This window comes from Anopheles arabiensis, chromosome 3 (genome assembly GCF_016920715.1).
Source record: "Anopheles arabiensis isolate DONGOLA chromosome 3, AaraD3, whole genome shotgun sequence".
NCBI classification, from domain to species: Eukaryota; Metazoa; Arthropoda; class Insecta; order Diptera; family Culicidae; genus Anopheles; species Anopheles arabiensis.
This window is the reverse complement of record NC_053518.1, coordinates 61,783,800-61,855,888: the sequence shown is the minus strand read 5'-3', so window position 1 is coordinate 61,855,888 and position 72,089 is coordinate 61,783,800. Positions and strand designations below refer to the sequence as shown.

The 72,089-nt window shown below is 43.5% G+C and overlaps 2 protein-coding genes and 1 long non-coding RNA gene across 3 annotated transcripts; 2 read left to right on the top strand and 1 right to left on the bottom strand.

The window, feature by feature from the left end:
- The first annotated feature begins 18,682 nt into the window (after positions 1 to 18,682).
- On the top strand, positions 18,683 to 22,873 carry LOC120901106. Its single transcript, XM_040308814.1, has one exon. The coding sequence runs from the start codon at positions 18,683 to 18,685 to the stop codon at positions 22,871 to 22,873; it is 4,191 nt and encodes a 1,396-aa protein (XP_040164748.1).
- Positions 22,874 to 54,186: 31,313 nt separating this feature from the next.
- Positions 54,187 to 56,846, bottom strand: LOC120903475 (uncharacterized protein K02A2.6-like). Its single transcript, XM_040312920.1, has 2 exons — positions 54,368 to 56,846; positions 54,187 to 54,300 (listed from the first exon to the last, which is right to left on the bottom strand). The coding sequence occupies exons 1-2, from the start codon at positions 56,844 to 56,846 to the stop codon at positions 54,296 to 54,298; spliced, it is 2,484 nt and encodes an 827-aa protein (XP_040168854.1). The 3' UTR covers positions 54,187 to 54,295.
- Positions 56,847 to 68,373: 11,527 nt separating this feature from the next.
- LOC120903535 lies at positions 68,374 to 69,069 on the top strand. Its single transcript, XR_005739613.1, has 2 exons — positions 68,374 to 68,742; positions 68,854 to 69,069. It is a non-coding gene; the product is annotated as an uncharacterized LOC120903535 (long non-coding RNA).
- Positions 69,070 to 72,089: the final 3,020 nt, after the last annotated feature.

The window sequence follows — 72,089 nt, the reverse complement described above, 5'->3', positions numbered from 1 at the left end:
CTCTAAATTTCGTCTATTCTCTTCAAATTCACACTTACACTACACTTTTTTAGTTTTTAACTTATTATATGATCTAAACACACAATTCTGAGTGTAGGAGTCCCCAAGACCGACAGAACGACGGTCGTAAAAAGAACGGGGTTTGGGTGCTGCTTTTCTCTTGTGCTCGTAGAAGCATAGAACCGAATAACTTATATGCGAATTGACTGTCTTTCTCGTACGGTCATCAAGGCATTTTTCACATATATCCTCACATATCGTTGTTTTCTTGTCATAGTCACTGTTTAAACACATATTTTTATGACATTTATCACAATTTACCTTGGCTGTCCGGAATGTAAAACATAACATGACGAAATAAATTATAAATTATATTGAAGTACTTTGAGATCCAGCTCTCTGAAATAGTACCTAAAAAATACCAAATATCAACAAGTATATACAAAATCTGCTCTCAAGGCCTGGAGAATATACAAAGCATTGTCATCTGCCCAAAACACCAAACCGACGGTAATCAAACTGGTGAAAATGGCTTAGTAGACTTTCAAGATGAACAGTTTTTATTTATTTATTTATTATAGAGTATCGAGCCTCCATGGCCTACATACACAATTAAAACTAATGTCTTATAAACTATGTGTTCCTAAAATTAGACGTAATGCAATCTCGAATGACGCTAGTACATTTCGGTACACTAAAGGACAGGTCTACAAAATTTGAAAATAAATTAAAATTCTTGGACATTAATAACAACGGATCCCTAGCACAGAAAAGACGATAGCGAAAGTCAGTTATTAAAAATTGTCGAGTTCTTAAAGGTCTAGTAGGGACATACAAATTTACATGACTTAGCAATAGAGGTGCATCGATTCTTCCAGTTAATAGTTTGAACATAAAAATTCCTTGGGCAACCATTCTTCTCTTTTCCAAAGTTTCAAGCCCTAACAACTGACACCTCGTATGATAAGCTGGTAGCACGTCGTTATGTCTCCACGGAAGCCGCTTAATAGCTACCCGGGTAAATTTTCGCTGGATCCTCTCAAGCCTCTCAATTCTAGTGACTTGCTCCGGAAACCAAGCAACTGAAGCGTACTCAATCAAAGGACGAACAAGGCAACAGTAAAGTGATTTTAAACAGAGAGGGTCATGAAACATTTTGCTACTTCTAATTATGTGTCCAAGAGTCCTGTTAGCCCTAGCAATTACGTCGTCAAATTGTTTGTCTAAAACAAGTTTCGTGTCTAATATAATGCCTAAGTCCCTAACAGTTTCAGATCGAGGCAATAAAGTGTCAGAAAGAATATAATTAAAACATAATGGAGTTCTCGCACGAGTAAACGAAATGACCGAGCACTCTACTAACATTGAGTGACAAACAGTTTAAGGAACACCAAAGGTTAAAAACAGAAAGAAAGCCTTGTAATCGGAGACAGTCAATAGAACTACGCACAGGAAAGTACATTTTAAGGTCATCTGCGTACAGTAGCACCGGGCAGTCAGGTATAGCGTAAACAATGTCATTAATAAAGAGATTAAATAATAGAGGCCCTAAAATGCTGCCTTGAGGAACACCAGAGACCCTGCTAAATTCACTAGAGATGCAATCTCCAATCTTAATACGTACTGAACGACGCGACAGATACGAATTCAGCCACCTAACTATGCTGATATGAAAACCAAGTTTTAAAAGTTTGCTAGTCAAGGTATGGATATTGACGCTATCGAAAGCAGAGTGAAAATCAGTGTAAACAGTATCTACTTGGAACCCTTTGTCTAGCTGCTTGTAAGTAAAATGCAAGAACTGCACTAGGTTTGTGACGGTGGAGCGTCCAGGTAGGAAGCCATGTTGCAAAGGTGTAAATATGTTAATAGCACCATGCATTATATGTTTATGGACTAATAATTCGAACAGCTTACTGGGAGCACATAGCATCGAAATAGCTCGATAATTTGAGATGGAAGTTCTGTCGCCTTTTTTGTGAACGGGAAATATCCATGACTTTTTCCATAGGTCAGGGAAGAAACCAGTGCGAAGTGAATTATTAAAAATGGATGCTAGTGGTGAAGCCAATTCATCGATGCATGATACGATAACTATTCCCGGAATGTTATCGGGTCCAGAGGCTAAGGAGGGTTTCAGCTTTGAAGCCATTGAACGAACATCATCGATAGTAAAAGAAGGCAATGAAATGTCAACGGAGTCTTGTGCCACGAAACGTAACGCTTCCTCTACCTTCTGGTTTTGTTCGGGAAAGCTCGTGCAGCTACGCGCAAACAGCTCAGCAAAACCATTACATATTTCTCGCGTGTCAGTAAACAATCGACCATCAAGTGTCATGCATGATGGGAGGGAAGTACGTTTCATCTTACGGTCCATAAAGTTCCAAAATGATTTTGGACATGCCCGAATGGATATCTGGACACGGCGAATGTAATTAGCATACAATTTTCGGTTATGAAACTTGAAGATTCTTGCAGCCTCCAGGAAATTGCTTCTATCGGCTTCATTGCGTGTACGACTGAATATACGATACGCAGAACGACGCATTCTTTCTAACCTTTTAAGGTATCTAGTGCACCATGGTTGAGAATTTGTAAATATTCGTTTAGGTACGAATTGCTCAATAATGTCTGACACTGCTGACGTAAGGTATTCAGAAGCAGCTTCTACATCCATGTTTCGAAGTCCAGTCCAATCAGTGTCCCTCAACGCTTGCTTTATGCTAACAAAATCAGCTCTGGCAAAATTATAAGCAGATACAGCACCAGGCAAGACTATGCCGGAATTATCGTCTGAACTAGTGTGGGAAAACTGCAGCTTGATTTCCAATGGTGGATGGTGGTTATCAACCGGAACAATCGCGACAAGGGAGACATAGACTGACTGCACAGGCACGCTATCTTCAAGATCATTTGAAACAAACACAAGATCCAATTGCCTTCCTAGGTCATTTACTATGCCACTGATTTGTTTTAAGCAATGATAATTTATCAAATCCAAAAAGCGATTTTGACCAGGCATTGATGAAGCGGGTTCATAGTGCCTATCGATAGCACGCCAGGAGATCATTGGTTGGTTGAAGTCACCCAACAGACACATCGTATCGTTGTCGTTCATAGAAACACTCACACTATCAAGAGCCTCGTCGAGAGCAGTCATAGTTGCAGTATTTGTACTAAGGTCAGGAGGGATGTAACTTACACCGACAAATATTTTACTTGAAGGCAACAGGATTTTAACCCAGCAGTGTTCGATACTCGTTATATTGGTGTGCACAGGAAGGCATTTGAGACGTTTGGAAACAGCAATCAGGACACCACCACCTATCTGTCTGGCACTGTTATTAGCATTTCTATCGCTTCTATAGATAGCGTATTTGTCACAGATTACTTGCTGCGAAAGTATGGTATCATCAAGCCATGTTTCTGTGAGAACAATAATATCATGATCAAGCTCACTAGAAGCAATGTACACATCCTCAAGTTTAGTGCGTAGTCCATGAACGTTTTGGTAATAAATGCTAAGGTCATTATTCGTCATTGTTCGTCCTTGATTATTACGGCAGGCGACCCCTGTAGGATTGACATGATAGCCGTGCGATTGTGTGAGTGTAGTGTCCGTTCTTTGGCGATGATATCAGTTGCCACATTTTCAATGGCCCTTGCCCACGGGGCCCGGATAAACAACATTGCAACCAGAGATTAATCGAAACAATTTTCGTAGGATGAGCGGGTTATAATTCATCCTTTTTAAGGTTCATATGAGTAAATGCGTTGGTCAAGTAGTCACTAACAGCTATAAATGCAGTAAGGAACCAGATCGAGCAATTTTTTAATTCCATATCCTTTGTCTTTATACGCATATTACCTCAAAAGCAAGGAAATTGAATATTTTTGAGCACCCGTCAAATAATTGGTTTAGTTTTTTTATTGTTTCAGTTCTTTTTTTTTCTTTTTGGCACAACAACCACTGCCGGTCAAGGCCTGCCTGTGTACCACTAGTTGTGGGCTTGGCTTTTAGTGGCTAATTAATTTCCCCCTATAGCAGAATAGTTAATCCTACGTATGGGGGCACGGTCTATTCGGGGCTTGAACCCATGACGGCCATGATGCTACGTCGTAAGAGTTGACGACTGTACCACCAGGCCGGCCCATACAATAGTATCTATAGTCTTTGTATAATCAGGCTTACATATTTTGCATATTTTCAGGTTGTCCATCATTGCTGTTTCCGGTAGTGCAAATTTATCAAAACTTTATTCAAACACTAACCAGTGTGTGGTGTAAGAAAAAAATCGATCTCTTTATAAAAATTTAAAAGAAATTCACATTTGTTCGATTTACTAAGCTAAGAATCTTTTATATGGAAACAATGAAATGATAAACTGTCGTTATTAGAACTCCAGAAATTCCAAATTTCATTACCGATCTAGTTGGTCTATCATGATTCAGTTGCCCTGATCTGAACCAATTTAATCACTGTAACAATTTGACAATTTGTCGCCGACAGAGTAAACCTCGTAAGAGCTGCATCGGCATTTTGAGTGCAGCGGTTGATCGCGATTCGCGCCCCAAGCTGGTGCCGCGGTTTTCGCGACGTCAACAATTCGGGTGCTACGATCAATCGCAGCCCGATATGCCGATGCAGCTCTTGATCGAACGCATCGCACCACGGCTTTGCTTCATCGGCAATTTGGGGGCCGAGAAAAGAAGTCAACCACAGGTGGTGCGCTTAGTTTGAAGCATTATGTATAAATCAGCAAAAAATTATTATTTAAGATCGTTAATTTTAATCATTAATCCAGTATGTCTAAAAGTACCCTGGAGTGGAGAGTTCCTAAGTGGAGTGGAGTGGAGAGAAAGCCTAACAAAAAATCAGATTTTTACTCATTTGTACTTTTGTACTTTTAGAGCAGAGTTTGCAATTCATTTGTTTGCTGAATCACATACATGGGAGGTGAAAGCTACTACACAAAGTTTGTGTGATTTCCTGTTTCTCAGATACATAAAAATTGCCTAAATTCCAAGTGCGCGACAATAATTATCCTGTTCTTGCGTATTTGTAGACTTGTCGCCCTTGCATTCGCGGCCAACGACGAAGTTCTTAAAAAATTTATACGTCTCAGGAGCTTCTTCATGATTCATTATCATGAGAGGTTTTTTGCTAGTGTGGAAGAGTGCAAGAGTGCAATGTCAAGGTTGTCTAGGCATTCAACAATCATCTCCAAAGTTCATAAAAACTTTTGATTGCTATTGTAATATCCTGGAGATTTGACCCCTGATAAGACCATAGTGCCCAATATGCCGGATCAGAATATGACCATCACCGTGACAACTGTGCGATAATCTGAATGTCAAAATAAAGATCATTCGTTTACGGATCGTCGTACCGGCAACATCTTCAGTCTTCTTCTGTGTCGGTTTATTTCTTCCGCCTTTATTCTTCTGCCTTCGGATTGTCCTCAGTTTGAGTTCATCGGTTGATTGAATTAATTCAAATTAATTCTAATCATCACACTAAAAACATTATCAACACAGCAAATCAAATCAATCACTTATAAAAATAAACTAACATGTGGAGGATTAGATCGGCGCTCTCTTTAGGCCGGGAAAAATCTGCCTCAGGTCGAGAAGTGTGTTGGCATTACGTTTGCGAAAAAGCGGTGCTTTTTAGTGTACGACTACGCGTTAAATGAATCAATCATTGAGCGGAAAAGCTGTGTCAGGGATCTTGGAGAACCCCTTGACGAAAAGTTGAGCTCACACAAACAGGTAGAGCATGTTGTCGCTATGGGAAACCAATTGATCGGCTTACTAAAACAAATTGCACGAGACTGACGTGGTCTGCATCAAGACGCTACACTGCGGTTTGGTGCGGTCAGAACTGGAATACGCTTCGGTAGTATGGTCAGTTTCAGCTGCACATCCACTGGCCCGTTTGGAATCAATCCAGCTCAAGTTCACGCGGTTTGCCTTGCGCTTCTGGAGTGTTCAGGTAGATTATGCAGGTCGCTGTGTGTTCTTAGGTCTCGAATCGCTGAACCAGAGACACTGCAACGCCCAGAGGCTGTATGTTTCGGGACTCCTAGACATTCGGGTCGACCCGCAGGCGCATCTATCTAAGCTCAACATTTATGTCCCGCCGAGATCGCTCCGAGCTAGAACGCTACTTGATGTGGAGGAGCTACTAAATAATATCCGTGACATGCGTCCTTCACGGTCCTAATTTTATTGTTTTATTGACATTTTACATTTATTTCCTCGCTTATAAATGAATTTCGTTTGAAATAAGAGAAAACAACACTATTTTTGAATCGTTTTAAAAAGGGGTGAAAAAGACGTTGTTTTTTGGGTTTAAAATTTTTTTTTTCAACTAACCCCACAAAAATTTAACATTTTTTCAATTTTACGTTGGTATAAATATTTTCTCGGTTGATTGTTCCGATTTTTTTTCAGAGCTTATTTGGTTTGAGGTAAAAACTATAATTTTCTGCTCAATTATGAAACTCAATATCAAAAATTTTTAAACAATTGTAAAAATCGATTGCTCAACATGAAATTCGGTACAGTATACCTAGTCTTGTCACTTGTCACTCATAGCGGCTGGTTGTGCTTTCTCCTCTGCTATTTCCAAGTTGATTTTTACCGCGTTTTTTGTTGGTGATTAAGTGCTTGAACTTTTTTAGTTCTGATTCGATTAATTTGAACTCGCACGTTGACGTATCACAAATTTGTGCGGCATCTGTGAATTGTACGGTTCGACATATAAACATTGTACTCCGCCTGCGGTTGTTGTGACCCCTCACTGTGCAGTCGAACTTTGCGCTATTTTGCGATGGCGACTGTGATCTGTAAGAAATGTGAAGGTGCTATTAGCAACGATCCAATTCCGTGCTTCGGTCTATGTGAACACTACTACCACGATAAGTGCATTGGACTTTCAACCCCGCTCCTGCGTGATTTTAAGAAGTCACAAAATTTATTCTGGGCTTGCGCGGATTGTGCTCAACGTTTGCGGGCCGTTGACACTTTAAGCTTCTCGCACGGCCTTTCTCGTGACGCTGCCTACCTGTTGGAATCGTTGCAGTCCAATTTCCGCGATACCTCACGTTCTGTGCAGGCGGCATCAGCTGGCTTGCGACTTGAACTTTCCTCTTCACTGGATTGTTTTAGAAACGAGATAGCTTTGATGAAACAGGAATCAGCATCGTCAATTCGTTCCGTGAAAGATTTCATCGACTCACTTACTGCTTCTCACTCAATGGAACGCAACTACTCACAGGCTCCACTACTCACAACGCTTGATGAAGTTAGGCATGGCATCAAGGAGCTTGATCTCATGCACCGTGAGCTTCTCACTTCCTTCAACTCACTAATGAACAAGCTCAACTCTCATCTTGCCACGCATACCACTACATCGAGTGCTCACCATTCTGCGATTCCTGCTACGCACTTAACGACCACGATTCCAGTTGCAGCCTCTAAGCTCACCCATCAAGCTGTTGGTGAGAATCCTTCTACACGTCGATTGTTGGATCGCTCTCCCGACCCATCGCCTACCAATACCGTTACACGCGCTATGCTTTCATCGGGTACAGGGTTGTCCTGCAATAATATTACGACCGTTCCTGAACGCCCACCCCGTACTTGGGTCTTTATTTCCCGTATTGCTCCTGATACTCCGATTGAAGCGATCCGTGAAATGGCCTGTTCTAACATAGGGACAGACGACATCTTGGTATATAGCCTTGTACGACGCGACCGGGATCTTTCTACGCTCTCCTACGTATCTTTTCAAATTGGTGTACCGGATTCGCACCGGGCTATTGCTTTGGCTGCTTCAACCTGGCCTCGAGGGATCTCTTTTAAGGAGTTCATCGACCTTAATCCTCGCTCCGTCAACGTTTGGCGACCCATTACTGCAGCATCCCTTGCCTCTTCTGCGCCTATTAGCGGAATTTGGGGCATTTTTTCTTAAAAACTTTAGTTTAATGATCAATTGTGTATACAGTTGGTTGCTTTCTAATGACAAGGTATACTGAGCCGAATTTCATATAGACCAATCGATATTTCCCATTGTTTTGAACTGATTTACTTTGAGTTTAAAAATTGAGCAGAATATTATAATTTTTTAATCCAACCAAATAAGCTCTCAAAAATCATGCGAACAATCAACCGTGAAAATATTTACACCACCGTATAGCTGAGAAAACGTGAAATTTTTTAATGGGGTTAGTTGTGTAATGGGTTAGGCGATAGCTACGGTCGCCATATGATGAGCGTACAGCTGTACCTCAAGTACCGTCGCGGTAGGTCAGTTTTTACTGACATGAGCCGAGGTGGAATAACACTTTTGTTCGAAGCGGACTTTTCAACACTTGATCGTCCAGGCAATCATAGAAACCTTCAGGAGGTTTCCCTTACTGGAAACGTTGGAGTTTAGAAGCCTTACCTTGGGTAGGGGGACATAACTAAACTCTTGAAATAAGTTGGAAGGCGAAGTATTAGGAAGCGTAACGTCCTATCTTGGCAGTCCGAACGAATATTACTTGTCACGGTCGGATTTGGTTTTATTTATACTCAATAAGTTTCGTACATTTGGTTTTGGAATGTGTTTTTGTTCTAATTAAAGGTTATTGATATGAGGTGCAATTTATACATTATATTGGAGTGAGGTGTCTATGTTTTTACAAAGGTTCTGGAAAGTATAACCTGTTCTAGCTAAAGAACGGGTGCGTTCGTCGATCTTTGCCTACACTGCGCTTTTTAGCAATAAGTTTAATGCTGCTGGCGGATGTGTTGCTCCGTCGCAGCGCCCAACGCTGGTGCTTTACACCGAGTCGGGTATATTTTTCCTTCGTCGACCGGAGAGTGCCTCCGACTATTAAGAAACGAGCGATTCTGAGGTTTGTGTTCGAATGCGCTTACTTTATTTAGGTTTTCATCTCTTATATGCTATTTAGTTGCTGACCGCATATAGGTCAGCTAACTGTAACTATGACTATTTTGATAACAAGTTTTATTTATATTTAATGCGACATATACCTATGGTTTATGAATTGCGCAAAGTTACTTCCTCGTTTGAACCGTGAGAACGGTTGACTACCTGTTTATGTTTGTTGCTTTCTGAAGCGCGCGCTATCGCTTGAGGCGTGTTTTGCTTGAACTTTGTTTTAACTTAAGGTGTTTTAACTTGAAGTGTTTTACTTCGCTACATCCGCATCTATGCTTTTACTTCATAATGAGGTCGTACGCAACATCCCGGCCCCCGTAACTTCTCGTGAGAGGTTACGCTTCTGTTGGTGCCTTAAACGGCGGAGGACGTTGACGTCTTCTATTACATCTTTTAATCGTAAAAATCGCAAATATAGTTAATGGTATGAGCGCGAGCGTTGTTATTATTAACATGTAGTAAATGACGTTTTTAGAAACGGCGGTTTTAAACGGTAGTTCTTTCATTGGCTTAAAATATGTTTTGAATATTTCGTTTTTCTTCACCACTACCGGACGTATTTCCATCGATCTGGTTTCTAATTTACATGCCGGTGAAAGCGTGATAATGCCCGTGTTGTAGGCGGGATTCGTAAGTGTGCCGTTACAATTCAAAAAAATCTCCTGTGGTTGCGCGGAGTAATACAATATTTGGTTTGGTTGGTTCAACATATAGAATTTAGTAAGAGGTAATTTTATATGCGATATCGAGCAAATTGTTGGAATTGATATGTGCAGGAGTGCAGCAACTATACAATATGTTTCTTTTCTGATTATGGTTTTAGATGAAAGATAGTGAGTTGTATTAATAGGCTTCATCTCATGTGGATATACATAGCTTTGATCATTATTTACTGCTACACGTGTTTCTTCTATGTTTAGTATTGTACCGTTTGTAAAGTCTGGAATCGGAATTATATCAAAAATCTCAAATTGATCCTTGCTTATGACTATATGCTCTATATGAAGTATTACTTCTCCTGCTATTAATTCCTTCTTCCTTAATATAGGAGCCTCAATTGTTACGTCATTGTTTGACTTTAATCTGATGTCCAAAAGGGTTTCTAGCTCGTTGAAATGACTCAAGGGATCTACCCTTAAAGTTTGATACTTATTTATTATTTGTTGAACTAGTGTATTCCCTAGCATAATAGTTTCTTGAATATGTTTGTTAAAAATGTTTCGTTTACTTTCGTTCCAGTCTTTCCGGAGCTTGGCTGCTCCTTCGTCTATCATTGCTACCTTAGCACTTATTTGCTCCATTATCTTTTTATGATTACTATTCGCATCATCTAACTTATCTGAAATCTTGGATATTTTTAAATCTTCTGTTGATTTGAGCAGCGAGAGTTGCTCATCTATCTCATTTCCTCCGAAAATAAAATCCTTCAAGACTCCGAATACTCCGCCACTGCGTTTAACTCTGAATTTTGTTGCCTCTTTGACGAGATTGATGGCATAATTGCATTCGTCGATAAGGCTTTCCCTAAGTTTCTGAACCTTAGTATCAGTCTCGTTGATCGGATTCAACGCTTCGTTTAAATCATACTTTATCTGTGTTAATATGTCGGTGTCGTTTTTTGGGAATATTTTTGTATGGAACGTAGTTTCCCAAGCTCCCCTTTCAATAAGGAGCGTCCCTAAGTGATCAAAGAATAGTCCCGGTTCCGTAATGGGTGTTATTGTTAGACTAAATGCGGAACTGACGAACGTCATTACTACTGTTGTCCACCTATTCATTTTGACGATCGTGTTATTCTTCGCCTTTCGGTAGGTTTACTATCCTTATTGTTTGATGATTCTTTATCCTTGTGTCTAGGCTCTTTGTCTTGCAATGAGTTTGTATTTTCGAGATTTTCGCCTCTTCTAACGTCTAAGACAGCTAGTTTCACAACAGGTTTTCGGAGTTCTGTGGAACCTACCTGTAATGAAACTGATCTCACCTGTCCGTCTTTCCCGGGGTATGTCTTTGTTACTCTCCCTTTCAACCACTTCCCAGTTTTGTTTTCGTCTGGGAAGGTTACTATATCTCCCACTACTAGCGGTTTCGCAGGGTCGTGCCACTTTCCCCGTTTTGCAATTGTTGGTAGATATTCAGATATCCAGCGATTCCAATAATTGCGAGCAACCCCTTGGGCGATCTTCCAGTTGATTCTGGTCACTTCCGTTTCCAACGTGCTTGGTTCGGCTTCGCCGGAACAGCCTATCAAAAAGTGGAAAGGAGTAAGTGCTTCATCATCGCTGTTCTCTATAGGTATGTGGGTCAGTGGTCTATTGTTTATGATGAATTCAATTTCCATGAAGATTGCTCTCAATGTGGCCTCCGGAAAATTTTTGTTAGTGGGGAGCAGACTCTTTACTTCCCTTACGAGTCGTTCCCAAGAACCTCCGAAGTGTGGCCCTCCCGGTGGGTTAAAGTGCCACCTAATACCCTCAATTGCGCAACGTTCTATTAGTTTTTTCAGCTGGTTATGGGCTCCAACAAAATTGGTCCCATTATCGCTATAGATATCAGTTATCTTTCCCCTTCTGTGCTGCATTGCTCTAAGACACATTATGAACGTATTTGCGCTTAGATCGTTTGCAATATCCAGATGAGTTGCTCGTGTCGTTAAACAAGTAAACAACACCCCCCATCTTTTTTCAACTCTTCTTCCTATAGTTACGTTTAACGGGCCGAAGTAGTCGACTCCCGTGTGTGTGAACGGTTTTTGGAACGCTGCTGTTCTACACGCAGGTAGTGATGCCATCATCGGGTAACTTGGTTTTGCCCTCTCATTCTTGCATGTTTGGCAATTTTTTATCATATGTTTAACGACGGCGCGTATGTCTATTATCCAATACTTTTGTCGAATAGCTGCAATAGTCGTTTCCATTTTTTTGTGCATATAGCGTAAGTGGTAGTGTCTTGCTACAAGTTCGGTTACATGATGCCTTTTTGGTAGAATTATTGGACATTTTGTATCAAGGTGTAAGTAGTTTATGTTATTTAGGCGGCTTTTAGCTCTCAACAAGCCGTCTTCCACATAAGGGTTTAATGTTTTGATAGAGCTATTCTGGGGAATGGGTCTTCCCAGGCTTAAATTTGCCATTTCCTCTGGAAAGGATTCCCATTGACATTTCTGCAGAAGAACATGTTCTGCTCGGTCTAGGATCGTTTTATCTATTGTTGAGGAATACTCTTGATGCTTTACTACCTTTTCTAGTTTCTCTATGAACTTTAAGCCTAGTGCGACTGCTCTTTTGATGCGTATCCAACTAGAGCACCAGTCGATTGAAAGCGTTTTCCAATCCTTAATTTGCACTGTTTTTTCTCTAATCATGTGCACCGGTCGGATTTCTACGTTTGTAGCAAATTGTTCTGATTTGGGGGCTGCTAATGTTTTTTGTTTCAAGAAATCTGGACCCTCTAGCCATATCGAGTGCCCCTGTTTAGGTTTCGTGGCTTCGTCTGCTGGGTTGTCTTTTGAAGCTACCCAGTGCCACTGAATTCTTGATGTTCGATGGATAATTTCTCCTATTCGACATGCCACAAATTGTTTGTAATTGCGAGCTTCTGAATTGATCCATCCTAGTACTGTCTTTGAATCTGTCCAATAGAATTCTTCATCTATATTCAGTCTCAATTCCTTTTTAATGGTATCGGCAAGTCTTAAACCAAGTATTGCCCCTTGAAGTTCTAACTTTGGTATTGTAAGTGGTTTTGTGGGAGCTACTCTTGACTTAGCTGCCAAAATATTGACATTTACTGTGTCACCCTGTATTGTTTTTAGATATACCACAGCTGCGAAAGCCCTTTCTGAGGCATCTACAAATGTATGCAGCTCTCTGCGACAGTTTCCCTTAATGTTTGAATAGGATCTGACGATCTTAATATCTTCAACAGTTTTTATAGCGTCGAGCCATTCCTGCCATTTTCTTTGGAGGTTAATTGGCAATACATCATCCCAAGCAACTTTCTCCTTCCATAGTTCTTGCATGAGGACCTTTGATTCCGTAGTGAGATTGATGACCAGGCCCAATGGGTCGTAGATCCTCATTATATTTGAAAGTATATTCCTTTTGGCCAATTTCTTATCCTCTAGTGGTGGAATTTTTAATTTATATCTGAAAGTATCGTTTCTCGTGTCCCAGTGCATGCCAAGAATTTCCTCGTAAGTATCATCCTTGTTTTCGATGAAATGCATCTCTTTATTCGCTCTCCTGTTCTCAGGAAGAGAGCTTATCAATTCATGAGAATTTGACACAAAGTTTCGTATAAAAAAATTAGCCTTATCATGAATTGTCATGATTTCGTTTACTGTTTTGGCAGCATCTTCAATACTGGCGAAACTATCCAGATAATCATCTACGTAATGATTATCGGTAATTGCCTTCACCGCCTTTGGGTTTTGTTTTTCGAATTTTAGAGCGTTTTGATTCTTTACAAATTGTGCGCATGCTGGAGAGCATGTCGCTCCAAATGTCATTACCTGCATAACATAGACCTGAGGGTCTTTGTTAGGAGATTCTCTGTACAAAAAACGTTGGGCACACTGATCTTCTTGCTTAACCTTTACCTGGTGGAACATTTCCTTTATATCACCAGAGCAAGCAATTTCGTGTTCGCGGAATCTGATGAGTACACCAAATAAAGAGGTGGTAGCATCAGGACCGGATAGGAGAAATGAGTTCAGTGACCTTCCTTCATTTTTTGCGGCTGCATCAAATACTAGACGAGGCTTAGGTGGAAACTTGTTCTTGTTTACTATAGCAAAGTGAGGAATGTAGTTTATCTTCCGGTTATGTTCGAGCAGCTCCCCAGGGGTAGCCTTTCGAGCATATCCTTTGCTTAGGTATTCCGCAATAGTTCGGTGATACCATTCTTTTAATTCAACATCCTTTTCGAATTTTCTTTCTTGTGATTTTAATCTTGTCAGGGCTTGGGGATAGCTATTTGGTAACTGTGGTTTGTCTTCCTTCCAAAGTAATCCTATCTCGTATCGGTTTTCCTTATATGCCAAGGTATCCTTCATAATTTCCAACGCCTGCTGTTCTAATTTTGGCATTGGCGCTTCGTTTGATTTAACTCCAAATTCTTCAGTTGAGAAAAATTTCTGCATAAGTGATGACATTAATTTTTCATCTTCTTCTTTTTGATCTTTGATTGTAAATAGTGGACTACACTTGTTTATATCATTTTGCCAATAATGTTTTCCTCCTCCGAATATTGTCCATCCTAGACGAGTCTCTTGAGCTACCGGCTGGTTAGGTTTTCCGGAGCGATATCCAATGCTTTGAGTATAATAAGCATGTGGGAGACCTAATAAAACTGTGGGAATGGCATCATAGTAACTTTCTAAATCGATATTTTCGAAGTGTTTGTACATTTTGCTTAATTTCTTAGCATCTACCGTTTGTCTGGGGAGGTCGAGTTCCTTCACCGAGCGTAGATTCTTGATGTTGAGCATTTTATTATTTGGCCCACGAACCCTCAAAGAAACAATTTGACTATGTGGTTCGTCTTGTATGTTTCCATTCGTCCACGATAATTTAAGAGGCATATTGGGCCCTGTTAGTTGCAGCTGTTTTCTTACATCATCAACAATAAGACTTGTTGCTGACGCTGGATCCAACAAGGCAAATGTTTTTATTTCCGCACATTCGTGATATAATGTGATCGGTATGATTTGATAGTAAAGCTTTCTGTCCTCTTTGTGGAAGTTTAATCTTTGTGGAGGAATGTATGAGGGGGATTGTTCCTCTTTCCTATGGAGCAACGTATGGTGTTTTTGTGAGCAACGTTCCACTCTGCATTGAGCAGGAAGGCGGCAGGTAACTGCCTTATGGTTTTTGTATTTGCAGCAATTAGTACAAATGCCCTTTTGGGTTAACAGTTTCCATCTCTGCCATACTGGCTTATCTATGAGCTCTTGGCATTGAGTTGTTTCATGAGCCCTTCCACATACCAGACAATGATTGTCTTTAGAATACATCTTTGGCTGTAAGTGGGCATTTAATCGGTGCCCTCGAAATTTCTGACCATTTTCATTTGCTACCAAAACTGCCGCTAGGTCCTCGGTTGGTTTTATCCATAGTGCCAGATCACTTAATGTGTGAATCTCTTGGTCATTTAATGTTTTTGCAATCCATTTATTTCTAAGATCTGTTGATAGCCGTGCTATGAGGTCGCTCAGGAGCCTCTGATCATTTAAATATTGTGTTCTCCCCAGTAAATTCATATTATCTACCATATTATTCAACGCGTTGGAAAACTCTATTATTGATGTTGGATTTTCTATTGAAATGTGCCTGCAAGCTGTGAGATCGTTAAGCAAAGACTTGTAGACGCTTTCGGGGTTACCATAAAGTTTTTCTAATCGGTCGATAATTTTATCAAGATTATCAGGACTTAACATGAGACCACTGACTGATTTTAATGCATTCCCTTTTAAGTATCGCTGTAGTCTATTCAGATTCTCCAGCTTTGAAAAATTTCCTTTCTTAGTTGTTTCATCAAAGGCCGTTTTAAATCGAGGCCATAGTTTATAACTACCATCAAATTCAGGAAGTTCCATAAGCGTACTTTTGCCAGCAGAAGAACTAGCAGTTAGTGCGCTTACAAGTCTGTTAATATTTTCGGTAAGCGAAATATTTTCCTCGCTTGTTTCGGGTTTCAGAGCCTTATCGCTTAGCAATTGTTTTGTTTCCTGCTTTTTTGGTTCTATTATGATTTGATCTTCAAGAGTCTTCTGCAATCTTTCTATTTCTTCTTCTTGTTGCTTCTGTGATTCTTTGTTTCGTTTTTCATTATCTATCTTTTCCTGCAATAATTTCTCTGTTTGAATTAATGCTTCTCGCATTTCTTTCCCGTCGTTTGCGGCTTCGTTTAATTCCTCTTGTAACCGCTCCAAATCCTTTTTATTGTTATTACTTTGTTCTAATTCTTTCTCTCTTTTTTCCTTTAATAATTCGCAAAGTCTTTGTGATTCTTCTAGAGCCTTCTTTATCTCCTTCCTTTCTTCTTCAGATTTCTTACATTTTGAACATACGAAATTCTTTGGGGTACTCTTTACCCCCAAACAACTCAGGTGAAACCACCTGTCGCATTCCGTGCAACTAACCTGTTTCCCCCACTCATCTTTGTTAGTACAAAGTTTACAATGACCGTTTGGATTAGTAATAAATTCCATTGTTACTCACTCAGCGTTTGAGATGCTTTCGTATGCCGTATCACGGATGTCCGCTTGCTGATGATGCTAGTCGATCTGGTGGGTTCTTCTCTGGTCCGGCTACTGCTGTATAGTCGTCTCTAGCAGGTTGGATGCTTTCTTCAGTCACGTTATTGCCGGCCCCGCTCTGCTGCTTGGAACGTCTGCGATCGCTGTCTGCTGCCTGAAGTCGCTGGTGCACTGACCGTTATCCGCTCGCTGTTTGTTTTGTTTGCCGGCCCTGGCGATGAGTCGCTGCTTGCTGCTTGGTGCTTGGAGACGCCGGTGGACTTGCCGCTTGTCGCTCGCTGTTCGTTTTGTTTGTCGGACCTGACGATGAGTCACTGCTTGCTGTCCGTTCCAAACCGAGTAAGCCTACTCGTTGTTGTTTAATTCGATGTTTTTAATCAGCTATTTCCATTGAAACTTAAGCTGTTTGTTGTTACTCGTTGTTTTTATTTCGTTGTCGCCGACCTTGCTGTGTAACCACCTAATGGTCACTACGTTGGCGTAGCCTTTTGCTGATTTGGCTTTTTGACGCTTTGCCGCTGGTTTGTTTATATCGTTGTCGGTACCCTCCGTGCTCTTGTGTTCGCTAACGGTTCTCGGGTTTTGTTTATGATGTCACCTTATTCTTATGGTGTTTCGGCGGTCGTGCTTAGTTACGCACTTATTTGCCGTTCTATTCCACTCCTGGTGTTGATTTTAATGCTTTGTGCACTTTCATTCGCGGTGTTTCGGCGGTCGTGCTGGTTTACGCACCTTATTGCCGATCTATTCCACTCACGGTGCTGATTCTTACTATTTCACTCACTTTCACTCGTGGTGTTTCGGCGGTCGTGCTGGTTTACGCACCTGTAGCCTATCTATTTCACTCACGGTTGTGATCCTTACTATTTCACTCACTTTAACTCGCGGTGTTTTGGCGGTCGTGCTGGTTTACGCACCTTGTAGCCTATCTATTTCACTCACGGTTGTGATCCTTACTATTTCACTCACTTTAACTCGCGGTGTTTTGGCGGTCGTGCTGGTTTACGCACCTTGTTGCCTATCTATTTCACTCCACGGTTGTGATCTTCACTATGTTACGCACTTTAACTCGCGGTTTTTTGGCGGACGTGCTGTTTTACGCACTTAGTTGCCGTTCTATTTCACTCACGAGGAGGTCGTTAGTTCCTCTCTGGAGCCACCATTAATGCTGCTGGCGGATGTGTTGCTCCGTCGCAGCGCCCAACGCCGGTGCTTTACACCGAGTCGGGTATATTTTTCCTTCGTCGACCGGAGAGTGCCTCCGACTATTAAGAAACGAGCGATTCTGAGGTTTGTGTTCGAATGCGCTTACTTTATTTAGGTTTTCATCTCTTATATGCTATTTAGTTGCTGACCGCATATAGGTCAGCTAACTGTAACTATGACTATTTTGATAACAAGTTTTATTTATATTTAATGCGACATATACCTATGGTTTATGAATTGCGCAAAGTTACTTCCTCGTTTGAACCGTGAGAACGGTTGACTACCTGTTTATGTTTGTTGCTTTCTGAAGCGCGCGCTATCGCTTGAGGCGTGTTTTGCTTGAACTTTGTTTTAACTTAAGGTGTTTTAACTTGAAGTGTTTTACTTCGCTACATCCGCATCTATGCTTTTACTTCATAATGAGGTCGTACGCAACAAAGTTGCTATGCGTTCTCTGTTTGTCCACTTTGCTGCAGTAACGTTTGAATTGCTTATGTTGCCCGTTTCGGTTGTTTTTGATAAGTGTGCCACGTCTGTTATTTGTTTGAATGGACGGCCTGAACTCTTCCGGTTGCGGTGCTATGGTATGATCTGATTTGCTGAATGTGTTATAATGAATGTGTTACAATGGTGTGGTTTGGCTTTCTAAAGTGTGTTACAATGTGTCTATAGCTGATAGTGTGTATTATAATAAGTTCTGTTTAGCAGATATGCTACACCTCCCCCCTTCAATAGAATAACGTTGTTGGATTTTGGGTTAATATTAATATTTCAAATATGAATTCAAATGGGAAAACACGCAGGAATTACAAGGAACTAAACCATAGGATATAGATAAAACTACTTGACTAATTAGGACTGCATGAAATGAACTGCTCGAACTACACGAATGAACTTTGTAATGAATTATGTAATGAACTATGGGACAAACGAATATACGGTTGCAAACAGACCGACGATTAAGGTGCACTCTTTTCATTCTCATCAAATTTACACAAGTTAATATCACAGTCCAGTACTTTAGTGAATATATTTCACATTTTTGGTCCTTCGAACCGGATACGTGATTTAGTGAGTGTAAATTCGTTCATTCCGCATCAAGAGTGAACAACGGTTTTTACGGCTTCAAGAGTGCAAGTCATTACGTGACATTCCCGCCATCGCATTTCGCCCCGCATCAAGGGCAACGGTCGTTTTCGCGCCATCATTCGAATTTCGCGCCATCGTGTTTGTGTGTGATATCTGAGTTCCGGAAAATGGAAAAAATGGAAAAGAAAATCAAGCCAGTGCAGCTGAAGAAGAGGATCGCCGTGGAAAATATAAAGTCGCTGGAACGGTTCCAGGCAGAATACTCTACCGATGATGCCAAGCAGATTTCAGAGGCGTTAGAGGATTTGGAGAAGCATAAAGAAGGGTTCTTCGCCGCGGTTTCCAAACTGGAAGAGCTCGACGACAGTGACACAATGATCGAAGCTTGCATCATGGAAAGGATCGACATCGAGGAACGCTGCCGCAAGCTGAAATCTTTTCTTCGAGAGCATCAACCGAAGGAAGAAGGTTCCCTTAACGAGACGACAGGTTTGGCATCATCTACGCTTGCGTTTGGTCGACCTCACGCGCCAAACCTACGCCTGCCAAAAATTGAGCTGCCAACGTTCGATGGAGACCACACAAAATGGCTCTCGTTCCGTGATCGGTTTATAGCCATGATCGACGCTTCTGCCGAGCTACCGTCTATCGCCAAACTGCAATACCTGCTTTCTTCGCTCAAGGGGGATGCAGCATTACCCTTCGAACACACACCTCTAACGGCAGACAATTATTCAGTGACGTGGGCAGCACTTTTAAAACGGTACGATAATTCTCGTCTGCTAATACGTGAGTATTATCGTAAATTGCACTATCTTCCCGGAGTGCAATCGGTGTGCGTGGATAAGCTAACCCACTTGGTGGATGAATTCACCCGTTTCGTCAACGGACTGGTGAAGCTCAAGGAACCGGTTGATTCATGGGACACACCACTATCGAACATGCTGCTTATGAAACTGGATCGTGAAACGCTATTGGCTTGGGAAAAACACTCCGTACACTTCACCAAGGATGCATACAAGGATGTAATTGCGTTCGTGCAAGATCGAATCCAGATCCTCAAATCGACCAACAATTTTGTGAGTGAGCAGAGCGCTAGTGGAACTAAGGTGGCCGGCATTCATCGTCACGCAGTGCAACGGAGGTTCGTCGCAAATGCAGCTGCATCGTGCCCTACTCCTGCTGTTTCATCTGGTTCGATTCAGCAGCCCAAGTGTCCATTAGAGTGCGCAGAAGCTCACCCATTACGCAGCTGTCCAGTTTTTATCGGCAAGGAGGTTCAGCACCGCCGGGACGTCGTCTCATCGAAGCGGTTGTGCTGGAACTGTCTAAGCAGCACACATCAAGTCAGAGCGTGCAAATCTGACTATTCGTGTCGTACGTGTCGTGAACGCCATCACACTCTCCTGCATCACACGCCACCTAGAACGGTCACAATGGCAGCACATTCCGACGACGACAAAGTGTTTTTGGAAACAGCAAACGTCCAGGTCAAGGACGATTACGGCAATCTCTTCGAGGCAAGGGCCTTACTCGACTCCGGTTCCATGTCGAATTTCATATCCGATGAATTCGCTCGGAAATTGTTGACTAGTCGCAACAAGGTTAACGTCGCTGTATCGGGCATTGGAAATGCAGTACAGCAAGTGAAGGGTTCGATCGTCGCAACGGTGCAGTCGAAAACTCAATCCTTTGCTACGGAGATGGCTTTTCTGGTGTTGGAAACGCCATCAGCTCACATTCCCACTTCACCTACGGACATCTCATCGTGGAAAATGCCGGACGTGGCATTAGCTGACACCAACTTTAATTTGCCTAGGCATATCGACATCGTCATCGGAGGCGATACTTTCTGGGAGCTTCACACCGGTCGCAAGCGCTCTATTGGCAGAGGCAAACCGTGGCTGGTGGAGACGCACTTCGGCTGGGTGGTATCCGGCAACACACAGCACTCATCAACTGGCCCGCGGGTGTGCCATCTCGCAACACACGACATCCCCTTGGAGGAAATTATGCAGCGCTTTTGGGAAAGCGAAACCATAGCCGAGGATCCTGTGCTATCGGTCGAAGAGGATGCCTGCGAAAAACACTACTCATCGACAACCGTTCGCAATTCAGCGGGAAGGTATGTTGTTAGTTTCCCTTTTAATCCTAATCCAAATGTCGTTTTAGGGGAATCTAAAGCAACAGCCGATCGTAGACTCCGTTGTATGGAACGCCGTTTGGTGAATAATCCTACAATGAGAGACGAATATGTAAAATTCATGCGGCAATACGAACATTTGGGTCACATGAAGAGGCTTACTGGTCCGGTAGACGATTCGACTCAACATTATTACCTTCCTCATCATGCCGTGGTAAAAGAGTCGAGCACAACAACGAAGGTTCGGGTTGTTTTTGACGCGTCGTGCAAGACGTCCAGTGGCTATTCGTTGAATGACAAGCTGTTGGTCGGTCCAGTCGTTCAGGACGATCTTTTCTCCATCATTCTTCGGTTCCGTTTGCATGCCATCGCCCTGACTGCTGACGTGGAGAAAATGTACCGTCAGATTCTACATCACCCTGACGATAGAAACCTGCTACGTATCCGATACAGAGAGAGCCCTACAGACGAAATATCCACCTTCGAGCTACAAACAGTCACGTACGGTACAGCATCTGCTCCATTTTTGGCAACTAGAACTCTACGGCAGGTTGCTATCGATAACAGCGACACATACCCACAAGCTATAAACGCTGCGTTAAATGATTTTTATGTGGATGATTTGTTAACGGGATCAAACGACATGAACGAAGCCATTGAAATGCGCACACAAATTTCACAAATGTTGGAATCAGCAGGATTCTCACTAAAAAAATGGGCATCGAATCGGTCAGAAGCACTAGTAAACATTCCTGCCGAAGACATAGCAATCCAACCAACGCATGAGTGGCAAGAATCAAACCATGTATCCACACTTGGAATCGTTTGGGAACCAACAGCAGACACGTTTCGGTTCCGTATTGATATGCCTCCTATCACAACCATAATTACCAAAAGGCTAGTTTTATCCTATATTGCTAAAGTTTTCGACCCTCTCGGCTTGCTTGGGCCTACGATCATCATGGCGAAAATGTTTATGCAACAACTATGGGCGCTAAAGAAGGATGGAAAGTCATTTGACTGGGATAGCGAGCTACCATCGCCCCTACAACGTGAATGGTTAAAATTTCATTCAACCTTGGGATCACTCCGTGATATACGCATTCCACGTTATATTTCCCAATGCACAGCTACAAACGTGCAAATACATATATTCGCAGACGCTTCACAATTAGCATATGGTGCTTGTTGCTATATTCGTGCTGAAAGCATAAAGGGAGTCAGTGTTCGATTGCTAACGGCCAAATCAAAGGTGGTAGCTTTATCTAATTCACATTCGATCGCTCGATTGGAATTGTGTGCAGCACGATTGGCAACAGTCCTTCATCAGAAGGTGCAACAATCACTAAAAATTTCTGCTACTACTATCTGCTGGACGGACTCTATGACGGTACTCCACTGGCTAAACTCTGCCCCCAACCGATGGAAACCATTCGTAGCGAATAGGGTCGCTAAAATACAACAGACACCTAACATACATTGCTGGAAACATGTTCCTGGCATCGATAATCCAGCTGACGATATTTCGCGCGGTCTGACGCCGGAAAAACTATTAGTATGTGAGCGCTGGTGGCACGGGCCACATTGGTTATCGCGAGGCATGGAAGAATGGCCACAAGATCCACCATCACTAAATGAGTCAGGGATCGCGGAAGAGGAGAGGTTGGCATCACGGATTGCAACAACATCAACAATCTGCGAGTTTCGCAACGGATTGTTTTCACGGTATTCGGTTTACCACAAGCTTCAACGGGTTGTTGCATATTGCCTGCGCTTCATTCATAACATAAAACACCGCCAGCAAACTAAACCAAATGCTAAATCCGTTCCACTACTCACGGTCGAAGAGCTCACACAGGCAGAATTGAAATTGTGCTATTTGTCACAATTAGACTCGTTTTCCGAAGAAAGACATTGTCTACAAAAAAGCAAAGAGATCCCTAAACAGTCTAAACTGAAATGGCTATCACCGTTCATCGATAGTCAAGGTATCCTACGCATTGGTGGCCGGCTCAGCAACGCACAGCTGGCAGATTCAACTAAGCATCCCATTATATTATCTGCAAAGCATCCATTATCAGCACTACTGGCAGTTTCACTGCATCTAAAGAAGTTACACACCGGGCCTCAAATGCTTTCTTACAACGCTACGCCAACGATTTTGGCTCATAGGAGGTCGCAATTTGTGCAAATCGGTCTACCACAGTTGTCACTCTTGTTTTAAAGCTAAACCTACCCTCGTCAAACAAAGCATCGCTGATCTACCAACGTCCAGAGTCACTCCAACGAGGCCTTTTTCTGTATGCGGTGTAGACTATTGTGGACCAATATACCTAAAGGCAACTATACGCAACAAGAGTCCAATCAAAGCATATATTGCGATATTTGTATGCTTTTCTACAAGAGCCGTTCATATTGAACTCGTAGCCGATCTCACCACCACATCATTTTTAAATGCACTACGCCGTTTAGTTGCACGTCGCGGACAAATTAGTGAGCTACACTCAGATAATGCCACTACATTTAAGGGAGCATCGCACGAGCTGAACCGCATTTACAAAATGCTCAAATGCGATGAGAACGATCGTATTACTATTTTCAATTGGTGCGCGACGAACGAAATCCAATGGAAATTTATCCCTCCACGGGCACCACACTTCGGAGGTTTATGGGAGGCAGCGGTGAAGGCAGCTAAAAAACACATAATAAGAACCATAGGAACGAAAAGCATAACACAGGAGAATATGCTTACCCTGCTGGCACAAGTGGAACAGTGTTTGAATTCTCGACCATTAACTCCTTTATCAGATGAGCCTTCTGATTTAGAACCGTTGACGCCGGGACACTTTCTCATCAGCTCTAATATGCAAGCGGTACCAGACGTCGATCACACCGGAACACCAGACAATCGGTTGAAGGAGTACCAGTTGGTGCAGAAACACATGCAAAACATTTGGGCTAGATGGTATCCGGAGTATCTGCAACAACTGCAAACGCGAGCCAAACATTGCAACGGGCAATCGGTGTCACTGCAAGAAAAACCAGCTTGTGATCATCAAGGAAGACAACATGCATCCTACCTCGTGGCCGATGGGTCGCATCGTTGCAGTTCACCCAGGCAAGGACGGAGTCGTTCGCGTGGTTACACTGCGCACAGCTGCCGGAAAACAAATCGTACGCGCAGCTAATCGTTTGGCAATTCTACCAAACCCCGACGTACTCAGCAATTTGGAGAAGAAAGGAGACACTGCCACTGAGTAACGTAAACTGCCTTGAACTACACTACATTGTTTTTGCACACACCACACTTTATTCCGGACTTGTTTACGTTGGACACTTGTCAGTGATAGCAGGACAGGATCCGTACATACACACATACACACCCACGTACATACGGAACGGAAGCTAGAATCAACGCGTTCGCTTTACGCTTGGTTAGCAGCTTGTTTATTATTTTCATTTTTCAATTAGTCTTGAATTTTAAAGAAGTTTCTTCTTTGGTGGCCGGTAATGTTGGATTTTGGGTTAATATTAATATTTCAAATATGAATTCAAATGGGAAAACACGCAGGAATTACAAGGAACTAAACCATAGGATATAGATAAAACTACTTGACTAATTAGGACTGCATGAAATGAACTGCTCGAACTACACGAATGAACTTTGTAATGAATTATGTAATGAACTATGGGACAAACGAATATACGGTTGCAAACAGACCGACGATTAAGGTGCACTCTTTTCATTCTCATCAAATTTACACAAGTTAATATCACAGTCCAGTACTTTAGTGAATATATTTCACAAACGTAATGAATTACAATGGTTGAAGTTATTCTCCTGTGTACTTAATTAGTCTGTTTTTGTGTACTGTAGAGGCCCGTCAAACATTGCGAAGGTTGCGAAAGATTTCATGTGCTCGAAATCTTATGGTATTTTAAAAAATCGTTGATTTTTATTTATGGATTATTTTTGTGCGGTAGTATTTGGCGAAAAGATCACTTTTTCAATTTTTGTGGATTTTTGAAAACTAAAATGTCAAAATTCAGGTGTTTAGTATTCTACAAATCGCACTGTTATACCTGCTCTCGGGGTGCTATAATTATAACTGCTAAAACTAGGTGTGAAAAAACTACCAAGGCTCGCAAGCTCTTAAATGCGAGGGCTCTGGGGCGGTGAACTTGTATGGCGTGCGAGCCCTCGCGCGCCCTCGCAAATCGCTATCAATTGCATGGCGGGGGTTTTCTTTGTTGTATTGTTTTGTATTATGCAATTAGGCCCTTGGTCACTTACTACTGTGAAAGGTCCAATGTAGACTGGATCTAATTTTTTCTGTTTTCATTTTCCAAATAAACCTGATCTCCTATCTTTATAATGAGTGGTACTGTATCTTTATTTAAGATTTGCTGTCTTTTATTCTTTGCTTTTATCAAATTTTCTCTAGCTATTTCGTTTGATTTTTGGAGTTTATATTTCATTTCAAAATAATATTGGTCAATATTATAAACTGCTTCTATTTTTGTTTTAAATATATCTTGTGGTAAATTCGCTTTTCTTCCAAATACCAATTCGTATGGTGTGTAGTTTGTGTCTGTGTGTTCTGTTGTATTGTAAACAAATTCGTAAAATTTTATCCAATCGTCCCAGTCGTCATGATGGTCGTTTGTATAACTTCTTAGGTATTCGTTTAGACATCTATGATTTCTTTCTAATGATCCTATTGTCTGTGGGTGGTAAGCTGTGCTAAAAGTCTGTTTGATCTTTAAGATTTCTGAGATTTTATGTAATATTTCATTGTTATATTCCAGTCCTTTATCTGATTTTAATTCGATAAATGTTCCAAATATAAGAATAAAGTTTTCTACCAATGCTCTTGCTATAGTATTTGCTTCTTTTTATGGATAGGTATTACTACGATGTATTTTGTTAAGTCACATTGTATGGTTATTGCATACTTGTTGTTGTTGTTAGTTTTTGTTAGTGGTCCTACTGTGTCGATTGAAATTATGTTAAAAGGTTTTGTCGGTGTTGTAGTTACAACTGTGTCTTCCTTAGTATGTCTAGTTGTCTTATTAACTATGCATGCCTTACAAATTCGTACGTATTTCTTGATATCATCTTTCATATTTTTCCATTTATATTTTTCCCTTATTTTCTGTAACAGTCTATACTGGCCTATATGTCCTCCCGAAGGGGTCATAAGATAATCTGCAATTATTCTCAGCCTATCTTTCTCTGTTGTTATCCATCTAGTTGGAGTAAACAGGATTATTTCAAACTTGGTAATGGCTCTGTTGGCGATTTCCTTAATAGTTTGTTGGGAATATTCTTTGAATAAATGGTCTTCTTCTGACCACGCTAGCTTATTTCTTCCATATTGCTTCGCGATTTTGCACATTTCTAGAAGAGCAAACTCTAATGCTTGACTTCCATTTACATCTTTTCTCAAAAGAATTTTTCCTAGTGCTTTACCATATGAATGGTTGTATATAATGAATTCAACGTTGTTCTTATTTCTCTGCGTACCTATTTTCAATACCTTTCTCATTTCTGAAGCTCTATCTGTTTTCCACATCGCGGGGTGATCAGTCCCTGTTGTTGCGATTGGTTTACCTTTGTTTATATCAGTTTGTGCGTTATTTTTCTTAACCATGGCTCTCGTATTAACCATTAAAATCGTTTTGGTTTTTGGTATTGATGCCTTTAGGTCATCCGAGCTAAGGATTATTCTTGATAGTGCGTCTGCCGCAACATTAGCTTTACCTGCTAAATATTCTATTTCAAAGTCAAATTCTTCTAAATCTAGTCTCATTCTAGTCAGTTTAGAAGTAGGATTTTTCATACCAAATAAGTATGCTAATGGTCTATGATCTGTTGTAACTATAAATTTTTGACCATATACATAAGGTTTAAAATAATTGATGTAGGATAAAAGAGAAAAGAGGTGCTTTATTAAGTTCAAATTAACAAAATCGTTTTAGTTCTTCATATGTGTGTTTCACTTCGATCTCCGTGTGCGACTGTCCGTTCTCCCGTTCCCCCGGTTAATCGAGTCACGCTGCTCTCATCCGAGCTGTCACAGGGTGGTTCATTCGTCATCCATCCTACACGGCCCTTCCTGATGTTACATCCGGCCCGGATGTACCCATGGTTTCACGGCTGAGCAAGCCGTAGTCGTCTGCGATGGTCCTTCAGCATCGTCATCCAGTTTCCGCACACTCAAACGGTCATGCTCCAGAATCTCCTTCACGACGTACGGACCGTAAAACCGCTGCCGATACTTTCTCCCCGGTCCAAACTGCGTCACGGGAAGTGCCACCAGATCACCTTTTTCGTACTTACGCGCCGGTCGCTTCCGTAGATTGTAGCTTCGTCGATTTTTCGTCCTGGATGGCTTGGATTCCATCTCTAGCCATTTTGCGTAACTCGTCTCTGTCGTCTTGGAACGACTGTTGCAACTCTGCTTCAACCATGGCGCGCAACGTGTTACCGTCAGCATCTTTCATCTTGACTCCAACTAGCAATTCAAACGGACTGGTTCGGATTGCCCCCTGCCAGCTGCTGTTGATCGCCTTCTGCAAAAACACACACTTCTTCCAATTGAATTTTAAACCTGCTTTCTCGGCCATCTCAAACACACGCTTCAAAGATGCAATACCATCTTGCTCACTCTTAGCTGGGATTATAATGTCATCCACAAACGTTATGATAACTCCTTCGTTTATGAGCTCTCGTAATGCAGAATTAATAAATCTGCAAAATGCATTTCCACTGGTGCACAAACCGAATGGAGCCCGACAAAACTCATATTGTCCTTCGTGAGTAACAAAAGCTGTAAACTTCCGACTATCTTCGTCATTCTTTTTAGAAACCACAACCACAGCACTTGCGTATGCGTAGGCGTTAACCACACGCCTTTCTAATGGAGCAAGCCTACGAGGATTTTCACGAACTACACTTTCATCTTGTAACTTGATTACTAAGGTCTCGACCGATTGTGGGTTTTCGTTGGGATTATAACACTTTATCATGCACTCTATTTGTTCGCAATATTCTGAAGGAACCGTTAACTCTACCACATCCGCGGCTTTTATATTGTAAATCCATCGTTCGTCGTTTTCTACCAATCCAACTTCCTCCACTTTCAAACCATCGTTCGTTATCGTATACTTCGTCGTTTGCAAAAAGTCCATACCTAACAACACTTTTGAGTTCATAGAATTCACTGACACTATAAAAACATCGACCGATCGCTTCAATTCGTCAATTTCCATACTTATCTTTGTTTTGCCGTGTGGTGTTTTTGCAATTTCCACCGAAACCACGGAGTCGAAAACCTGTTTTAACTGGCACCATTTCACTAAACGGCAACTATCGAAAAAATCTTTCCGTAATAACGACACTTCACTGCCAGGATCGACAAAAGCCACACAATCCATATTGTTCACTTTGATGCGCTTTGTGATCAGTCCATTTCGTTTTAATTCGGACACATCGTTCTGTTCCGCTGTTTTCACTGTAAGAACATTCGTGGTGTCACCATTGTTTTGCCTTGGCATGTTCGACGAATGTCGCGCTTTGTTCGGACATTCCTTCGCGCGGTGTCCGTATTCATTGCAAACAAAACACTTGGGTCCACGTTGTTTGTTTGCGCATGTACGTGTTTCATGTCCGAGATCACCACAATTGTAGCAACGTCGTTTTGAGTTTTCTTCTACTTTTTCCACCACGCGTCGCACTTGTTCTTTCTTCTTTTCTGTTGGCTCATCTTTCTTTTGCGCACGTTCCCAGAACAGTAGCTTCGATTTCAAATCTTTTATTGTCACAGCTTCGTATAAACTTGCTCGACTTCGAGTGTTCATTGTAACACCATCGACGATATATTCCACTAAACTGACTTCATCTAAATCGATGCCTTACGCAATGCGTTGCATTGCATAGATAAATTCCAATACGGATTCATCTTTCTTCTTCTTACGCGTTGCCACCCAACAGTCAAAAGCCGAAGATTTTATATTGACCTTTCACTTTTTCTATCTGTCTCTCGCTCTAATTTGAGCGATTTTCCCCTGATGAGTGTCCCCGAGCCTCCTCGTGTGGTTGTTGTTGTTGGAAGTTGAAACCAAACCCCTTCGTGCGCTGCCAAAATCAGCGAAGAACAAAATCGAGTGGCTCAAGCGAAAAAACGAAAAAAAATGACGAACGAGTGTGCTGTGACAATAACACACACGCACGCACAAGGCGACACCCGAAATCTGGTGCGATACTGGCTTTCAGTGGAGCATGTACACACATGCACACATTTGGCCACACCAGCGCTCTGTTCTAGTGCAGGTAGTTTTCTGAAGTCCACGGTGATACTACACACAGCCACGCACTTGGCGATACACGCTGTGTGGTGGACGTTCAGAATTCAGTGGTGCAAATACACACATGCATACACTTGGCGACACACGCTCTGCTGTGCGGTGAGATTTGTGTTCTGTGTTCAGTGGTGCAAATATACACACACACGCACTTGGCTACACACGCAGTACGGCGCGGTTGGCTTGGCAGAAGCGCATACACACATTCACGCAGTAGGCTTTATTTTCAGTCCAGTGAGGTTGGTGCTTGTGTGGTGTTTCAGCGCTTGGTTGTCAGCGAATAAACCCCGTGAAAAAGGAGTTTTGTTTAATTTGAGGTAAGTAAAAGTGATTAAAATTATCAACCAACATCCCCCCTTCTAATTCATATCATTTTTCTTCCATTTCATGTGTGTTTCACGGCGAACGGAGACAACAAAACCTGTGGCAGTGTCGTGGTGTTGGAGATGGTGGCCCGTACAGTGCAGCGAGAAGAACTAGGCACGACAGCGATGTGGAGCAGAAAGTGCTGTGCTGATTTTAATTTTTTGTGCGAGTGTAAAAGTGTTTTTATTATGTGCGTTAATTTAGAATTAAGTGCAGTGATTATTGTGCGTGTATTGTTTTTTTTTGTATTCTATGTTGGTTCGATATTCAATAAATCGAATCATGTTGATATAATGGTCCGCACTGTATCATTTTGGAAGAAATCCTGGCAAAAAGGGGGAGGGGCTATTTGTGGTCGTGCCGAACCCCGTTCGGGTTTTGCTTCGGCTTCGGGTTTGCTTCGGCTTCAGGACCCGACGGATCGGTTGAATAATTTCGCCAACTCAGCTTCAAAGCCAGCTTCAATCTCAGCGGATCTCTGAGTGCTGGTGACCGGTGGGCAGCTTACGGTGTACGCCCACCGGGCACCAGCACTCAGAGATCGCTTGAATACGCGCTTGAAAAAGAACTTGAGTTGGCGAGATTATTCAAGTGATCCGTCGGGTCCCGAAGCCGAAGCAAACCCGAAGCCGAAGCAAAACCCGAACGGGGTTCGGCACGAACCTTCGTTTAATTATCCCTCCCCTTTTTGCCAGGATTTCTTTCCAAAATGATACAGTGCGAACCATTATATCATCATTATTCGATTTATTCAATATTTTACGAAACATAAATACAAAAAAAACACAACACATGCAGAATAACCACTGAACTTAATTCTAAATTAACGCACATAATTTAAGAAACACTTTTACACTCGCACAGTGAATAAAATCTCAAAATCGTCACTACACTTTCTGCTCTTCCTCACTGTTACGCCAAATACGCCAACACTACTACAGGTTTGATTCCACAGGTTTTGTTGTCTCCGTTCGCCGTGAAACACACATTAAATGGAAGAAAAATGTTATTAATTAGAAGGGGGGATGTTGGTTCATAATTTTAATCACTTTTACTTACCTTAAATTAGATAAATCTCCATTTTTCACGGGATTTATCCGCTGACAACCAAGCGCTGAAACACCACACAAGCACCAACCTCACTGGACTGAAAGTAAAGCCTACTGCGTGAATGTGTGTATGCGCTTCTGCCAAACCAACCGCGCCGTACTGCGTGTGTAGCCAAGTGCGTGTGTGTGTATATTTGCACCACTGGACACAGAACACAAACCTCACCGCAAAGCAGAGCGTGTGTCGCCAAGTGTATGCATGTGTGTATTTGCACCACTGAATTCTGAACGTCCGCCGCACCGCACCACACAGCGTGTATCGCCAAGTGCGTGGCTGTGTGTTGTATCACCGTGGTGTGGCCAAATGTGTGCATGTGTGTACTTGCTCCACTGAAAGCCGGTATTGCTCCAAATTTCGGGTGTCGCCTTGTGCGTGTGTGTGTGTTATTGTCACAGCACACTCGTTCGTCATTTTTTTTTCGTTTTTTCGCTTGAGCCACTCGATTTCGTTCTTCGCTGATTTTGGCAGCGCACGAAGGGGTTCGGTTTCAACTTCCAACAACAACCACACGAGGAGGCTCGGGGACACTCATCAGGGGAAAATCGCTCAAATTAGAGCGAGAGACAGATAGGAAAAGTGAAAGGTCAATATAAAATCTTCGGCTTTTGACTGTTGGGCGTCATTCGCACGAACTACCGTACCGAACTCTTCCAGTAAAGCTGCACGCAACGCGGTATACGAATTGGTTTCGCGTTTGATCATCACAAAACTTTTCGCCACACCAACTAACTTTTTGCGCATCATTACCAGCATCTGATCTTGCGTCCAATGTGCCATCTTTGAAATATCTTCAAATTCGTTTAGCCACACACTAAAGTCTTGGGATAGATCATTCCCGTACGTTTCTAAACCGTCTTCAACATCACGAAACGAATACGGCGTGCGCACCAAATCCGAGTGTTCTGGCAAGACCGCTTCATCGTTTGTACTGCTACGCATTTCTGCGTCTGCAAAATTGTCCGTATTCATGGTTTCATCCATTATTTCCACGTTTCCTTCTTCGACTAGTCGCCTGGCCAACTCTTCTTTTGTACCCGAGGTAGCTAGTTTTCTAGCGGCGCACCTCCTAACTAAACCCGGACGAGTTAAATCGTTTAGCAACACGAGGATCCGCTCTACGTTGTCCATAATGCGAATTTCACGAGAATTCAGCAGTTACCGACAGTTCCTAACGCCTTCACCAACACAAGCGCGTGCCCCACACGCAGTATATACGTCTACCTCTTTCCACTAGTGACGCACACTTTCACACACACTCAACTCTTTCTCGTTGATTGCGTTCTCTAAACGCACGTTTTACACGCACTACGCGATGCTTTTCGTCTTTAATCGTCACACTAACACAAAAGTCACACTTCTGTTGTCCTTTGTGCAACTCGCGTCGTTTTTTGCGTACCGGCGTACCTCTTACACGCACTGTACTCAACTTTATCCTCTTTAACACACACAGGCGGACGACTTACACGCACTGCGCTTCTTTCCCTCTCTAACACACACGAGCGCACGTTGCACACGGGCTGCGTAATGCTTTGTACGTCTTAGCACATACAGGCGCACATCTTACACGCACTGTACTTAACTTCATCCTCTTTAACACACACAGGCGCACGTCTTACACGCGCTGCGTAATGCTTTGTACGTCTTAACACATACAGGCGCACGTCTTACACGCACTGTATACTTTTCTGTACGTTTTCACATACAGGCGCATCTTCTACGCACTGTACACTTCTTTGCGCGTCTTCACATACAGGCGCACGTCTTTTACGCACTGTACATTTCACGCAACTCTTTTCTAATATCCCGGTTGAGCCCCCATGTAGGATGAAGGAAAAAAGGTGCTTTATTAAGTTCAAATTAACAAAATCGTTTTAGTTCTTCATATGTGTGTTTCACTTCGATCTCCGTGTGCGACTGTCCGCATCCGCTGTCCGTTCTCCCGTTCCCCCGGTTAATCGAGTCACGCTGCTCTCATCCGAGCTGTCATCACGAACCACAGGGTGGTTCATTCGTCATCCATCCTACATTGATTGCCCAATGTATAGCTGTAAGCTCTTTCTCGATAATTGGCTTATTCTTCTCTCCTGGTGTAAAACTTTTACTCGCAAACGCGACTGGTAAATCGTTTCCATCTGTTATTTGTGATAACACTGCACCACATGCCATATCCGATGCGTCTGTCGTAATTTTAAATTGCTTTTTAAAATCTGGATATTGTAAAATTGTGGGTGAGAGTAAGCTTTGTTTCAAGGTATCGAAAGCTGCTTGACATTCTGATGTCCATGCAAACTTAACGTCTTTCTTAATCAAATTATTAATAGGTTTAGCTATCTTTGCAAAATTTTGTACAAATTTACGATAATAGTTACAAAATGCGACAAAACGTCTTGCTTCATCAGCATTAGTAGGAATCGGGAAGTTTTTAATCGTATCAAACTTTGCGTCGTCCGGATAAATTCCTTTATCTGTTATTTTATGACCTAAGTACGTTACTTCTGTTTTGAAGAAACAACATTTCTCTGCATTTAGTTTAAGGTTATACTTTCTTAGTCTATCAAAAACTTTACCTAAATTACTGATATGATGCCGTGCACTGCATCCAGTAACTATAATATCATCTATACATACAAATGCTAGCTCTGGTGTTAAACCAGCCATAGCGATAGCCATCATCCTTTGAAAGCTGTTTGGGCTAATGTTGAGTCCAAATGGCATTCGTGTAAACTGATAGTGGCCTGTAGGTGTGGAAAAAGCTGTATATTTTCTGGAATTTTTATCAAGCTCGATTTGTTGAAACCCTGACATCAAATCCAATGTGCTGAAATATTTGGAAATATTTGGCTCTTCCTAATTGATCAAGTATCGTGTCTATGCGGGGTAAAGGGAATTTGTCTGGTAAAATTTTCTTGTTTAACTGCCGAAAATCCATTACTAAACGCAATTTCTTCTTGCCTTCAACTGATTTCTTCGGTACTAATAGTATCGGTGAATTATATGACGAAACAGAATGTTCAATAATATTATTTTTTAACATCTTTTCTACCTGCGATTGCATTTCCTCAGTTTGTGAATGTATTTGCTTGTAATTTGGTGTATAAGAAGGAATGTTATCTTTCAATGAGATTTCCTGGGTATAAAAATTGTTCGTAGAGACCGGTTCATCTTATAAACAAAATATATCCGAGAATTTTGTGATAAGATTTTCTAATTCTTCTCTTGCTATTTGTGGAATATTTTCTACATGAATTTTGTTATGAATTTTCTGTATTCGTTCCCTAGATGTGTTTGATTTTCTCTGTAGCTGTTCATAATCTGCTAAAGGTTCGATTTCTGGTTTGTAAGATTTTATCTCAAAAGAAACATCTTTATCTGAGGTATTAATGAATTTGATATACTGATTACGTTTGGAGACTATTGTGTTTCCGCAAAATACTCCTGGTTGGATTTCCTGTGATAAGATGATTGAATCTTCTGTCAAGTTTGGTATGGTTATTTTTCGTACTACTTCACTTCGTTTTGGTAAAATATAATTTCCATTTACATTGTCTTCTATTGGATGTGAAATCAATCCGTTATCAGATGAGAAGTATATCATCCAATTAACATAATCAACAATACATTTGTGCTTTATAAAGTCTTTTCCTAACAGTCCGTCAGAAAAAATGGATTCTACGTCTTCTATTATATGAAATTCGTGTACAATGGAATAATCGCCAAAGTGAATTGTTGTCATAGCAGTACCTAAAGTCTCTGATTCATGGTCACTAGAGCTTATCAAAGTTAATTTTTTAGATGTTTTGATCTTGTAACCTTGTTTTAATTTACTAGCTTTAAGTACGGATACGGTTGCTCCTGTATCTATGATGAGTGTGCTATAGATTTCCTTTGCAATTTCTATTTTAACTTTAACAAAATTATCTGCATCAGTATTTATGGTTAGTATAGGGTATTTTTTGATGCTTGAGAGTGGGCTAAAAAATTATTCTGTTCTTCTGCTGTTACTGTATTATGAATAGGCGCTCGAGTATTTTGCCCATTGCTATTATTCTTCTGACTGAATTGTACGTACTGATTTCTGTTGAAATTATTTTGTCGATTTGACTGCTGTTTTCTATTGTTGTTAGTATTGTTATTGTTGTTATATCTGAAGTTATTATTATTCCGGTTGTTGTTCTGTCCATATCTTATGGGTGGGAACCTGGGTGGGTTTTGTGTTTGAAACCTATTATTATTTGAGAATTTGTTGAAATTGTTCCTTCCCTGGTAGTTGTTTCCAAACCCTCTATTGTTCCTGGTAGCGTTTGAATATAGGATCTTTGTCTGATCATTCCTTCCCTTTTTCGTTTTGTCTTCTAGCTCCAACTTTACTGCTTGCTCTATTGCTTCATGCAAGGATTCAAATTTACTCGATCTCATTATAATTTTGGTCTCACCATCTTTAAGTACATAACTCAATGCACTGATTCCTGATTTAGTTTCCTTTTTTCTGGCTACTTCTGGCGCTATCTCTTCTGCAATATATGCTTCTTCTAGTTGTTGTGTTAATTTTTCAATAACGCTGCCAAAGTCTTCTATCGTTCCAGTCTGTTTAGTATTGTCCATTTTTGATACTACGATCTCTGGTGTTACCTTTATGCTGCACCTGTCTTGTAATTTGCTAACTATTTCTTCAATTGAGGTTGGGGTTTCCCCTACGACAATTCGCGCTTTTCCTGTAAGATGTCCTAGTACCAGTTCTATTACTGTTTCTTTATTTTTTGGCTTTACTATTTTCTTTAATACATTTAAGTTTGATACCACACCTTTCAAATCCTTCTCATTACCATCATACTTCGATATGAGAGAAGTGGTGATTTTAATTAATTCCATAATGTCCGCCATTTTGTCAGGTTTTGTTTCTATTGTTATGTCAAATTGGTTCTCTGATAATGTCGTATTTAATGAATCTGGATGCCTTTCAAAATGTATTTTTATGCACTTATTTATTTCGTAGTATACGTATCTACTCTTTTTAATTAGTTTCGTTAATATTTCATCTTTAATATACGATTCGTGCTTTCGTAGGAGTTCTTGTTTTTCGTCGTATATTTCCTTAGTATTATCCCTTAATGTTGTTAACGCGCAAAGCCTATAACATTTGTTCAGCTGTTTCACCTGTTCATAAATTCTATCTAATATTTCTATTTTTTAGAATAGCTTTTGCATATTTATGCAGCCTCATCAGTAAAATTGCATATTTACGGTACCTTGTTTAATGTGCATGTATTTGTTGTTGTTGCTGCTGATGGTACTACGCTCGTTACCGGTGCTTGGTGTTTAATCGGTGCCTGATGTGAAGTTCTACGGTGTCATCATTCGTCGCTCGATGTCTTGTCGGGGTTGGAACACTTGTCCATTCTCGCCTGCCAATCCAGATTGGGCAGTGAGCTCGCCTTGTCTTTTCGTCTTCCACGTTGGGAACGGCTGTTCCTTTCAATCTCGCTGGCCAAAACTTGTTTTGCACTGCTTTTATTATTCCATATCACTTGCTCCACGAATCGTATAGATTACCAAAATTAGATAGGCAGTTGCATGTTATTAATTGCATCACGTTTTGTTAGAGTTTTCAATATTTTGAAAATGGTTTTAATTACTTTTTGCATGAGTATGATAGCAAGAAGTATCAGCACAATATTCAGTTTTTACTCATGGGTTTCATGCTGCTCTGAGTGAACATTTTGTGTTTGAATAATGGCAAGATCATTATCACCATTAACATTAGGTTTGGGGTTTGATGCGTCGTTACACATTTTATAAATATGTGCTGTATTGGTAAATCTATCGCATGGGAGTTCATATGTTTTTACACATTGGGATAGGTTCTCACAACAGTGTGTACGGGGAATGTTTGTTCATCAATTCATTTTGCACTACACTGCATTAAATGTTTTTATTTTTCTTTGTGCACTGCTCTTGTTTCTGGCAGTTCATACACCGTTATTGTTTACATGTAGGTCACTTGTGCTATCTTCACTGATTAAATTTCCGTAAAAAAAATGCACATTTCACACTTTTGTTCATGCGTCTACGCGACACTGCTCACATGACTTTCGGCGAGTTAACTTGCGCTTTACGTTACCGTTATACGTATCACATTTTTCTTGTTTTTACTTTAACTTCTGCCCGTCGATTGCAGATTATGGTCACGGTCGCCATGTAATGGGTTAGGCGATAGCTACGGTCATACCGTCGCGGTAGGTCAGTTTTTACTGACATGAGCCGAGGTGGAATAACACTTTTGTTCGAAGCGGACTTTTCAACACTTGATCGTCCAGGCGATCATAGAAACTCAATAAGTTTCGTACATTTGGTTTTTGAATGTGTTTTTGTCCTAATTAAAGGTTATTGATATGAGGTGCAATTTATACATTATATTGGAGTGAGGTGTCTATGTTTTTACAAAGGTTCTGGAAAGTATAACCTGTTCTAGCTAAAGAACGGGTGCGTTCGTCGATCTTTGCCTACACTGCGCTTTTTAGCAATAAGTTGCTATGCGTTCTCTGTTTGTCCACTTTGCTGCAGTAACGTTTGAATTGCTTATGTTGCCCGTTTCGGTTGTTTTTGATAAGTGTGTCACGTCTGTTATTTGTTTGAATGGACGGCCTGAACTCTTCCGGTTGCGGTGCTATGGTATGATCTGATTTGCTGAATGTGTTATAATGAATGTGTTACAATGGTGTGGTTTGGCTTTCTAAAGTGTGTTACAATGTGTCTATAGCTGATAGTGTGTATTATAATAAGTTCTGTATAGCAGATATGCTACAGTTGAAAAAAAGCTTTCTTTTTGTCACTGAAAACTTCAATTTTAAAAAAGTTACAACTTTTGGGGCAAAAGAGCCATCTCTATTTGGGTCAAGTGTGCTACCATCTTTCATAGGCGCGAGCTGTCAAAAATGTAAACATTGTTGTAGCGTTCAGCGGTATGGTGCGCTTTTACGAGCGGATTCTACTCCGGAAAAACAGACCAGCAACAACCCATATTGCGATACAGTTTGTGATGAAAAGGGGTTCTGTTGACGCCGTCAACCGTCAATTCAGATGCAAAAGCCTCCTTGCACGGGTCACGCGATAGAGGGCGCTTCGAAATTAATCGGTTTATCGAAACCCGACCAGCGACGGCACGAACCGAAGCCCTTAGGGGGAATGACCGGCGCAGCAGGATGACGAGTAGATTCCTTCGCGCACCCGAGCATACGCACGTGATTTTTTAGCGCCACCTTGCGAAATATTAATAAATTATACCGTTCTAATTTCGGCTAAAAAACGTTTTAATTGATCTCTGGGTAGAAAGAATCGGTTGCATCGCAACAGGTTCAATGGTGACTCAAGACATGTAGGAATACATACACTAGTGGTACAAACGTAATAATTGACAGTTGACAGCTGACGACAGAGTGTGTTTTCTCACTGTGCTCCGCGTAAATTCGTGATTTATTTTGTCGTTTCGGCCTAATTTTCGTCAAACTGCCGCTTAGCTGTGACATAAGCTGTCTCTGGTAGTCCTGCCTTCAATTGTTCGTCACAACCATTCCTGACTTTGCTGTATTCCTGCGTTTGTTCCTGAGTCCTGTGGCATCTATCTGCAACGGCAACTAAAATGGAGGGAGTTTGTTGTGACTGCTCTGTGCCACTTGAATCGCTTGAGTGTGGTATTATGTGCTCGTTCTGTGATGCTGTATATCACTCAGCGTGCACTAAATTACCTTTCACTGTGATCGAAGAGGATTGCCGAAAACGGACGGCATCTCTTCATTGGAGCTGTGTAGGGTGTTCGAATGCTCTTGGCAACCCACATAGTAAAGCAGTCAAAACAACGGGTATGCAGGTCGGCTTCCAGGCGGCTCTTACTGTCGCTGTCGAGGTGATGAAAGCTGCTTTAGTCCCGCATGTGATGCACGAAATCCGTGAGGGCTTTGCCAGTTTTGCCGCGGCTCACCAAGCTCCTAGCGAACACTTCAACGTACCGCCCCCAGATGTCCTCCCGAGTGGAAAGCGTAGAAGGTTGTTCCGTGACGTTGTTGCATCCACGGAAGCCATTGTTGTTGACAATGCTCCACTATACCCTGTAAATACAGACACCGACATTACTCACCAAAGAAATCGCCCTTCACTACCACCAATAATAACAGGAACCGATACCACCACCACGTCGATCCCAACCGTGTCACAACTACCAAGAACAAACTATATGTGGCTACATCTATCTAGGTTAGCCAAAACCGTCACCGTTGACCAGGTAGTGTCGATGGTAAAATCACAGTTGGACACCACGGACGTGATCGCTTTTAGTTTGCTGAAAGCGGGAACAACCATTAGCTCGGTTAGTTCACTAACTTTTAAGGTCAGAATTATCGCTGCTCTTCGAGATAAAGCACTTACCGCAGGATCTTGGCCGGTCGGGCTCAGTGTGCGTGAGTTTATCTCACTCCCGCAAAGGCCGTCTCACCATCGTCCTGATCTCACCAACACAAACACACCTATACCTGTTCGACATAGCCCGATGCACCCTGTACAATTATCACCCGATATGAATTGTACCTTAATATCGCCTGTTCCACCAAAAACAACTACAGCCACACCAAACACCGTTAAAATGCACCAAACTACTATTCAACACTTTTTTCTTAAGTAATAATCACACAACTGTTTCCTCAAAAGGCACTGTGCCACTGAATCTGACTAGTCATTTGTTTACACGAAACAACAACACGTCAACGACACGATCTCTCACCGATGACCTTGCACCAACTTACACACGCATACCACTCAATGTCCGTTCCACGTCTATAACTGTATACTATCAGAATGTGCGAGGTTTACGATCCAAAGCTGATGAGTTCCGTTTAACTGTGTTAGAAGCGGACTATGATGTTGTGGTACTCACTGAGACTTGGCTCGATCCCAGCCTTCCCACAGCTCTCCTATTTGGCGATGCGCACTGTGTCTATCGTTGCGATAGAAATGCCGCAAACAGCTCTCTATCTCGAGGCGGTGGAGTACTAATTGCGGTGAGTTCCGCTCTCCGCTCTCATGCGCTTCCAGTGCTTGCGCAAACACTTGAATTCGCTTGCATCTGCATTCAGCTCCCGACGTACCGATTATACATTGCTGCTGCCTACTTTCCTCGCAACCATAGCACAGACGAAGGAAAAATAAATGCATTACTGGACACCGTCAACAGCATTTGCGACACACTAGGTCCAAACGACAGATTCGTGCTCGTGGGAGACTTTAACCAACCCGCTCTTTCCTGGTCGCCTGCGCAATCGAATCATGAAACCCCTTTTGTGTTTTTTGAACCTCATACTAGTTCAGTTCGTAGCGCCCAATTCGTCGATGGACTGCACCAGAATGCGCTTTACCAACTGAATAACAACACTAACTCTATGGGGCGCATTTTAGACCTTGCATACGGAAATTGGTCAAGTGCAACAACTTCTTCGCTCATACGCGTCAGCGAGCACCCGCTGCTGCCAATAGACTGCTATCACTCACCGCTCGAATTTGATTTGGAAATCACAGCATCGTCTATGAATCACGCTACCACTGTTACGGAAATAAAGCTCAATTACGCACATGCTGACCTTACTAAACTCAAGAGACTGATCTGCTCCTTCAACCAATCCTTTGAATGCTCAAACTATACATCCATTGACCATGCCACGAACGATTTCTCAGAGTTTATGCGGGCCGCATTGCGTGAATGTGCTCCTATTAAAAAGCCCCATCGCGGACCGCCGTGGGGTGACCGCACATTACATGCCCTAAAAAAAAGCAAAGCGAGCCGCTTATGACAATTTACGCGCTAATCGATCCACACCGTGTCGGCTTTACTACAATGGTGCTCATGCACTTTATCGACGTTATAATAGAGTCTGCTATCGTCGATATATACGCCAGACTGAACGAAGCTTGCGAAAGTACCCTCGCCGCTTTTGGAGCTTTGCCGACAACATGCGCAAGTCAACTGGCCTCCCCGGGACTATTCGGTATAAGGATAATTGTGCACACTCGCCATTAGATATTTGTGAACTGTTCGCCACGCGTTTCGAGGATAGCTTCATCTCTAACATCACACCTCCGGAGGCTGTTGCTTCCGCGCTCGTGAACACTCCGGCTGATGCAATTCATGTCACGCTACCTATCGTCACCGAGACCCTGGTTACCCAAAAAATCGAGCGTCTAAAGTCGTCATACTCCGAGGGGCCAGATGGTATCCCAGCGACAATTCTCAAGCGTTGTGCCGTATCGGTAGCTCCTGTTTTAACTAAGATTCTTAACGAATCTCTGCGCACAGGAACCTTTCCATCACTGTGGAAGGTCTCTTGGCTAACACCCATCTACAAAAAGGGCAGCAAAAACGAAGCAGTGAACTATCGAGGTATTACCTCTTTAGCTGCCTGCGCCAAAGTGTTCGAGCTAATCATCTATGAACCATTAATGGCATCTGCCGGCAAATACATCAGCACTAACCAACATGGATTCATGCCTAAGAGATCAACTACGACAAATCTGATGCAATTCGTTAGCGGCTGTTATAAGTCCATTGATGATGGTATGCAGGTTGATGCCATTTACACGGACATTAAGGCGGCTTTTGACAGTGTGTCCCACAACATTCTTCTGGCAAAACTTGATAGACTTGGATTATCACCACCCCTGGTAAAGTGGATGAAATCGTATTTATGTGGTCGTTCATATGCAGTTAGAATGGGCTCCCACCAATCTAGATCTATCGGTGCCTCTTCCGGCGTACCCCAGGGCAGCAACCTGGGGCCTCTGTTGTTTCTGCTCTACATAAGCGACTTGTGCACGGCACTCCCGGATAATAGTTGCCTACTCTACGCAGATGATGCTAAAATCTATCGTGAAATCCGTGAGCCCGAGGACCATCTTCAACTTCAAGCCACTTTGACTGAATTTGTCTCCTGGTGCAAGCGTAATGCACTAAGCGTCTGTATCGATAAATGCGCCATAATCTCATTCAGCCGTTCAAGAGCTCCAGCGCTGTTTAATTATACGCTTGATGGTCAGAACCTCGAAAGAGTGAACTGTGTAAAGGATCTAGGAGTCCTCCTAGATGCTAAACTCTCCTTCGAAGAACAGATAGACCAAGTAGTCGCTAGTGGCAATCGTCTACTTGGCTTGGTCATAAACATGACGCGCGAGCTTCGTGATCCTATGTGTTTCAAGACACTGTACTGCGCACTTATCAGACCACTGCTGGAATATGCTAGCATTGTTTGGTGGCCAGCATCTACTCGGGCACTTGCGTAGCTAGAGTCCATCCAACGGAAGGCAACGCGCTTCGCCCTCCGTGATTGGCCGCGTCGTCTCGACTACAGAACTAGGTGTTTGCTGCTTGGAATCCCGCCTCTCGCCGAACGTGTTGAGCACACCAGACTAGCATTTATCACGGGAATCTTAAACGGAACCATCGACTGTCCCGAGCTGCTTTCAAGGATTCACCTCTATGTTCCTGCCAGAATACTCCGTCGCCGACCAATGCTGGCAGTCGCTGAAACCCGAACAACATTTGGCTCTCGCAACCCCCTTCTTTGTATGTGCCGTCTATTAAATTCAGCTAACGATATTTATGAGCCTGGAATGACGATAACGGAACTGACTTCACTTTTAAGTGTTCGGAATGCGTTCAACAATAACAATATATAAATGTTCTGTTCGTTATCTAATGTAATGTATTGTAAACAAATTTTGACTCGAGAGGGCTTCATAGTCCATCGATTAATAAACTAAACTAAACTAAACTAAACTAAACTAAACTAATTTCCAATTATCTAAGAAATACGGTTATTTTAACCAGGTCTTGCCCCATACGAGTGGCACTCTTGCCCAATAGCCCAAAAAACAACGTCTTTTTGGACCCTTTTTAAAACGCTTCAAAAACTGTTTTGTTTGCACTTTTTCAAGCGAAAATCATTTATAAGTGAGGAAATAATTGTAAAATGGTAATGAGATTTGAATCGGCTTTTGCAAAACACGTTTTAGTGAGTTATAAGTTGAAATGCTTAAGGTGGCACACTTGCCCCCATTATTCCGCTACTCGTGAATCGGATCATCCTTCATCGCCACCTTCTACCCACCGGTCACCAGCACTCAGAGATCCGCTGAGCTTTGAAGCTGAGTTGGCGAAATTATTCAACCGATCCGTCGGGTCCCGAAACCGAAGCAAACCCGAAGCCGAAACAAAACCCGAACGGGGTTCGGCACGACCCTTCGTTAAAATAGCCCCCTCCCCCTTTTTTGCCAGGATTTCTTTCCAAAATGATACAGTGCGGACCATTATATCAACACTCATCAGGGGAAAATCACTCAAATTAGAGCGAGAGACAGATAGAAAAAGTGAAAGGTCAATATAAAATCTTCGGCTTTTGACTGTTGGGTATCAACCACACGACACAACTGCGAAACGCTGATTTCACTATTTCGCCCGATCATTTCGCCCGTCCTATGAGCTTGCCTTATACGCAGTACTTTCAGCAAGCGTAAACCGGCTGATCCGGCTGAAGATTTTCATGAACTACCGACTTTACCCGAATTAATGGAAGCTAACCCTGCATCTATTACACACAATCCGTCCGACTCTCTTCCGCCGTTAATAACTTGCAGCGAGAGCACTCCTGGCGCATCTCGCTCTCTCATCCCTTCGATCGATCGACTAAACATCTACTATCAAAACGTAAGAGGATTACGCACGAAACTAGACGAGTTACGCCTCTCACTATCTGAGCTTGATATGGATGAGTTGGTGTTAACTGAAACATGGCTCGATGGCTCAATTCCGTCCTCTCTTATCTCGGAGGATGCATATGTCATCTATCGTTGCGACCGAAATTCTCTCAACAGTAGCCGCTGTCGTGGTGGTGGTGTACTCATTGCCTGCTCTTCCGTGCTGAACACGTCAACTTTATCACTGCCGTTCGACTCGCTGGAGTCTGTTTGGACAATTGTTAAGCTTCATAACCTTGCAATCTATATCGGCGCCGTTTCCATCCCACCCGATCTACGTTCTTCCGAAGAAGTCCTTGACGATTTGCATGAGAGTGTTAGTTTCGTTGCTGGCAAACTTAAACCAAATTATCTTATGGTGTTACTTGGTGATTTTAATTCACCATCACTCTCCCTGGCAACCGTCGGCATCGTGCGTTAATCACTTCATTCCTACTGGCGTATCTCGTGAAAATGTTTCTCTGCTTGATGGAATGTCGGTAAACGGTCTGCTGCAATTATCTAGCATAAAAAATATACGCGGAAGACAATTGGACCTTATATTTGCCAATGCTGCCTTCTTAGAGCGCTGCTCCCCCGTCATAGCTTCACCTGTTCCACTCGTCGCGCTAGACAATCATCATCCTGCTCTTGAGACAAGTGTGCTCCTTGCGCACTCTCGCCCTGCATCCTCTCAACGAATACCTACGGGTCGTATGTTCAATTGTAGGAAGCTGGACTACCAAAAGCTTCATCGTATTTTAGTTTAGTTTAGTTTAGTTTAGTTTATTAATCGATGGACTATGAAGCCCTCTCGAGTCAAAATTTGTTTACAATACATTACATTAGATAACGAACAGAACATTTATATATTGTTATTGTTGAACGCATTCCGAACACTTAAAAGTGAAGTCAGTTCCGTTATCGTCATTCCAGGCTCATAAATATCGTCAGCTGAATTTAATAGACGGCACATACAAAGAAGGGGGTTGCGAGAGCCAAATGTTGTTCGGGTTTCAGCGACTGCCAGCATTGGTCGGCGACGGAGTATTCTGGCAGGAACATAGAGGTGAATCCTTGAAAGCAGCTCGGGACAGTCGATGGTTCCGTTTAAGATTCCCGTGATAAATGCTAGTCTGGTGTGCTCAACACGTTCGGCGAGAGGCGGGATTCCAAGCAGCAAACACCTAGTTCTGTAGTCGAGACGACGCGGCCAATCACGGAGGGCGAAGCGCGTTGCCTTCCGTTGGATGGACTCTAGCTACGCAAGTGCCCGAGTAGATGCTGGCCACCAAACAATGCTAGCATATTCCAGCAGTGGTCTGATAAGTGCGCAGTACAGTGTCTTGAAACACATAGGATCACGAAGCTCGCGCGTCATGTTTATGACCAAGCCAAGTAGACGATTGCCACTAGCGACTACTTGGTCTATCTGTTCTTCGAAGGAGAGTTTAGCATCTAGGAGGACTCCTAGATCCTTTACACAGTTCACTCTTTCGAGGTTCTGACCATCAAGCGTATAATTAAACAGCGCTGGAGCTCTTGAACGGCTGAATGAGATTATGGCGCATTTATCGATACAGACGCTTAGTGCATTACGCTTGCACCAGGAGACAAATTCAGTCAAAGTGGCTTGAAGTTGAAGATGGTCCTCGGGCTCACGGATTTCACGATAGATTTTAGCATCATCTGCGTAGAGTAGGCAACTATTATCCGGGAGTGCCGTGCACAAGTCGCTTATGTAGAGCAGAAACAACAGAGGCCCCAGGTTGCTGCCCTGGGGTACGCCGGAAGAGGCACCGATAGATCTAGATTGGTGGGAGCCCATTCTAACTGCATATGAACGACCACATAAATACGATTTCATCCACTTTACCAGGGGTGGTGATAATCCAAGTCTATCAAGTTTTGCCAGAAGAATGTTGTGGGACACACTGTCAAAAGCCGCCTTAATGTCCGTGTAAATGGCATCAACCTGCATACCATCATCAATGGACTTATAACAGCCGCTAACGAATTGCATCAGATTTGTCGTAGTTGATCTCTTAGGCATGAATCCATGTTGGTTGGTGCTGATGTATTTGCCGGCAGATGCTATTAATGGTTCATAGATGATTAGCTGGAACACTTTGGCGCAGGCAGCTAAAGAGGTTGTTGAGGAAATCGTATTCCGTTTAGCATACGTGCGCGCGAGAGAGAGAAGGAGAGAGAGAGGGAACTTATTCGTTGTCGCCGTGCGCTGCTCAACGAGAGAGCGCTACGCGCTGACCGAGAGAATTCTTATCAGCTTAATCAGTCGCGTTCTGAACTCTGACCCGATCAGTAGCGTTCTGATCCCCGTACCAACAAGTAGCGTTCTGATCCCCATACCAACAGGTCGTGTTTTGACCTCAGACCCGAAAAGTTACGTTCTGACCAATCTGTTCTAAAGTGAAATAAACTTGTGAATTAACAACATCTTACAAACATATACAGTGTTCGGACAATTAAAAGTGCATATCACATCTAACCCCAAATCCCCCACATAAAAGATTGGTCCTTCGAACCGGATGTGTCACATTTTGTGGTTCTTAGATCCGAATGTGACACTTCTGCTTACTCTTACCGCTGACCGCGAACCGCTTACCGCAGTGCGCTTATCGTTGAACGCGAACCGCTTACCGCTAACGGCAGCACGTCGACCACTTACCCCAAAACGCATACTCTTACCGCTTACCTCTGACCTCGTACCGCTTACCCCAGATCGCGGACCACTAACGGCAGAACGCCTATTCATACCGCTTACTTTGATCGCGTACCACTTACCTCTGACCGCTTACCTCTTACCGCTTGAAAAAGTTACACATCAGAAGTGTTGCATCTTACCCATACCAGTGATCGTATCGAAAATATTCATACCGCTAACCCAGAAAGTGACGGAAGTGTTTAATCGAACATATTCATACCGCTAACCCAAAACGTGACGGAAGTGTTTTATGAAACGTATTCATACCACTAACCCAGAAGTGTTGTGACAAACATAATATAACCCCTGATCAAGAAAGTGTGTGTCTTTCTTAAACGTTAATCGAACCCTGACCGTGTGAAAGCGAACTAAAAGTTGTAAAAAAGTGAAGTTTCCAACGAACCCGTAAAAGTGACAAAAAAGTGAACGTTTAACAAACATTACAAGTGCTTATCTAACCAGTTACAATGTCGCTAATTCGTTCGCCGGCGGCTGTGCCTCAAGGACCGTCAAGGGATCAGGAGGCTTTGCCTGGACCGTCAAGGGCGCCAGACGCGAACGGAGCAAACCAGAACGAGGACAGCGTTTCAGATGTGTTCCCTATCCTCGATGACATCGCAAGGGCTGAACGCCAATTGATCCACCTATTTCGGCAGTTAGATCGCATGGAGGCCAACTACAACCAGAGGAAAACGGACGTTGCAGCACTCAAGCTGATTGCGGTAAGACTAAATGAACTTTCTTCCGAAGCAGCAGCCGTGTTTTCTGTGTTATTTGAAGAAACTGACGAAACTAAGTACAAGCTGACAGAAGAGCGCTATTCCAGATTCGATGACAGGATTTTCGAGCTGAATGTAAACATAGAACAAAGTATGTTGGCTCTTACTCCTAACATTCAAATAACAAAAAGTGATCCCGATTGAGAAAAGCCATGCGCTAAATCAAACCGTGTAAAACTTCCCGAACTAAAATTGCCCAGTTTTGATGGAACCATTCGAGATTGGCCACCTTTTCGCGACGCATTTTGTTCCATGATCGATTCATCTGACCAGTTGTCCGATAGCGACAAACTATCATATTTGCTGACCACCGTAACAAAAGAAGCCAAGCGAACAATAGAAAACATTCCGATCACATCCGCTAACTACGCCGTTGCCTGGAAACTTCTTACCGATCGATACGAAAACAAATATCTTCTTATTAAAGCATATTGCGATGCGCTGTTCGAGATTCCCGCCTCCAAAAAGGAGTGTGCCGAAACGCTCAACAGTATTGTTAACGAATTCGAACGAAATCTGCGCTTGTTGCAAAGCGAGGGAGAAAAAACGGAGCACTGGAGTACCCTTCTCGTTTTTCGTCTTACCTCTCTCTTTGATCCTACCACGCTGCGACAGTGGGAGTTAACGCGCAGTAACAAAACCATACCTTTGTACAGCGAGCTTGTAGAATTTCTTCGAAATCATTGTCGTACGTTGCAATCCGTAAACAAGCTATCTGTCTCGCTCAAACCAATTGACACAAATCGATCAAAAGAACATGCCAGAGATTTCGGCCGAAAAGTGCAAACCGTTCACGCAGCAACACTCGACTTGAGCAAGTGTGTGTTTTGTTCTCAAACTAAGCATTCGCCATTTCTTTGTCCCGTATTCAGACAAATGCCAGTTTCGAAACGAAAAGAATTGGTAAAAAAACAAAGCCTTGTGTTTCAACTGTTTGTCTTCAAATCATCGACTGAACCAATGCAGTTCGAGTTCTTGCCGGGTTTGTGGGTTGAAACATCATATAATGCTGCACGCGGAAAATGTTTCGCAGCCAGCCCCATCTCCTTCTGTTACTGTTCCACGAACACAAGAACCAAACACGTCGGTTTCGCATTCTGATCGCACACAATTAAACCCTGAACCGTCCACTTCTTATTCTCACGTATCGATGATAACGCAGCCAACCCAAATCATACCGAAACAAGCACAAATATTACTTCAAACAGCGATAGTTTCTGTCTCTAACTCAGTCGATAAACCCCTACCTGTACGCATATTTGTCTCCTACGTATCTTTTAAAATTGGTGTACCGGATTCGCACCGGGCTATTGCTTTGGCTGCTTCAACCTGGCCTCGCGGGATCTCTTTTAAGGAGTTCATCGACCTTACTCCCCGCTCCGTCAATTTTTGGCGACCCACTACTGCAGCATCCCTTGCACCTTATGCGCCTGTTACCCGTGAATCGGATCATCATTCATCGCCACCTTCTATCAACCACACGACACAACTGCGAAACGCTGATTTCACTATTTCGCCCGATCATTTCGCCCGTCCTATGAGCTTGCCTTATACGCAGTACTTTCAGCAAGCGTAAACCGGCTGATCCGGCTGAAGATTTTCATGAACTACCGACTTTACCCGAATTAATGGAAGCTAACCCTGCATCTATTACACACAATCCGTCCGACTCTCTTCCGCCGTTAATAACTTGCAGCGAGAGCACTCCTGGCGCATCTCGCTCTCTCATCCCTTCGATCGATCGACTAAACATCTACTATCAAAACGTAAGAGGATTACGCACGAAACTAGACGAGTTACGCCTCTCACTATCTGAGCTTGATATGGATGAGTTGGTGTTAACTGAAACATGGCTCGATGGCTCAATTCCGTCCTCTCTTATCTCGGAGGATGCATATGTCATCTATCGTTGCGACCGAAATTCTCTCAACAGTAGCCGCTGTCGTGGTGGTGGTGTACTCATTGCCTGCTCTTCCGTGCTGAACACGTCAACTTTATCACTGCCGTTCGACTCGCTGGAGTCTGTTTGGACAATTGTTAAGCTTCATAACCTTGCAATCTATATCGGCGCCGTTTCCATCCCACCCGATTTGCGTTCTTCCGAAGTAGTCCTTGACGTTTTACATGAGAGTGTTAGTTTCGTTGCTGGCAAACTTAAACCAAATGATCTTATGGTGTTACTTGGTGATTTTAATTCACCATCACTCTCCTGGCAACCATCGGCATCGTGCGTTAATCAGTTCATTCCTACTGGTGTATCTCGTGAAAATGTTTCTCTGCTTGATGGAATGTCGGTAAACGGTTTGCTGCAATTATCCGGCATAAAAAATATACGCGGAAGACAATTAGATCTTCTATTTGCCAATGCTGCCTTCTTGGAGTGCTGCTCCCCCGTCATAGCTTCACCTGTTCCACTCGTCGCGCTAGACAATCATCATCCTGCTCTTGAGACAAGCGTGCTCCTTACGCACTCTCGCCCTGCATCCTCTCAACGAATACCTACGGCTCGTATGTTCAATTTTAGGAAATTGGACTACCAAAAGCTTCATCGTATATTAGCCGATACCGATTGGTCCTTTATTGATGCTGACTGTGACATAAATCAAGCTGTAGCAGCGTTTACTAATGTAATCACTTCCGCCTTCCCTTCCTGCTGTCCTCTCCTTAAACCCGCTCCTAATCCTAAGTGGTCGAACAGAGCTTTACGTCTATTAAAATCGGACAAAAACCGCGCTCAACGCGCCTACCGTTTAAATAATACTTTACACAATCTTTGTGTATATAAATATGCGGCTAAGGCTTATCGTCTTCTTAATCGCCATCTGTATCGTCGCTACGTTAGGCGTCTTCAAATGCGCTTCACTATTGATCCTGGGTCATTCTTTCGTTTTGCGAACTCTCGGCGAGGCTCTGCTAGCCTTCCATCCACCCTGTTTCTTGATCTATCCTCTGCTACGTCCAATCCTGATATATGTAACCTGTTTGCCAAACATTTCTCTAGTGTATTTGTCGATCCTAGTACTTTTAAGGTTCCTTTGGACGTAGGCTTGTCTTACACGCCCTCTGATGTGATATCATGTAATTCAGTCGTTGTAAGCGAAAGTCTAGTAAAATCCGCTTTGTCCAAACTTAAAACTTCGTTTTCACTGGGCCCCGATGGCATCCCTGCCTGTGTTTTGAAAAAATGTGGCAATACCCTCACTCCTATTCTCACTCGTCTTTTTTCTCGCTCGCTTAGTGTAGGGATTTTTCCTAGTCAATGGAAACTAGCTTGGCTTGTTCCCATTTATAAGAAAGGTGACCGCACACTAGCATCAAACTACAGAGGCATTTCTATTATTTGTGCGTGTTCTAAAATCCTCGAGTCAATTGTCCATTTATCTGTAATGCCTTGTGTAAAAAATTATATTTCTACGGAACAACACGGCTTTATGCCCAATCGCTCAGTGTCCACCAACCTAATGTGTTTTTTGTCTTCTCTATATCACTATCTGTCTAGTGGTAAGCAAGTAGACACTATCTATACCGATTTCAAAGCGGCATTTGACGGTATACCTCTATCATTACTTGATGCTAAGCTTCCAAAACTAGGTTTCGGCGGCTCTATATTGCCGTGGTTCAACTCCTATCTTGAGAATCATTCATATGCAGTTAAAATCTGTGGCTCTTTCTCTGAATGTTTTCTTAGTTCTTCGGGTGTCCCTCAAGGTAGTGTCCTTAGTCCCTTACTGTTCATTCTCTTCCTCAATGACTGTACTTCGATCCTTCCTCCTAACGGCTTCTTGCTATATGCGGATGACGTTAAAATTTTTCTTCCTGTATCTTCTGCAGCTGATTGTCTAGTCCTTCAATCCTGGCTCTGTAAATTCTCTACATGGTGTGCTTCTAACGGTTTAGTCCTGTGTCCTGAAAAATGTTCTGTCTTGTCTTTCTTCCGATCTTCTACAAGTATAACTCATGCTTATAGTGTCTGTGATGCCCCTATTCCCCGTGCGTCCTTGTCTAAGGATCTTGGCGTCTTCTTTGACCCGAGTCTTTCTTTCAAGGAGCACACGGACTATGTCATCAACAAGGCCAACAAAAGTCTTGGTTATATTTGTCGCATGTCCACTGAAATTCGTGATCCTTTTTGTCTTAAGTCCCTTTATTGTTGTTGGGTCCGTTCCGTACTGGAATATGCCTGTGTCATCTGGTCTCCTGTTCAACTATCTCTGCTCCAAAGGATTGAGAGGATCCAGAGACGTTTTACAAGGATCGTATTTCGTAGGTCGCTGGGTCATCACTCTATTCCGCTTCCTTCGTATGACGATAGATGCACTCTATTAGGCCTTGCCAAGTTGGAGCACCGCCTCTCGGTCGCTCAGGCTTCTTTAGTCGCTGGCATATTGCTCAATACGATTGATACTCCTTCACTTCTGTCGCGCTTACATTTGTATGCACCTTGTCGCACCTTACGTTATCGTTTTCGTCTCCAGTTACCTATATGTCGTACACGTTTTGCTCGCAATGAGCCTTTTGTAAGAGCTATGTCGTCTTTTAATAGTACTTCTGATCTGTTCGATTTCAACATATCCTATCCTGTCTACCGATCCCGTCTTCGCTCCTTTTCCGTACCATAAACTCCTTCCAACTCCTTCGTGAATAATTGTATACTATAGTCAGTAAGCACTATTGCTGTAACCCAACGTGGCCGAGCAATTAATAAAATTAAAATAAATAAATAAATAAATAAATATTGCTCGATTCCGGTGCGCAATTGAATATTGTCACTGAACGATTGATACATCGTCTTCGTTTGCAATAACATCGCGAAATGCATCGCATTGGCGGAATCGGCTAATCTAATCTGGTGTCGCAAAGCTACGCAAATTTAGACATTCAATCACGGCACAAAGATTTCAAGGCAATCGTAAAATGTCATATACTTCCGGAAATAACTCGTGAGCTTCCTAGCAGTCCCATAGACATTTCCTCATGGGAATTGCCATCAAATATCGAACTTGCTGACCCAACCTTTTACCAACCTGGACAAATAGATATGCTTATCGGTATCGATTTGTTTTATGACATCATACAAGAAGGCTTAATTAAACTTCCAAACAGCAAAACCGTATTGCAGAATACTTGCCTTGGCTGGGTGGTTGCTGGATCATACGCCTCATACCCACCAATTGATCATACGCCTTACGCACAAACCTCGAATGCTTTTCATGCTTGTAGCATTGAAGAGCAAGTGGCAAGATTTTGGGAGCTCGAATCATGTCAAAGCAAAAAAGGTATGTCGGTAGAAGAAACGACATGCGAAGAACATTTTCTCAAAACATACAAACGCGATTCAAATGGCAGATTTGTTGTTCGCTTACCTATAAAACCGAACGTACTTACCCAGTTGGGAAACTCATACCATACCGCGATGAAGCGACTTGAGCAACTGAACAACAAATTTCTTAAACAACCTGAATTGAAGGTAGCATACAGTACTTTCTTAACAGAATATTTGAACCTTGGTCATATGGAACAAATATTTCAAACCGAAACCGAACCGTCCTATTTCTTACCTCATCATGGTGTACTTCGTCCAGACAGCTTAACAACAAAACTTTTACGTTGCCGTGTGATATGTGGCCGAATAAGTGTTTACGACACAACGTAAATTAGATTAGATAAATAAACTTAATTTATTTCCGCCTTGTTACTGACACCACACCACATTCGTTGCTAGCTGTATCCCGACTGCCGCTCGCATCCCGATCGTGTAACGAGTAAGAATCGGGATCGCGGATCGGGACGAGTCTCTCGCTAGGACACTCGTGCCCATCAACCGACGAGAGAAAACATCTCGCAGAGAGGGCGCGTGAGTACCCTGCACGTACGCACCCAACAAAAACTACGTGTAGTTTTTGACGCTTCTGTCGTTCTGATACAGGTGTATCACCCAACGCACCCAACATCTCCCCTCTTTTAAAAACGCCTGTACGGGTCGAACCTACTGGGCGGTCTTCTATGCCTAGAAGAGCGACGTGGTTCTCGGGTTGGAGCTTGTACCGGAATTGGGAAATTCGTTGGATGCAGCGGTTCCGCGTTTGAGGCCGTACGCGGATCGATGACTGCTGACGTTTGTGGGTGTGATGCAGACGATACGCTCGTGTGTGTAGATGTAGTATGCTGTAGCGATGCTGATGATGGTTCGGCTGTTGATGTCGTCGGTTGCGGAGTAAGGTGGTAGGAATCCAAAAGAATATCTAGCGGTAAACCGTCAGACTCCGATGATTCACGATGACGATGATGATGACGTTCACGGCGCTCGCGCAGCTGGTTCACGTGGCTTCTTATGGTCTTTCTATTGACTGTCCTAACGGTGTACATTACGTTTCCAATGCGGCTAACAATGGTCCCAGCTGTCCAACTCCAACCGTTGCGAGAATAACACTTAACATATACCAGGTCGGACGAGCGAAATTCCCTGCGTTTAGCTGCTACTGGACTGTCTGTTAACCCTCCTGCGAGTGGTGGACGTAATAGGTCTAAGGTTGTACGCATTGGTCTGCCAAACATTATCTCCGCTGGTGATTTTAGCCCTTCTAACACGGAGCTCGGAGTACTTCGGTAGGACAGTAGGAATGCATCCAGCGCCTCTTGCATCGTTCTCCCATCGGCTGATATTTTCTTAACGGTCCGCTTGAAAGTATCAACGAACCTTTCAGCCTGCCCGTTAGACTGCGGATGATAGGGTGCCGTCGTTATGTGCTCGATGCCGTTCTGGAAGCAAAAAACTTAAAATCTTCGCTCGTAAACTGCGTACCGTTATCAGATACTAGAGTGGTTGGAACACCGAACCGGGCGAATATTCCGCGTAAGATGCCGATGGTTGCTGCGGATGTAGTGCTGCTCGTTCGAAATACTTCAGGCCATTTCGTGAACGAATCTACTACGATGAGGTAGAAATCTCCATCTAGTGGACCAGCATAGTCCACATGAATGCGCTGCCATGGACCTGCAGCTTTTGGCCAAGGAACGGGGCTTGAGTGAGGGGGTGATCGTGCAACTGCTTGGCACGCGTTACATGTTTTGACCCATTCTGTGATGTCAGCGTCCAAGGATGGCCAATAAAGGTAGCTTCTGGCCAATGCTTTCATCCGTTGTATGCCAGGATGACCGTGGTGTATTTGTTGCAGACATTGCTGTTGTAGAACTCGAGGAATCACCACCCTCTCCCCGAACAAAATACAACCATCAACGGTTGATAAAGCATCCTTACGTGCGAAGAAACGAGACAATTCCCCTGTGTAGGTTGCATTACTGGGCCATCCTTCACGTATGTAATGCACGAGCTTTTGCAGTAGGGGGTCTTTCCGTGTTTCTCTGATAAGGTCTGCAAAATTAAGTGGAGTGTTATGAAGCGCACTTACCACCATTGCTTTGATGTCTGTTTCTATGCATGCGATCACGGTGTCTTCTTCAGGTTTGGCTTGTGTGTTGATCAGGCGCGAAAGCAAGTCAGCGTTTCCGAAGTCATCGGTGCGTACATACTCTATGCTGAAATCATACGCTAGAAGAGTGAGTGCGAAACGCTGCAAACGGTTTGCGGTGACGGTCGGGATACCCTTCTTTGAGCCGAAAATATGAAGAAGAGGTCGATGGTCCGTTTGAAGAACAAAACGCCTGCCGAAGATCATTTTATGAAACTTTTTAACAGCGAAGATGATAGCCAAGCCTTCGCGATCGATTTGGCTATAATGACGCTCTGCTTCACTGAGGGCGCGGGAAGCATGTTGAATTACGCGCATTGCACCTCCAGGATACACGTGGCTAATCGTTGCGCCAAGGCCGATGGACGAAGCGTCTGCAGAAACGATTATCTTCTGCCGTGGATCATAGTGCGTTAGAAGTAGGTCGGACGATAGGAGAGACTTGAACGTTGCGAACGACTTTTTGCATTCTGGCGTCCAGCAGAATGAATTATTTGCCTTAAGCAAATTGTCTAACGGATAACGCAGCTTCCTCATATTCGGGATGAACTTCCCGTAATAATTAATTGCTCCCAGAAATGATCTCACACCGGATATGTCTTTCGGTTCAGGGAGCTTCTTTATAAGCTCGATTTTTGACGGATCTGGTCGTAACCCGTGGCTATCGATCACGTGTCCAAGGTACGTGATTTTCTGCTGTTTAAAAGCACATTTATCGGCTCGTATCGTAAATCCATATTCTTGAAGCCTGTGTAATACTTCTGCCAAATTTGTGTCATGCTCGTGTTCGCTACTTCCTCCTACGATGATATCGTCAAGATATCCTGATACGCCCTTAAGCCCTGCGAGCATTGTATCCATAAGTTGCTGGAAGGCAGCAGGAGCAACTTTGATGCCGGGCGGTAGGCGGTTGTAGTGGTACAAGCCTCTATGCGTATTTATGGTAAGTAGCGGTCTGTATTGAGGATCGATTTCGACTTGGAGAAAGGCGTCCGTTAAGTCGATTTTGCTGAATATGGTGCAGTTGGACAGCCTTGAAAATATGTCCTCTGGAAGTGGTAACGGGTAATCATGTGGTCTTAGCGCTTCGTTCAACCCAGTGGAATAATCGCCACATAGCCGAATTTTCCCGTTTGCCTTCTTAACCACTACTACCGGTGCTGCCCATACAGAAAACTTTACAGGTGTTATTATACCCAACTTTTCTAGCCTATCAAGCTCTAGATTTACAGGCTCTTGCATAGCGTATGCAACGGGTCTTTTTGGACGAAAGACTGGACGGCAGTTGTCTTTCAGCGTCAAGGTAACCCCTGCCTTTTTACATAGGCCTATTCCTTGAAAGACTGTTGGGAACCGTTCTTGCCATTGCTTCGGCGTGGTAGACGTACCTGTAACGTGGCAGCAAAAACTGTCCATCGGAACCGACCATAGAGCAAACGCGTCGATAACATCAGCACCTAAAAGTAACAAACGCGATTTAGAGACGCGAATCACGGTTTGCTTTGCCTGTCCATTCACTTCGACAGTGCACGGGAACTCTCCTTCCAGGGATAGGTTAGCACCTGAGGCGGTTCTAGCGATTACGGATGGTGCTGCTAACTGGGGACTGCCAATGAGCTTCCACGTTGTGTGATCTATCACAGTAATGTCGGAAGCCGTGTCCAACTGCATACGAACCGGTGTACCATTCATCGTAAGTGACACGAATCTGCGCCGTTGCTGTACACTCTGGACGTTCACTGTCACCATCCTTAATTGTGTTTTACGCTGCTTCCAGGGGCGTTTGCCGGGCTTACGGGATCTTATGGTGTTGCAATAGCCTTCTTTGTGGCCCGTCCGGGAACATGTTGTGCATCGGTGTTGCTTGTACGGGCAATCGCGGCTCCAATGCAGCCCTCCGCACGACCAACAAGGGGTAGTAGGATTGTCGCGCTTGGGTTGGAACTGACGTGGTGCGCGATGCATTTTTGTGTTTACTGCTAGAACACGCTCTGGTACCGGTGCCTCGATCATTGCGCTATCCTTTTTCAGGTTGATTAACCGATAGCACTCTGAAGAAAGCTGTTGCAAGGTCACGCAGGCCTTATCCTCAATGCGGGCTAGCAGTCGCGTCCTGATGTCTGCGTCGATCTCGTCTTTCAACCCGCACACGTACAGCAAACACTTGAACTCTTCCTCGTTCAACTTCTTCAGCTCGAACTCGACACACGCCTTGTTAATCCGACACGCATAGCTGAGATGATCCTCGGTCCGCGTCTTCATGATCTGCAAGCATTTGAACCGCTTGCTCAGCAGCGATTCTTGGGTGTCGAACAGGCATGTAAGTTTTTCCACAGTCTGCTCGAGTGAAAAATCCGGCGGGCGGCTCGGCATGATGAAGCTTAAGTAGCGATCGTGCTCGGATGGTCCCAGTTTGCGCAGCAACAATCGCACTTTGGCTGCGTCGTCGATCCTTGCCGCGTCCTTCTGGAACAGGTCGAGATAGCGTGAAAACCAGCTTTTGAAGGTTATACCAGTCTCCTTGTTGTATTGAAACTCTGAAATGTGGTGAGACAGAGTATCAATTATTTGTTCAGGCTGCAAGGTGGTGGGTGGGGCGCATTGGCTCGGCATGCGCGCGTGAAGAAAAATCTTTAAGCAGCTGCTGCTGCTGTGTCATTTGCTGTTGAAGCAAATTCATCATTTGCAGCATCGTTGCACTATCCGCGCTTCTAATGATGGCTGGTGACGCATTGTTTAGCGATGGCGTCGACGTAGGCTGCGATGGCGTCGACGTAGGCTGCGATGGCGGCTGGATTATCATCGGCGGTACTACTGATGCTCCTTCTCGATGCGCGAAATTTGGCATAGACACGCCTGGTACGCTGGCACGATTTTGCGATAATCGACGCGGGTCAACGTCCGCAAAAATATCCATCTGGTTTGCGTCGGCTTGCTCCATCCTACGACGCTTGCGACACGGTGGTCCTATGTTTGATACACTTGCACACGTTAAACTGAACACACGTTCAAGTAAATTGTTCTCGTCGCCACTTTTACGTTGCCGTGTGATATGTGGCCGAATAAGTGTTTACGACACAACGTAAATTAGATTAGATAAATAAACTTAATTTATTTCCGCCTTGTTACTGACACCACACCACATTCGTTGCTAGCTGTATCCCGACTGCCGCTCGCATCCCGATCGTGTAACGAGTAAGAATCGGGATCGCGGATCGGGACGAGTCTCTCGCTAGGACACTCGTGCCCATCAACCGACGAGAGAAAACATCTCGCAGAGAGGGCGCGTGAGTACCCTGCACGTACGCACCCAACAAAAACTACGTGTAGTTTTTGACGCTTCTGTCGTTCTGATACAGGTGTATCATTAAACGATTCGTTAATGGTAGGACCGGTAGTGCAGGACGATCTAATCAAAATCATTCTAAGATTCCGTATGTCGAAATATGCGTTGGTAGCCGACATAGAAAAAATGTATCGGCAAATATTAGTCCACGAATCAGACCGTCCGTTACAGCGCATAGTTTGGAAATCAGATACAGATAAACCGGTACAAATATTTCAACTGAAAACAGTTACTTATGGTACTTCAGCTGCACGTTATCTAGAGACCCGATGCTTAACCCAACTTGCAAAAGAAAGTGAAAATACACACCCTGTTGCTTCAAAAGTGCTCAACAGAGACTTTTACATGGACGATCTGTTGACAGGAGTAAACGATCTGGAACATGGTACTTTACTCTGCAGTCAACTGATTTCGTTGCTCGATTCAGCTGGCTTTCGTCTACACAAATGGGCGTCTAACGCCACAGAACTTCTCGCAAATATTCCTAAACAGCTTCAAGACGAAAGATCCATCCTACAGCTTGACGAATCATCAAAACCCATAAAAACTCTCGGTTTAAAATGAGATACCACGAGCGACAAATTCATCATCGATGCACCTAAATGGCCTGATCACAACCTTATCACGAAACGTACCGTACTATCAGATACATCACGCTTATTCGACCCATTGGGATTGGTCGGACCTCTAATCTTGCTAGCTAAACTTTTTTTGCAGGATCTGTGGAAGGAACAGATCAGTTGGGACGAACCATTATCTAATGTATTTGAGCAACGATGGTTGTTCATCCGTGACAATCTGGCGCAACTGCATGATCTTACTATTCCTCGATGGGTGATGTCTACATCCAAACCCATATGCGTAGAGCTTCATGGCTTTTGTGACGCGTCCGAAAAGGCCTATGGAGCATGCGTTTATGTCCGTACAGTAGATCAGTCCGGAAACATATCATCTAACCTACTTGTTTCCAAATCACGTGTGGCTCCCATAGGAAACTCAAAGAAGGAGCGAAAGATAAGTTTGCCCAGATTGGAGTTGTGTGCTGCTCATTTGCTCGCTCAACTTTATCAAAAGGTACGTACATCCTTACAAGCCGATCTTACAACATATTTCTGGTCAGATTCCACCATTGTCTTACACTGGTTGTCGTCGCCATCATCACGCTGGAAGAACTTCATAGCAAACCGTGTATCTGACATTCAACACCTGACTTCTGGTAACTGGCACCATGTTCCTAGCGTACAAAATCCCGCAGATTTTATATATCGTGGAGCGAACCCTGATCAACTGGCATGCTGTCAATCGTGATGGCATGGCCCTGACTGGTTGACTAAGTCACCAGAATTTTGGCCGATTCAGCAACATTTACCTGATCATCAAGCTAGCAATGAAGTGCTAGAAGAACGAACCGTACTACTTAACCAGACCATCGAAACGAATCCCATAGTTTTGTTGTACTCATTTTACCCCAAACTGCAGCAACGTGTTGCATGGATACGTCGTTTTTTGTACAACATCAAACCAGCTAACAAAGATAAACGTCTTTACCCGTACCTCACTCTACAAGAACTTCAAGAGGCAACCAAATGTCTTGTACGAATGGCTCAAAAAGAAGTTTTTGGTGCCGAATTTTTAAGTCTGCAAAAATCTGGCCAAGTTGATTCTAATTCCCGTCTGAAATCGCTTACCCCATACCTGGACGATGATTTACTGCATGTTGGCGGGAGACTTCGTCATGCTGATGTGTCTCCGTCATTCCTGTGTGAGCTGTTTTCGAAATCGACCAACCCCGCTGGAACAGCTCATGGGAGACCTGCCGCGGGAACGTGTCACACCAACCTTACCCTTCTTACGGACTGGAGTGGACTTATGTGGTCATATTTTCTACAAATATCCTAATCGAATAGCTCAACCAGTCAAGGGCTATGTAGCTATCTTCGTTTGTCTGGTCGTAAAAGCAGTACATATAGAGATGGTTGCAGATCTCTCTACCAACGCCTTCCTGGCCGCCCTTCGACGCTTCGTGTCACGACGTGGTCAACCACAGCTGATCGAGTGTGAAAACGCGAAAAACTTCATCGGAGCTTCTCGAGAAGTGGCACAAGTAGCAAAACAATTTCAAACTCAGCAGTTTCAACAGACCGTTATCAAATCATGTGCCAACGAGAGTATCGAATTTAAATTCATACCGCCACGTTCCCCCAATTTCGGCGGATTGTGGGAAGCCGCTGTAAAGTCATTTAAGACTCATCTCAAACCCACCATCGGAAACGCTATTCTTACTTACGAAGAATTTACTACCTTGCTAACCCAAATCGAAGCTTGTTTGAATTCTAGGCCCCTTACACCGATGTCTTCTGACCCGAACGATTATGAAGCTCTGACCCCGGCACATTTCCTAATACACCGCTCTATCGTGGGACTTGCGGAACCATCTTACGAGTCGAGACCTATCAACCGACTGGACCGTTACGAACAGGTACAAGAGTTTCTGCGCCGCTTGTGGAATCGATGGTCATCGGACTACCTATCGGGCCTTCATCCTAAGACCAAGTGGACTAAACCACGAGATAACATCACCCTGTGCACTATGGTTTTGGTGAAGGAAGATAATCTTCCCCCGCGTAAATGGTGTTTAGGGCGAGTAACGGACATCGTGAAAGGAGCGGATGGAAACGTCCGAGAATTTTTGTTAGAACTAAGGATGGTGATTTCAAAAGGACTATCTCTAAGCTTTGCGTCCTCCCAATCAGACAGACAACTTCAGAGGAGTGTTGATTCAACGGGGGGGGGGGGGAGGATGTTGAGGAAATCGTATTCCGTTTAGCATACGTGCGCGCGAGAGAGAGAGAAGAGAAAGAGAGGGAACTTAATAACTTAGAAATAAACTTGTGAATTAACAACATCTTACCAACATATACAGTGTTCGGACAATTAAAAGTGCATATCACATCTAACCCCAAATCCCCCACAGAGGTAATACCTCGATAGTTCACTGCTTCGTTTTTGCTGCCCTTTTTGTGGATGGGTGTTAGCCATGAGACCTTCCACAGTGATGGAAAGGTTCCTGTGCGTAGAGATTCGTTAAAAATCTTAGTTAAAACAGGAGCTACCGATACGGCACAACGCTTGAGAATTGTCGCTGGGATACCATCTGGCCCCTCGGAGTATGACGACTTTAGACGCTCGATTTTTTGGGTAACCAGGGTCTCGGTGACGATAGGTAGCGTGACATGAATTGCATCTGCCGGAGTGTTCACGAGTGCGGAAGCAACAGTCTCCGGATGTGTGATGTTAGAGATGAAGCTATCCTCGAAACGCGTGGCGAACAGTTCACAAATATCTAATGGCGAGTGTGCACAATTATCCTTATACCGAATAGTCCCGGGGAGGCCAGTTGACTTGCGCATGTTGTCGGCAAAGCTCCAAAAGCGGCGAGGATACTTTCGCAAGCTTCGTTCAGTCTGGCGTATATATCGACGATAGCAGACTCTATTATAACGTCGATAAAGTGCATGAACACCATTGTAGTAAAGCCGACACGGTGTGGACCGACTAGCGCGCAAATAGCCATAAGCGGCTCGCTTTGCTTTTTTTAGGGCATGCAATGTGCGGTCACCCCACGGCGGTCCGCGATGGGGCTTTTAAATAGGAGCACATTCACGCAATGCGGCCCGCATAAACTCTGAGAAATCGTTCGTGGCATGGTCAATGGATGTATAGTTAGAGCATTGAAAGGATTGGTTGAAGGAGCAGATCAGTCTCTTGAGTTTAGTAAGGTCAGCATGTGCGTAATTGAGCTTTATTTCCGTAACAGTGGTAGCGTGATTCATAGACGATGCTGTGATTTCCAAATCAAATTCGAGCGGTGAGTGATAGCAGTCTATTGGCAGCAGCGGGTGCTCGCTGACGCGTATGAGCGAAGAAGTTGTTGCACTTGACCAATTTCCGTATGCAAGGTCTAAAATGCGCCCCATAGAGTTAGTGTTGTTATTCAGTTGGTAAAGCGCATTCTGGTGCAGTCCATCGACGAATTGGGCGCTACGAACTGAACTAGTATGAGGTTCAAAAAACACAAAAGGGGTTTCATGATTCGATTGCGCAGGCGACCAGGAAAGAGCGGGTTGGTTAAAGTCTCCCACGAGCACGAATCTGTCGTTTGGACCTAGTGTGTCGCAAATGCTGTTGACGGTGTCCAGTAATGCATTTATTTTTCCTTCGTCTGTGCTATGGTTGCGAGGAAGGTAGGCAGCAGCAATGTATAATCGGTACGTCGGGAGCTGAATGCAGATGCAAGCGAATTCAAGTGTTTGCGCAATGAGAGCGGAGAGCGGAACTCACCGCAATTAGTACTCTACCGCCTCGAGATAGAGAGCTGTTTGCGGCATTTCTATCGCATCGATACCCGTCCGGCAAAATGAGTGTATTTTTTGAGTGATTTGAGTACCGTCCCCCCACGCAAACAATGAGACCCCAAATTTTGAGTGATTCAGGCCGAGGGGTATGAGGAAGCTTGAGGAAGCAAGGAGAAGCGCGATGCGAATGCGATGAGAGTTCGCATTCTGTTTTACACGCGCGCTTCACTAACACCAATACAAATACCGTGCTTTGACGAGCCGTCTGTGAATGTGTGTGTGTCTTCTTTTAGCGAGCTCAACTTGGAGCTGCTCGTCACATCGTGTTGTCTCGCTTACACTACAGCATCGAACCATCGCTCCGTATGTCCCCCCCTCCTACGCATAAAAAACCACCAGTACAGCGCGACGCTTTGCCGGAGATGGTTGTGCGCGTTTGGTTCTAAGTCCCGCGCGCAGTGTTTGTGCGTTGATGCGCATTTCATTGAAAGTCTCGTGCGCCGGTGTGTTTTGGTGAAGTGTGCAGTGAATAAACAGTGTGCACAGACGCACATGCAGTGCGTGGATAGACAGGTAAGAATTTACTGAACAGAGTCAACGCAGATTGTCGACAAGTTTCCCGCAGTCTGGCTCGACCCGGTACTTTGCTGTATGACGTCATTCGTGAGTATAAAGGATTCTGAATGTGTTGTGAAAGTGTACTTTATGTTTCAATAAAGTGTTTAGTGAAATAAAAAATGACCGTGTTTGTGTTTGTTGTTAGAATAAGTGCGTATTTGCGATCGTGTCTATTCATGAAAGAAAACGAGAAACGAAAGAAACAACTATCTTTACATGTGTTCGTAGCATGCGGCTCGAAAGAACACGAACACATTGACAACAGCGTAGCGCACCGTGCGTTACGGGTGGGGGGGAGGGCTCGCGCGAGGGTGTAACTCATTCGTCGAAGGGGCACTGTATTTCGACAGCGTAACTCAAATCACTCAAAAAATACACTCATTTTGCCGGACGGGTTATAACGAAATGCGCATCAACGCACAAACACTGCGTGCGGGACTTAGAACGAAACGCGCACAACCATCTCCGACAAAGCATCGCGCTGTACTGGTGGTTTTGTACGCGTAGGAGGGTCCTACAAACAACGAGCGGGATATTTTATCATGGTGTGTAAAAACCTACCCGTCAGACAAAGAGAACGAAATTTTCAGGCGAGGGGTAGGTAGAAACACGCGGTGGGGGTCCGGCCCGAAGTCGGATCCAAAGTCCGTTGTTTTGGGCTCGAAATTAAAAATGGCGGATGGAGCGCTACCACGGAGAGAATGCGCTCTCTTGCTTGCCTTTAAAATACACGAGGCGCTCTCGCTGTAAAGAACGCTCGCTCGCGCTGTTTCATCGTATTTTCCTCATACCCCTTCCTTCCCATTTCTTTCGGCTTGCGCTGAACTGGTACCCCCTCCCACTTGATTCCAGCGAATTGCGCTGCGCTGGACTGACACCCCCTCCCGCTCGTTTCTTTCGTAGCGCGCTGTGCGCTTCCCTTCATTCGGACTTGGTGCACCCGAATCAAAACAAAAACTTGAACACATCAAACTTGGTTTACATTTTATCACTTTTATTGAAAATAAAAGCACATTTAAATAAAATACATAGCTTCACACAATCTTGCTTCCAAACCACACACATTCATTATATAAAAAAAAATCGTCGTATTTCAAATAGCCGTCTAACCGCGTGGATCCCGTTGTTGATGTTCAATACAGCAAAAAATATTGAAATAAAGCAGCGCAAATCACACATTTAAGTTAAATGGTAAAAGAAAAGCGCAGCTTCATTTCAATGTGCACAACACTTCAACACTTAGCGAAACTTAGATCGCCCGGGACTTAGGCTAACACGCGCGCAGCCTTTCACAGCGAACGCTTGAGCTGAACCAAGGATAATGTATTTAGAAGGTTGATTTTTACCGCTTTTGCTGGGCGACATTGTGGGGGACATCTGTCACTCTCTGCATACAAATTTCATTACCCCGCACCAGCCTTCCCCGATTTTTTATACCGGAGCCCCCGGAAGAGATGTGTCAAGTCGAGAAATGTCATTTTGCTCTGAACAACTTCACCTTGTCATTTATAACACCTTGAGCTGAACTGACGATTTCGTGTGGTGGCAAGAAGGGGAGCGCACAGAGAACACTGCACTAGTGCGAGCGAGACACCGATACCCGCATGCCGCTGCGAGAAAACCAAACTGAGCGCGCAGGCTGAAAGTGAACGCACACATTCACACATGTGTAATTGTGTGAGTGCAAAAACTGTGTAGAAACCAAAACACGCTCGTGCCGCCGCGTAATTCCGCGTATTTCCAACCGTCTCCCCATGCTTCTACATGCCCCTCGCCTGAAAGTTGCACACTTTTTCATTCTCATTGCTAGTAGGGTAGAGTTAAGCGCGCTCTCCGCGGAGAATCGGTGTGAAATACACGGAGGCGAGAGCGCGTTTTGGTTTCTACATTTTTGACACTAACACAGCTACAAATTTGTAAATGTGTGCGTTTAGTTTCCGCCAGTGCGTTCAGTTTGATCTGCTCGCAGCGCTGTGCTGATATCGGTGTCTCGCTTGCACTGCTGCACCGAAAGTTCCTCTGTGTGCTCTCATTCTTGCTACCACATGAAATCGTCAGTACAGCTCAAGGATCGGCAGCGAGCGGCCGCACGTGTGCTGATCAGCCTAAGTCCTGGACGCTTGGTGTTTTAATTTTATAAAGTGTTCAAGTGTTCAAGTGTTGTGCGAATTCAAATGAAGCTGCGCGAATGATTCGTAATGCATGTTATGTACATCGCGCAGCTTCATTTCATACCTTTTTACAGCAATCAACGTGTGCAACAGGATCTACGCAGATATTCGGCAACTTCAACGTTTGCATCGATGGAGCGATCGATTTTATTTTAGTCAAATATTGTGTATCAACTTACGTAATGTGTGAAATCGTGTAAAATTAAAGTGTAAATGTTTCAATAAAGTAATGAAAAAAAAATTTACGCGTGTTTGTGTTTTTGTTTAGCTTTCGATAACAAAAAAAATACGCAACGAGTATGAGCAATCGCTGAACGAAAGAAACGCACACAGCGCAACACGAAAGAAACAAACACAAGCACACGAAAGGATGGGCATGGGCGCGAGCATTGAGAGAGCGCACCGTGTATTTCATATTGGAGCGGGAGAGAACCGTGGTACCGATTTTCTCTCCTTTTTTAAGCCTACCCGACAGACAAACGGGGCGAGTACCGGCTTCGAACGACGAAATCCGTTCGACGCTCATGAGAGAATGAGAATCATGAGATACAACTGTCAAGCATCTAAAGACGTTTATATCTACGATTCAAGGATGTTTAAGTTTTGAATTTTGATTTTTTTGGCCGTTGGTATTGGATTTCATTCGTTACATCATTATTGGATGATTTGTTATGAATTATAAGGTAGCTTTACTCACTTTCTTTAAATTTGAATTTAAGTTATTTCAAATTTAGGAGGGACGACAGGATTGGATTTACTTTATAAAAAAAGTATAAAAATACTGATTGATTTTATTTTAAAGAGTTGAATGAAAAACATAAGAGTTGAATGAAAAATACGAAAAACATTAAATTTGACCTTTACATGATAATTCAAATATCTATGTATATATATATTGATATATATATATATATATATATATATATATATATATATATATATATATATATATATATATATATATATATATATATATATATATATATATATATATATATATATATATATATATATATATATATATATATTTAAATATATACTAGCTGGCCCGACAAACTGAGTTATTCCGAAAAAAAACTAAAATATTCCATTTTTGCTTTTTTTACTTGGGATAGTTATATTGTGCCCGTATCCCCTCAGGATCCGATCATCGAGTGTAAACCGCCAAGTACACCAAGTGTCAAAGTGCTGTACACAATACAACAACAATCCTGCTCTTTGTATGGGAGTTAGAAAATCGTTATTAAATTATGTTTAGTGTAACATCTGAACGATTTTTAAGTCTTAAAACCTATTCTCATACCACCATAAGGTGTGTGCAAAGTTTCGTTGAAAATGATCCAGCCGTTTCGGAGTTTGCTCGCAACAAACACCGTGACACGAGATTTATATATATATATATATATATATATATATATATATATATATATATATATATATATATATATATATATATATATATATATATATATATATATATATATTTATATATATATATATATATATATATATATATATATATATATATATATATATATATCTTTTTATTATAGATATTTGTATGTATATTTATATTCCGATTTGTTTTATGTTTTTTATATGAATTTTCAAAACTGATGAAAACTTTTTTTATTGGAAATAGATCACAAAACATTTTCAAAATGCTACATACCTCTAAGTTCAATTCACTTCAATCATTTAAAGCAAAATTTGAAGCAAAACGTTACATTGAAAACAACATTCGTTCCAAATCCGCAGCGCAAAACCTCGCGGATTTCTCCCCATACAAACAGGAACGTTCGACCCCGGCAGGTAGAACTCATTCTTTCGCGCGCTTCTTACGGTCTCTCAATGGTACGTTATTTTAAAACTGAGCGCCAAGTGAGCGCCTTCTGACAACCGCGGCGAACGGATCTCGTCGTTCGAAGCCCAAGTCGCCCCGAAAGAGAACGAAATTTTCAGGCGAGGGGTAGGTAGAAACACGCGGTGGGGGTCCGGCCCGAAGTCGGATCCAAAGTCCGTTGTTTTGGGCTCGAAATTAAAAATGGCGGATGGAGCGCTACCACGGAGAGAATGCGCTCTCTTGCTTGCCTTTAAAATACACCAGGCGCTCTCGCTGTAAAGAACGCTCGCTCGCGCTGTTTCATCGTATTTTCCTCATACCCCTTCCTTCCCGTTTCTTTCGGCTTGCGCTGCGCTGAACTGGTATGTACCCCCTTCCACTTGATTCCAGCGACTTGCGCTGCGCTGGACTGACACTGAGTGAGATAAACTCACGCACACCGAGCCCGACCGGCCAAGATCCTGCGGTAAGTGCTTTCCCGACAGACAAAGAGAACGAAATTTTCAGGCGAGGGGTAGGTAGAAACACGCGGTGGGGGCCCGGCCCAAGATCGGATCCAAAGTCCGTTGTTTTGGGCTCGAAATTAAAAATGGCGGATGGAGCGCTACCACGGAGAGAATGCGCTCTCTTGCTTGCCTTTAAAATACACGAGGCGCTCTCGCTGTAAAGAACGCTCGCTCGCGCTGTTTCATCGTATTTTCCTCATACCCCTTCCTTCCCGTTTCTTTCGGCTTGCGCAGCGCTGAACTGGTACCCCCTCCCACTTGATTCCAGCGAATTGCGCTGCGCTGGACTGACACCCCTCCCGCTCGTTTCTTTCGTAGCGCGCTGTGCGCTTCCCTTCATTCGGACTTGGTGCACCCGAATCAAAACAAAAACTTGAACACATCAAACTTGGTTTATATTTTATCACTTTTATTGAAAATAAAGGGGCATTTTCATACATAGCTTCACACAATCTTGCCACAAAATCACACACATTATTTATATAAAAAAAATCGCCGTATTTAAAATAGTCGCCTAACTGCATGGATACCGTTGTTGATGTTCAATAAAGCAAACAAATATTAAAATGAAGCAACGCAAATCACACATTTAGGATAAATGATAAAAAAAGCGCAGCTTCATTTCAATGTGCACAACACTTCAACACTTAGCGAAACTTCGATCGCCCGGGACTTAGGCTAAAACGCGCGCAGCCTTTCACGGCGAACGCTTGAGCTGAACTGACGATTTCGTGTGGTGGCAAGAAGGGGGAGCGCACAGAGGAACACTCGCTGCACTAGTGCGAGCGAGACACCGATACCCTCATGCCGCTGCGAGAAAACCAAACTGAGCGCGCAGGCTGAAAGTGAACGCACACATTCACACATGTGTAATTGTGTGAGTGCAAAAACTGTGTAGAAACCAAAACACACTCGCGCCTCCGAGCAATTCCGCGAATTTCCAACCGTCTCCCCATGCTTCTACATGCCCCTCGCCTGAAAGTCGCACACTTTTTCATTCTCATTGCTAGTAGGGTTATCTCGAAGAGCAGCGATAATTCTAACCTTAAAAGTTAGTGAACTAACCGAGGTTGTTCCCGCTTTCAGCAAACTAAAAGCGATGACGTCCGTGGTGTCCAACTGTGATTTTACCATCGACACTACCTGGTCAACGGTGACGGTTTTAGCTAACTTAGATAGATGTAGCCACATATAGTTTGTTCTTGGTATTTGTGACACGGTTGGGATCGACGTGATGGTGGTATCGGTTCCTGTTATTATTGGTGGTAGTGAAGGGCGATTTCTTTGGTGAGTAATGTCGGTGTCTGTATTTACAGGGTATAGTGGAGCATTGTCAACAACAATGGCTTCCGTGGATGCAACAACGTCACGGAACAACCTTCTACGCTTTCCACTCGGGAGGACATCTGGGGGCGGTACGTTGAAGCGTTCACTAGGAGCTTGGTGAGCCGCGGCAAAACTGGCAAAGCCCTCACGGATTTCGTGCATCACAGGCGGGACTAAAGCAGCTTTCATCACCTCGACAGCGGCAGTAAGAGCCGCCTGAAAGCCGACCTGCATACCCGTTGTTTTGACTGCTTTACTATGTGGGTTGCCAAGAGCATTCGAACACCCTACACAGCTCCAATGAAGAGATGCCGTCCGTTTTCCCTCTTCGATCACAGTGAAAGGTAATTTAGTGCACGCTGAGTGATATACAGCATCACAGAACGAGCACATAATACCACACTCAAGCGATTCAAGTGGAACAGAGCAGTCACAACAAACTCCCTCCATTTTAGTTGCCGTTGCAGATAGATGCCACAGGACTCAGGAACAAACGCAGGAATACAGCAAAGTCAGGAATGGTTGTGACGAACAATTGAAGGCAGGACTACCAGAGACAGCTTATGTCACAGCTAAGCGGCAGTTTGACGAAAATTAGGCCGAAACGACAAAATAAATCACGAATTTACGCGGAGCACAGTGAGAAAACACACTCTGTCGTCAGCTGTCAACTGTCAACATAGTTGATACCGATTGGTCCTTTATTGATGCTGACTGCGACATAAATCAAGCTGTAGCAGCGTTTACTAATGTAATCACTTCCGCCTTCCCTTCCTGCTGTCCTCTCCTTAAACCCGCTCCTAATCCTAAGTGGTCGACCAGAGCTTTACGTCTATTAAAATCGGACAAAAACCGCGCTCATCGCGCCTACCGTTTAAATAATACTTTACACAATCTTTGTGTATATAAATATGCGGCTAAGGCTTATCGTCTTCTTAATCGCCATCTGTATCGTCGCTACATCCGGCGTCTTCAAATGCGCCTCTCTATTGATCCTGAGTCATTCTTTCGTTTTGCGAACTCTAGGCGAGGCTCTGCTAGCCCTGTTTCTTGATCTGTCCTCTGCTACGTCCAATCCTGATATATGTAATCTGTTTGCCAAATATTTCTCTAGTGTATTTGTCAATCCCAGTTCTTTTAAGGTTCCTTTGGACGTAGGCTTGTCTTACACGCCCTCTGATATGATATCATGTAATTCAGTCGTTGTAAGCGAAAGTCTAGTAAAATCCACTTTGTCCAAACTTAAAACTTCGTTTTCACTAGGCCCCGACGGCATCCCTGCCTGTGTTTTGAAAAAATGTGGCAATACCCTCACTCCTATTCTCACTCGTCTTTTTTCTCGCTCGCTTAGTGTAGGGATTTTTCCTAGTCAATGGAAACTAGCATGGCTTGTTCCCATTTACAAGAAAGGTAATCTCACACTAGCATCAAACTACAGAGGCTGAACAATCGCGAACGTTTCGGATATGATTTTGCGTGGGCTGAATATTTACCGATATGTTTGAATTTCCAAAGTGCAAGAGAAAGTGTATTCATTATGTTGCCCTATTTATAATTTTTTCTAAGATTGCCACTCACGCGAGTGGCAACTCACCCTCTACTCATCATTTCCTACCGTGCTCATGCTCACTTGACGAAACTCACTTTCGTCAAGTTATCATTGACATTCAAGCGAAGCGTCAACAGAGGTATTTCTATTATTTGTGCGTGTTCTAAAATCCTCGAGTCAATTGTCCATTTATCGTAGGGAGCGCTGAATTCTGTGCAAATTCTCTAGCTGCGAGAAATTCCCATGTTTTGATGTATCCAGCAGCGTTTTTTTAACAGCGGCCAATCCTTAGGCTTCCCATCAAAACTGGGTAGTGAGAGAATGCTCTCCCTCTTTATGAGCACCTCAAGCGCCTTTTTTACCATGGTTGGGTTCAATCGCTGCATTCTTCAGAGCTTTTACGAGCTCCTGTATAAGCGACCTATCGTTGTTGCCAGCGGTCCCCGTTCTTCCATCTTCGAAGTGCTCGGACGTAGAACGCACTTGATACACAAAAAGGTTCATCCGGCGTTTGGGGTACGCTAAGCTTCGTACACTCCAGGTGGAACCACCGGTCACAGTCGTCACTTACTTACTTACTTATCCGGCGCTACAACCGCTTTGTGGTCTTGGACTACCTCAGGAGTGTCCGAAACCGCTCACGGTCTCGCGCTTTCGTCTGCCAGTCCGTTATCCTAGCCTTAATGGCGGACGCCTCCACGCCTACCGCGCCTCCTCTGTCTTTGTGGACGGCCTGAAATGACTTTACGGGCTGGATCGTCCATTTCCATGCGTATAACATGGCCAGCCCACCGGAGCCTGGAGAGCTTTATACGCTGTACGACAGTGAGGTCGCCGTACATCTCGTATAGCTCGTCATTATAGCGGCTCCTCCATTGTCCTTCCACACATACGGGGCCAAGTATCCTTCTGAGCATCTTCCTCTCGAACGCGGCTAAGAGGGCTTCGTCAGATTTGGACAGTGTCCATGTCTCAGAGGCGTATGTGAGTACTGGTACTATATAGGTACTATATAGTCCCAGCTTCGTCCGGCTGTAGAATGACCGGTTGGTAGCCAGCATCCTTGCGCGCAACTCAGCTTCCATGCTATTGTCGTTGCTGACCTTTGACCCAAGATAGGTGAATTCTGGGACGACTTCAAAAGTGCGTTCACCTATCTGTACATCACGCCTACGTAGATTCGGATTATTTATTGGTAGGCCCGCTGATGTTGCCACCATCAGTTTGGTCTTTGCCTCGTTTATCTGCAATCCGAGGCTCTCTGCCGCCTGCTCGATCCCTTGGTAGGCTTCTGCTACATAGGAGAGCCGCAGAACAATGATGTCTATATCATCAGCGTATGCCAGGATCTGGGTTGACTTATTGAATATGGTTCCAGTAGTCTTCACCCTCGAGTCGCGGATGGCCCTCTCTAGCGCCAAGTTGAATAGGAGACAGGCAAGCCCGTCCCCCTGGCGCAGACCCTTTTTTTTTTTTTTTTTTTTTTTTTTTTTTTTTTTTTTTTTTTTTTTTTGTTAACGAAGAGTGAGCATATTCCATCCCCTCTCCGACTCACCCAACTCGGCCGGTACGCTTGTGGTGCGTATTACTTCATGCGGAGTCGTGTGTGCGGTTTCACCCTGGGTCACGACGCATCTTCTGCGGCGATCTGGTCTGATGATTCTGCTTATTACGCTGCTTTCCGTGGTGCGACGCGGTCCCTTTGGGCCTATCGCCCACGCTTCGGGTGGGCAATGGGGGTCTGCATCGTTTGTCACCACTCCAAGCCCGTGAGGCAGTTCTCCTGAAACGAAATTTTGATAGAGGAAACAAGAAAAAGGAGAAAGAGATAGAAGAAAGCTGAAAATAGATGAGAGAAGAGAAAAAAGCTGCAAGAACGAAAAGAAAAGAGATAAAAGATTAGTAACTTTCCAGCTTATGGTGGCCCTTGCGGCGCGGGTTGTTGCCGTGCCGCAGGGCCTGAGGACCACCATTTGCGTCCCTCGCCCGCCGTCTGGCCCGCCTGCGTCGCCTTGCCGTTGGTGGACGCTCAACATCCCATCTCGCTTGGAGAGTGGAGAAGATTGTCCTGGCGCCGGTGCGGACGGCCTCCCACGTATCGCTGCAGGCGCACATTTCCGAGACGATGTTATCCATTGTTAC

Excerpts from the sequence above, each read along its gene's own strand:
- LOC120901106 (XM_040308814.1), top strand. The coding sequence starts at position 18,683 with ATGGAAAAGAAAATCAAGCCAGTGCAGCTGAAGAAGAGGATCGCCGTG.
- LOC120903475 (XM_040312920.1), bottom strand. The coding sequence starts at position 56,846 with ATGCCGAGCCAATGCGCCCCACCCACCACCTTGCAGCCTGAACAAATA.